Consider the following 56,535-nt stretch of genomic DNA (forward strand, 5'->3'; position numbering starts at 1 on the left):
AGGACTAAGGAAGTGATCGTCCCCCTGTAATCAGCACTGGTGAGGCCGCACCTCGAATACTGTGTTCAGTTTTGGGCCCCTCACTACCAGACATTGAGGTGCTGGAGCGTGTCCAAAGAAGGGCAATGAAGCTGGTGAAGGGTCTAGAGCACAAGTCCTATGAGGAGCGGCTGAAGGAACTGGAGGTGTTTAGTCTGGAGAAAAGGAGGCTGAGGGGAGACCTTATCGCTCTCTACGACTACCTGAAAGGAGGTTGTAACAAGGCGGGTGTCGGTCTCTTCTCCCAGGTAACAAGTGATAGGACGAGAGGAAACGGCCTCAAGTTGCACCAGGGGAGGTTTAGATTGGATATCAGGAAAAAATTTAGTCACCGAAAGGGTTGTGAAACACTGGAACAGGCTGCCCAGGGAAGTCGTGGAGTCACCATCCCTGGAGGTATTTAAAAGACGTGTAGATGTGGTGCTTAGGGACATGGTTTAGTGGTGGACTTGGCAGTGCTAGGTTAACGGTTGGACTTGATGATCTTAAAGGTCCTTTCCAACCAAAATGATTCTCTGATATAAAAAATTTGTGTTTAGTTACAGAGGAATGCTAACTCTCATCGGGGTGTTTCATGGACTAGAGCAATAATGTGTAGACATCTAGAGCAGGTAGGTTTAAATATTGATGTTTTTGACGTTCAGTAATCTAAAGATTCCTTCTTTCTTCTTGCCCTAAAATGCTAAATAAAAACAGAAGAAAAAAGGAGGGAGAAACTTTCAAGGAGCTCATAGAAGAAACATGTTACAAGGCCAACATGAGAGAGAACTGACAGAAAGAAAGTGTAAGCTAGAGGAGCAAATGGAATCTGAGCCGTGAGTATGTTTTAATATATAGTGTCTGTACATTGTGGTAGTACTTTGAAACTAAGAGGAGGCACAAAACCTGACAAAATTCCCAATTGGTTTGCACTGTGTTCTGTGTCCTCCCTCTGCCTTTTTTTTCCCCAAGCATTATTTAACTTTTTAAATGGAGAATAAAAAAGCTCTTGTAAATCAATATGTAGTACTGTGGGAGGACGGGAAAAATTGAATCCAGAAATTAAGTGATGTCAGTCTTTCAGTGACTTAGATTTCCTAACAGTAGGACAGAGTTGGTGGGTTCTGTTTAGAAGTATCCTGAGAATACCCGAAGAGAGAGCTAATTCTCTTGTTCCAGCAGAGCCATGTATTACATTTTAAGTAAGTCTTGAATACATGAGATGATTGAGATTCATGATCGGTCTCGCTTCTGTGCCTGGCAAGATCATGGAGCAGAACCTCCTGGAAACTATACTAAGGCACATGGAAATCAAGGAGGTGATTGGTGACAGCCAACATGGCTTCACTAAGGGCAAATCGTGCCTGACAAATTTGGTGGCCTTCTATGACGGGGTTACAGCACTGGTGGATAGGGGAAGAGCGACTGACGTAATCTACTTGGACTTGTGCAAAGCATTTGACACTGTCCCACAGGATATCCTCATCTCTAAATTGGAGAGACATGGACTCGACGGATGGCCCACTCGGTGGATAAGGAATTGGCTGGATGGCCGCACTCAGAGTTGCGGTCAACGGCTCGATCTCCAAGTGGAGACCAGTGACGAGTGGCGTTCCTCAGGGGTCGGTATTGGGATGGGCGCTGTTTAACATCTTTGTTGGAGACATGGACAGTGGGACTGAGTGCACCCTCAGCAAGTTTGACGATGACGCCAAGCTGTGTGGTGCAGTCAACACGCTGGAGGGAAGGGATGCCATCCAGAGGGACCTTGACAGGCTTGAGAAGTGGGCCCGTGCAAACCGCATGAAGTTCAACAAGGCCAAGTGCAAGGTCCTGCATGTGGGTCGGGGCAATCCCAAGCACAAATACAGACTGGGCGGAGAATGGATTGAGAGCAGCCCTGAGGAGAACGACTTGGGGGGTGATGGTTGACGAGAAGCTCAACATGAGCCGGCCATGTGCGCTTGTAGCCCAGGCGGCCAACTGTATCCAGGGCTGCATCAAAAGCAGTGTGGCCAGCAGGTCGAGGGAGGGGATTCTGCCCCTCTACTCTGCTCTTGTGAGACCCCACCTGGACTACTGCGTCCAGCTCTGGGGCCCCCAACAGAAGAAGGACATGGAGCTGTTAGAGCGAGTCCAGAGGAGGGCCGGCCATGAAGATGATCAGGGGGCTGAAGCACCTCTCCTATGAAGACAGGCTGAGAAAGCTGGGGTTGTTCAGCCTGGAGAAGAGAAGGCTCTGGGGAGACCTTATAGCAGCCTTCCAGTACCTGAAGGGGGCCTACAGGAAAGATGGAGAGGGACTTTTTACAAGGGCATGTAGTGATAGGACAAGGGGTAACGGTTTTAAACTGAAAGAGGGTAGATTTAGATTAGATATTAGGAAGGAATTCTTTCCATGAGGGTGGTGAGACACTGGAACAGGTTGCCCAGAGAAGCTGTGGCTGCCCCCTCCCTGGCAGTGTTCAGGGCCAGGTTGGATGGGGCTTTGAGCAACCTGGTCTAGTGGAAGGTGTCCCTGCCCATGGCAGTGGGGTTGGAACTAGATGATCTTTAAGGTCCCTTCCAAGCCAGGAATGCAAGAAATGTATATGTACAAATTCAAGCATTCTTATGGATGTTTGACCAGAACAGTTTAATTTGGCAACTTTATATACCTGTCACACTTGGCCAAAGAGTTCTGAAATTTCATAGGCAGAAGTTCTAATGCTAGTTAATTATATTTAGGCAATTCTCTTATACTTTATTTACTTGCCTACTGACTAGAATAAGAGAATTCGCAAAAATTTAATGTCTCTTGAATTTCTGTGTAATATGGTCCAAGCTTCCTTTGCTTCCAGCTAAATACCACTCTAAAACACAGAAAAAAGAGTATACAGAACTCTGTCCCACCTCAAGCTATCTAGCCTACTAGCAGAACATCCTATAGAAGTTCCTTCTACCTACCCTATAGAAATGAGTGAAGCATTTCTTCTAAGAATGTTTTTTCAAAACTAGAGTTAAATTAACATACTATTATATTTCTATGAAGTTGAGGAGAAAACCCTGTAAAGAAAACATTAATTAAACATGATTAAGTAGCTTCAAATTAGAAATGGTTATATTTCAGTGAACTTACTAACATTAACTCACTTTTTCTTAGTGCCAGCTTCATGCTTCTCTTTCTTTTCCTCAGTTTTCTCTCCATTCTGTTGTGATTGGTTGATGTCCTGAGTTTCAGACCCTCCATTTAGTGTCTTCACACCTTTAAAATGAAGGGGATTGAATCAGCACTGCAGGAAGCAAGAAAAGCAAAATTCTGTCATAAGAAGCATCAACTCCAACACTACAAATGTTTTTCCTATAACCTTGAAATCTACCAGCTGAAGCTATATATAAAAGCAAGAAGAGATATTATGATGACTGTTAAGAATTCAGTATACCTCAGTCCCATAAATTGTGTTATCTAAATAAAATGAGCAAGCATATAAAATATTGCTGAAGGCTACAGTTTCAAGGTAATTCACAACACATTTCAAGACAAACTCAAGAACACTGGGAAATTAACTTGAGAAGTATTAAGTGTATGACAGTTAACCTGAAGTGATCAGCATTTATTTCAAGAGTGGCTAGTCAGGAGGGAGTCCTGGGCCAGAGCTGCGGGAGGAAGCAGCCACTCTTGAATATCCCTTAACAATTTGAACTTGGCTCACAAAGTAGTGGAGATTGGATATAAACAAGAAACTAAAAATGAACTGTGAGGCTAACTGAAAGAACTATTTCATTTAAAGCACCACATAAAGTATTAACTATAGAAGCTCATTCAGCTATTACACTCCTAAAAGTATGCCAACTGAATTGACTTCAGTACTAATCTTCTTCCTTCCCTACTCCCATGATGCAACTTGGAAGATAACTGCAGTGTAATTAGTTACTAAATAAATCCTAGTGTACTATAAAGTTCATTAAAAATATAGCACAAACATAGCTGGTAACATTTCAGCCTCTGTGCTACTATAGTGAAGTCAGCTGGGGAGAGTGGGATGAAGTACACCAACACCTACCTGTTAGTTCTTTTTCCTTTTCTATTTTTTTGGTTGTATCTTTCTTCCAATGTTCTTTGGGTTTTTTGGTTTCCTCCTGCTGCTTCTGCTCAGCAAGTGATTTATTTAGTACCTGTGAGAGAACAGAATCTCCTTCTCCAACTAGAAACATGGTCTTGAACTTGTTATAGAGCATTGTAGATTTTTCCATGATAACTTGGCTAACTTTGAACTTCCGTATCTGAAAATGAAAAGTTAAACCAGTCAACTCCACTTATATATATACATATCTACTTAATCTCAGTGCTATATGAAATTCTTAACTTGTTGTATGTTATGTTTAGACTTGAAGTGAAACATGCTCCAAAGTAGGAAATAAACTTGATATCAATTAAAAAAAATATTTTGCTTCTGAAGTTACTTTAAATTAAGTTGCAAAACTCACCTTCTTTAGAGTCAAAATCATCTCTGTGTGGTTTTGAGCTTGTTGCATTGTGACCTGAAGGGAAGCAAGCTCATCAAGAGCCTCAATACACCTGTTCACATCCTGTATATAAACAAAAGTTTGATTTGAAGACTTTGTTTAAATGCTAACAATCTTTGTTAGCCACATGAAGAAGAAAAAAATATAAAATTGAAGGCAATACTGAGTTTTAGTTCCTGTTCTTGGGGTAAAGTAGCAAAAAAGCAACTCAGACACTGCTTAGATCTCTCTCTAAAGAGGTGAGATCTTCACTCATCATATTATATAAAAAGATGATGAAGTTGTAGCAACCACCTGGGTATTTGGCAGAGAAAAAGAAGGATTCAGGACTACTCTCAGCAGAATATGGTAGTTGCCAGACTTACTCAGTGATAAATAAAATAATGAAAGCATCTTTGCTCTAGCTCTACAACCAATCTTATAAAATCTTATAATCCAGGCAAGAATAAGATTATATCTCTGTGAGCTTTTATTTCAAGTATTTTTACATTTGAAGTGAATTTACTATCTGGAGTTCAGCTGACAGAAAAATATTTAAACTGAACCATTTTTCTGAGGTGAAAATTTTTAAATTTAATATGAATTACTTTGAAGTCAGAAAATTTTTATAGACTTAAGAGCTGTACTAGAAACAAATGTTTTATTCTTTAGCATGACCGCACAAACTTGTAGACTGAGTTGAAACTGCTCACTACTTCTCATGCTGCTAAATGCAGAAGCCATTGCAGTGTTTGTTGTGAAAGACTTCTTCACTTAAACTAGTAGTTTCTCATTACACAAATAGCCTTTATGAAGTAAAAGTGCTAAGTCAGAGGCCAAATCCCTTTCAACACTTTTCACATGATGGCACCCTGAGAAGACCAGGTGAGTAATCAAGAAAGAAGTTCCCCAAACCAGGTCTTGCAAATTAAAGAATTCCTTTACTTCTCGAGATATATTGTTTAATAAATCATACTTCAAAACAGACATTCAAAAAATATTTCCTGAATTGTACACATACACCAATGAACAAAATATACTTACTAGATTATCAATTTTGAGCGAGTTTTTAATTTCTGCATGTATCCTTTGAAGCCTAGAATCCATTGATGTTTCTAAAGATCAGAAATAGCAGTCATGAATATTTAATAACCTCATGAGATGTTTTTGTAGAAACATTTCTACAAACCTGAACTTGAGATACAGAAGGCAAAAAACTATGAGTAGGCAACTCATATTAAGTTTTCCTAAGGTACAATAAGGTAGCAAATAATGTAGCTTTTTTTTTTTTAACTGGGCACACAACAACAACATGGAGTTACAACTTAACATTTTTATGCTGTAATATCCAACTGTCGCCTTCTAGAAGTCAACCCAGGTTAAAAGAAAGTTTCAATAAATAGTAAGAGCTGGGAAACTGTAGAAGCTTTATGATGAGAGGATACCTGAATATTGATGCTTTCAGAGACTTGGACACAGTCATGGTCCAAATCCATCCAAATAAAGTAGTTCACAATGCATGTGCCCTAACAAGCGATAAAGACAAACAAATAAGTTGATCTCTAACTCATAGGTGCTAAAGGTCTGTATTGGGTTTATGTGGCAAGGTTTTGGTAGCAGGGGGGGCTGCAGGGGTAACCTCTGTGAGAAGGGGCTGCGCCTGTGCCCTGTGCTGGACAGAGCCGATTCCAGCTGGCTCTACAATGGACCCACTGCTGGCCAAAGATGAGCCAATCAGCAAAGCTGGTGGTGCCTCTGTGAAAATGTATTTAAGAAAGGGTAAAAACTATTGTGCAGCAGAGTGTGAGAGAGAGGAGTGAGAGGAAAAAGAAAAAAACAAAGAAAAAAAACAGTGTGAGAAACAATCCTGGAAATACCAAGGTCAGTGAAGAAGGAGGGTGTGGCAGGTTGACCTTGGCTAGCTGCCAGGTGCCCACCAAGCCACTCTGCCACTCCCCCTCCTCAACAGGACAGGGGAATAAAAATATGTCGAAAAGCTTGTGGGTCGAGATAAGGACAGGGAGATCATTCAGCAATTACCATCACAGGCAAAACAGTCTCAACTCGGGGAAATTAATTTAATTTATTGCCAATCAAATCAGAGTAGGATAATGAGAAATAAGAACAAACCTGAAAAAAAACCTTCATCCCACCCCTCCCTTCTTCCTGGGCTCAACTTCACTCCCAACTTCTCTACCTCCTCCCCTGAGTGGCACAGGGGGACAGGGAGTGGGGGTTGCGGTCAGTTCATCACATGTTGTGTCTGCCGTTCCTTCCTCCACACGCTGTTCCTTTGCTCCAGAATGAGGTCTCACCCACGGGAGACAGTCCTTTACGACCTTCTCCAACGTGGGTTCTCCCCACAGGCTGCAGTTCTTCACAAACTGCTCCAGCATGGGTCCTTTCCATGGGGTGCAGTCCTTCAGGAATGGACTGTTCCAACGTGGGTCCTCCATGGGGCCAAAGGTCCTGCCAGAAAACCTGTTCCAGCATGGGTCTTCCCCTCCGTGGGGACAAAAGTCCTGCCAGAAAACCTGTTCCAGCATGGGTCTTCCCCTCCGTGGGGACAAAAGTCCTGCCAGAAAACCTGCTCCAGTGTGGGTCCTTCCCACAGGCCGCAGTTCCTGCTAGAAGACTGCTCCAGCGTGGGCTCTCTACAGGGTCACAGCTTCCTTCAGGGCACATCCACCTGCTCTGTCAGCATGGGGTCCTCCATGGGCTGCAGGGGGACAACGTGCATCACCATGGTCTTCTCCATGGGCTGCAGGGGAATCTCTGCCCTGGCACCTGGAGCACCTCCTCCCCCTCCTTGTTCACTGACCTTGGTGTCTGCATTGTTGTTTCTCTCACATTTTTCTCATTCCTCTCTCTCACAGCTGCTGTGCAGAGTATTTTACCCTTTCTTAAATGTTTTTACAGAGGTGACACCGACATTGCTGATTGGCTCAGCTTTGGCCAGCGGCAGGTCCATTTTGGAGCCAGCTGGAACTGGCCATGTCTGACATGGGGGCAGCTCCTGATCTCTTCTTACAGAATCCACCCCTGCAGCTCTCCCCTGCTACCAAAACCTTGCCACATAAACCCAATACAAGAGGGGGAGGAGGTGCTTCAGGTGCCAGAGCAGAGATTCCCCTGCAGCCCATGGAGAGGACTATGTCAGAGCAAGTATCCACCCTGCAGCCTGTGGAGAGCCTATGCTGGAGCAGGCTCCTGACAGGAACTGCAGCCCATGAGAAGGACTAACGCTGGAGCAGGGAAAAGTGTGAGGAGGAAGAAGCAGCAATCAATCAATCAGGTTGGAAGAGAGCTCTGGGATCATCGAGTCCAACCATTGCCCTGACACCACCATGTCAACTAGACCATGGCACTAAGTGCCATGTCCAGTCTTTTCTTAAACACATCCAGAGATGGTGACTCCACCACCTCCCTGGGCAGCCCCTTCCAATGTCTAATGACCCTTTTTGTGAAGAAATGCTTCCTAATGTCCAACCTGACCCTCCCCTGGCAAAGCTTGAGGCTGTGTCCTCTTGTCCTATTGCTAGTTGCCTGGGAGAAGAGGCCGACTCCCACTCCACTACAACCTCCCTTCAGGTAGTTGTAGACTGCAATAAGGTCACCTCTGAGCCTCCTCTTCTCCAGGCTAAACAACCCCAGCTCCCTCAGCCATTCCTCACAGGTCAGACCCTCCAGACCCTTCACCAGCTTGGTCGCCCTCCTCTGGACTCGCTCCAACACCTCAACGTCTTTCTTGAAGTGCGGGGCCCAGAACTGGACACAGGATTCAAGGTGCGGCCTCACCAGTGCCAAGTACAGAGGGACGATCACTTCCCTAGACCGGCTGGCTACACTATTCCTAATAGAGGCCAGGATGCCATTGGCCTTCTTGTCCACCTGGGCACACTGCTGGCTCATGTTTAGCCGGCTGTCGATCAGCACCCCCAGGTCTCTTTCCGCCAGGCCACTTTCTAACCACAGCAGAGATGAACTGTTATCAACTGACCACAACCCCTCTTTCCCCATCCCTGCTGTACTGCTAGGGGCAGGGAAGGGATAGAAGAGTTGGGAACGAAGGAATGAAGTTGAGCCTGGGAAGAAGGTGGGGTGGGGGGGAAGGTGTTTTATTTTTTGTCTTTGTTTTTCACCATCCTACTCCATTTTTAATTGGCAATAACTTAAATTAATTTTCCCCAACTCAAGTCTAGTTTTCCCCTGATGGTGATTGGTAAGTGATCTCCCTGTCTTTATGTCGATCCATGAGCTTTTCCATCTTATTTTCTCCCCTGTCCTGTTGAGGAGGGAGTGAGAGAGAGCAGCTGGTTGGGGGTCTGGCAGCCAGCCAAGGTCAACCCATCACAACATTTATTTGGATTTTCTTCGATATACAAGTGGTATACATACTAAGTAATATTGCAGACAAACTGCTTATATTTTTTGTCCCATCTGTCTTAGACACATTTATATAAAAATCTCTCCTCCTGCCAACACTGAAATTGGTTCCAGTTTAAACCACTGGATTTCTACTACATAACAAAAATAGGTGTAACCTGAAGGCAGTGCCTTGAATTGCCCTTAAGACATATCTAAGAAGCGTAGGGACCCTAAGAAGGGAATGACTTCTTATTGTAAAGGTTAGTTTGGAAGCCTGGTCTGGTGGACAAGAACTCAGTAACTATCCCAAATCTAAGCCCCTTCCTTGGAAAAGGATACCATCTTAATATTTGCAATGGGTCCCCTCTGATTATTCTGCTATGATGGAACAGTCAATTAGTTGTGAAGATAAAGAACTAAAGTGATTCAGTTCAAAGAAACAGAACCTTTGATTTCATATGCTGGTGAATGGAGAACACGTAAAAGGTTTAAAAACTAGGATGACGATAAGATGAGAATACTGAAGACCAGTTCTAACACACTGGTGAAGGAAAGAATGTAGAAGGCCTAAAACAAGAATACACTGCTTCAAAGATCTGAAGGAAGTAATCACAGATCAAACATCTTTGACTGAGATCCCAAAACCCCCTTAGCAGTAAGTCTAGACATGTGCTTCTTCTAAAAAATTTAAGATAGTAAAAAATATTGTGTATTTATATATTCTGTGCATGTATATATATAAAGAATATTTAATATTCTTTAAACTAACCTCTCTTCTTCTCCATCCTTTTAACTTCTGATTTCTTACCTTCTTCTTTATTTTGCCTATCAAAACATGAATGCATTTTTACAATGCTGTCTTCTAAAATCTTGAGTCTTCTTTTTATTATTATTTTTAAATGAGACGTTTTCAGATATTCAAACTGTGTGCAGAAATACAGAAGTCAAACTCTGGTTTCTTCAAAGACCAAAATAAAGTAAATAAACTTATTTATTAAGATACTGCAAATAAGGAATCCTCCAGATTAGCAGACTGTTTCCCCTAGAAGCAGCAAATGAAAGCATTATTAAAATGTAAAAATTAAGATAATACTGCAGTGTATGAAAGAGATTGATGGAGAGAGAATATTGTAAGAGGACTCAAATTTAAAACTAACATTCAAGTTTACCTCAGGGAATTATGGGAAAAAGATTGATTATATGACAAATAAAATAACTCCCACAGCAACTCTACTAAAAGAAGTACAGAAATAAGTAAACTATAACTATACAACAATCTTTAAAGAAAAATCCCAAAATATTTTTATTCAGAAAAAAAAGCCTCAAACAAACCCTATTTATCAAGTCTCCAGTCTTGTTTTATCATAGACTTTAAAAGCCTTATTTTAATTGGTATATTCCACCATTCTGTGAGTTTTTCCAAATGTCATGAAAATAAACATCCATTAAATAAAAATCCTGCATTTATATCAGTTTCCATACTCCTTTCACATTTTATCAAGATATGAATCAGTCTTCCAAAAGCTTAAGATTATTATATAATTCTGTATGTCCTGGTTTGGACTAAAACAGACCAATTTTCCTTTCTGATTTTGACTTTCAGCTAAGCTTCTTCTAAGTAACTGAACTTTCTGAAACTAACTGCATGTTTTGCAGACAGCGTCTGCTTCCAGGACTGATAACGCTCAAAGTTTATAGTTATCACTAAGGCACCAGTGGGAACGATATGCAGAAAGGCTCTTGCTGTACTTTTTCCTAGAGAAACCAAGGTCACTGCTAAATTCCTCACTAATTACGAGTGAAGAGCCACAGAAGGGTCGCACCTCCAGGGAGGAGCGGACAGGGCAGGTGACCCAAAATTGACCAACAAGGTATTCCATCCCATACACGTCATTCTCAGTATAAAGCAGGGGGATCACGAGGGTCTCGTTCCCTTCTGCTATGGCCGGCGTCCGAAGAGGACTCTGTTTTTCTGCTGCCCCCGATCCCGATCCGTGCATCCCTGAATCCAGTTCCTGTCTGTCACTGGGCCCAGCCTGGGCCTTCCCAGAGCCTGCCCTGCAATGCCAGTGGTGACATGACCGACATTGGGGGAGCTCGATCTTGGTTTTGTATATATTTGTATATATTTAATGATTTCCATTATTATTATTATACTCTTTTTCATTGTTATAGCTTATTAAAACTGTTTTAACTTTCCAACCCATAAGTCTCTTTCCCTTTTCTCTTTTCTCTTTTCCTTCCCCTTCTTGGAGGGGGGAGGAGTGTTAATAGAGAGCATCTGCCACCGGTTTAATAGCCAGCCCAGCTTTAAACTGTGATACTGCAGAGTTTTGTAAAAGAGGGGGGAAAATTCTAAGATCAACCTTTAGCTGAACTCATTTCTTGAAATGATTGTTTGTATTCTCCAAGTACTCCTGTATTCAGTGCTCACAGATTGTTTTTGTCCAGCAGTATTCATTGGGGGAAGCTATACTGTCAGCAATGTTCTCCTTGGTTTAGAAGCATGAAAGAGTCTGAGAGACTTGTGGTGTCCAACATTCCTTTTGGCTGCCTGGAAGCTAAAACTTTGTATATAAATCTGTGGGATATGTTGACTATTCATTGCAGTAGGGGAAACTTAAGTTATGTTTTATCTCTTTTAGATGAACAGGAATTTGATTTTGCTCCAGAGGTAGTCTTGGAATTACTGGTTTCTGATTGGACAGCTTTAAAAAATGTCATTTGGAAATTTTTAGCTAAATAATGATAATTACAAATGTTTGTTTTGCCTGGATGAGTGGCATACTAAAGGAGTAGCTTTTTATAAATAAGAGATCAGTGCAGATTCTGAACCCAAGCTATGCAACACAGCACTGTGCAGTGAACTGCATTCCATTTTTGATCTGGGCTGGATGGAGCTCTGGTGCTGATTAGTTTTTACAATCTGTGCCTGCTTTGTTCTGAGGGAACACAAATCTAGCTTTCTGCTGAACACCTTCTTGAAGGGTCCTGCTGTATGATGAAGTAGCTGAGGAACGTTGCAGCCTTGTATAACACCCTCTTCCTCGTTATCAGAGTTGTTAATTCGCCGTAGTAGCTGTGGAGGTTGATGCTTCTGCTTCTTGTTGTTCTTCTGCTGCTGCTTCTTCTACTGCTTCTGCTGCTGCGTTCTCTGAAACTGTTTGCATTCCTCTCCTACTCAAGCCAGGAGACGCAAATCAGCAAGAGCAGCAAATAGCCTTCAGCTGTTCCTCTTGTCTCTCCACAGCACTGTGCTTAAATCAATGAGTTGTTCAAAATGCAATATGACATTAATGCAGTGTGGCATCTGAGTTAATTGAAACTGTAAATGAAGCAATTGGACAGTGGAACATATTTGGTCAATCACTTGAAAACAAATGGCCACTTTTAATAACTGTCTCCCCAAGGTACATTTTTCATTACCTGTTCCGCTTCCTTGTTTCTACAGAATCTGACAACACTTGGATTTTTGTAGTGGCAAGAGAAAAACTGAGGAATCAGATTGCCCTTTTTATTTCCTGTCAAAAGCATAAGGCTATTTGGGTGCAGACATGACACACCAGTGGTCATTACTGGTCAAAAGGGGGATGGGGTAGTAGCTGGGCTTGCACCACTGGGGCAACGCTCTAGTGTTGAGGTAGACCAGGAGGCCCCCCATCCCCCTGGGGTGAAATCGGTGTGCTCAGCTCGCTCCCTGAAATGCCTGTACACCAATGCACGCAGCATGGGGAATAAACAGGAGGAGTTGGAAATCCGTGTTCGGTCGGGGGGCTATGATCTAGTGGCAATTACAGAGACTTGGTGGGACACCGCGCGTGACTGGAATGTGGTCATGGATGGCTATGTCTTGTTCAGGAAAGACAGGCCACTAAGGAGAGGTGGTGGAGTTGCTCTTTATGTGAGTGAGCAGCTAGAATGCGTTGAGTTCTGTCCAGGGGCGGATCAGGAGTGAGTTGAGAGTTTGTGGGTGCGAATTAAGGGGCAGGCTGGCAGGGGTGATACTGTTGTGGGTGTCTATTACAGGCCACCGGATCAGGATGAGGAGGGTGATGAGGCCTTCTACAGGCAGCTGAGAGCAGTCTCGCAATTACAGGGCCTGGTTGTTGTGGGGGACTTCAACTACCCTGATATTTGCTGGGAGGCCTACTCAGCCAGCCATCCTCAGTCCAGGAGGCTCCTCCAGTGCATTGATGATAACTTTCTGATGCAAATGGTGGATGAGCCAACTAGGAGAGGAGCGCTGCTGGATCTGATCCTCACTAACAAGGAGGGTCTGGTTGAAGAGGTGAAGGTTGAGGGCAGCCTTGGTTGTAGCGACCATGAGATGGTAGAGTTCAGGATCTCATGTGGCAGGAACAGAATAGCTAGCAGAATCGCAACCCTGGACTTCAGGAGGGCCAACTTTGGCCTTTTCAAGCAATTGCTAGGGGAAATCCCATGGGACAGGGTACTAGAAGGTAAGGGGGCCCAAGATAGTTGGTTAGCATTCAAGGACTGCTTCTTCCGAGCTCAAGATCAGAGCATCCCAACAGGTAGGAAGTCAAGGAAGGGTACCAGGAGACCTGCATGGTTAAACAGGGAACTGCTGGGCAAACTCAAGTGGAAGAAGAGGGTGTACAGATCATGGAAGGAGGGGCTGGCCACTTGGGAGGAATATAAGTCTGTTGTCAGAGGATGTAGGGAGGCAACTAGGAAAGCTAAGGCCTCCTTGGAATTAAACCTTGCAAGAGAGGTCAAGGACAACAGAAAGGGCTTCTTCAAATACATTGCAGGTAAAGCCAACACTAGAGGCAATGTAGGCCCACTGATGAATGAGGTGGGGGCCCTGGAGACAGAGGATAAAAAGAAGGCGGAGTTACTGAATGCCTTCTTTGCCTCTGTCTATACTGCTGGAGGCTGTCCTGAGGAGCCCCGGACCCCTGCGGCCCCAGAAGAAGTCAGGATAGAGGAGGAATCTGTCTTGGTAGATGAGGGCTGGGTCAGGGACCAATTAAGCAATCTGGACATCCATAAATCCATGGGCCCTGATGGGATGCACCCGCGGGTGCTGAGGGAGCTGGCGGAAGTCATTGCTAGGCCACTCTCCATCATCTTTGCTAAGTCGTGGGCAACGGGAGAGGTGCCTGAGGACTGGAGGAAAGCAAATGTCACTCCAGTCTTCAAAAAGGGCAAGAAGGAGGACCCGGGTAACTATAGACCGGTCAGCCTCACCTCCATCCCCGGAAAGGTGATGGAACAACTTGTCCTTGGTGCTGTCTCTAGGCACATCAAGGATAGGGGGATCATTAGGGGCACTCAGCATGGCTTCACCAAGGGGAAGTCATGCTCAACCAACTTGATAGCCTTTTATGAGGATGTTACCCGGTGGATAGATGATGGTAAAGCTGTGGATGTGGTCTATCTCGATTTCAGTAAAGCGTTTGACACGGTCTCCCGCAGCATCCTCGCAGCTAAACTGAGGAAGTGTGGTCTGGATGATCGGGTAGTGAGGTGGATTGTGAACTGGCTGAAGGAAAGAAGCCAGAGAGTGGTGGTCAATGGGACTGAGTCCAGTTGGAGGCCTGTGTCTAGCGGAGTCCCTCAAGGGTCGGTACTGGGACCAGTACTATTCAATATATTCATTAATGACTTGGATGAGGGAATAGAGTGCACTGTCAGCAAGTTCGCTGATGACACAAAACTGGGAGGAGTGGCTGACACACCGGAAGGCTGCGCAGCCATTCAGAGAGACCTGGACAGGCTGGAGAGTTGGGCGGGGAGTAATTTAATGAAATATAACAAGGGCAAGTGTAGAGTCCTGCATCTGGGCAAGAACAACCCCATGTACCAGTACAAGTTGGGGGCAGACCTGTTGGAGACCAGCGTAGGGGAAAGGGACTTGGGTGTCCTAGTGGACAGCAGGATGACCATGAGCCAGCAGTGTGCCCTTGGGGCCAAGAAGGCCAATGGCATCCTGGGGTGTATTAGAAGGGGTGTGGTTAGCAGGTCGAGAGAGGTTCTCCTCCCCCTCTACTCTGCCCTGGTGAGGCCGCATCTGGAATATTGTGTCCAGTTCTGGGCCCCTCAGTTCAAGAAGGACAGGGAACTGCTAGAGAGAGTCCAGCGCAGAGCCACGAAGATGATTAAGGGGTTGGAACATCTCCCTTATGAGGAGAGGCTGAGGGAGCTGGGCCTCTTTAGCTTAGAGAAGAGGAGACTGAGGGGGGACCTCATTAATGTTTATAATTATGTAAAGGGCAAGTGTCAAGAGGATGGAGCCAGGCTCTTCTCAGTGACATCCCTTGACAGGACAAGGGGCAATGGGTGCAAGCTGGAACACAGGAGGTTCCACATAAATATGAGGAAAAACTTCTTTACGGTGAGGGTGACTGAACACTGGAACAGGCTGCCCAGAGAGGTTGTGGAGTCTCCTTCTCTGGAGACATTCCAAACCCGCCTGGACGCGTTCCTGTGTGATATGGTCTAGGTAATCCTGCTCCGGCAGGGGGATTGGACTAGATGATCTTTCGAGGTCCCTTCCAATCCCTAACATTCTGTGATTCTGTGATAAGAAACTGAAGACGAACACTTCACATACTTGCACAAGATGTCTTGACCAGGTTGTCTCAAACAAGCAACTATAGGCAAATTAATTCATATATTTCTTTAAATATTTCAGTACAATATTGTGCTCTTTTCCTTTAAAACTTGCAAGTATATCTTCCAAGAATTGAGCCAGTGGTAGTGTTACATTCTGCCAATATACATTTCCCTCTATTCAAGAGATAGTGAGTGTGTGTGTGTATGCGTGTATTTGCATTGGCTTGAACTCTAAGCTCCAGTTAGCATTGTTTGACTCATCTAAATGAAGAAATCAAACCTGTCTGCATAAACCCTTGTATGGCTACTTAAGAGCAATTTATTTGGATTAGCCATTATCAAACAATGTGTGTATAACACAAACCTATCTTGCTTAAACCAATGTTAGTTTACAGTTTTTGCAGTAAAAGTCCACTTGTAAGCTTACCACTCTGACTAAACTGGTATACCTTTCATGCTGAGAAATGCATATGCTGCACATGTTAAAACTTGAACAATCTGCAAACTATATTTCTGTCATGTGAAACTTGCTTACAATTTCATATGCAGTGTCAAATTGTTTAAAGAAGAGACCATTAAGCAGAGTAAATATGAGCAAAACATGAATTTACAAAACAAAAGCACTTAGTATTGCATCTGAGCAAATGGTTTGTAAATGTCTCTTCAGTTCTGTATTTTAAATATTGCTGTAACTTTACTCCATTTGTTAACTAGAGATAAGATGCTTTCATATCTCTTTGAATATGTACTTGAACAATCTGATCCTATAGCTAATCTTGCTTTGAGCCAGAGGTTGAAGTTAGATGACCTCCTGAGGTCCCTTTCAACCTGAATTATTCTATGATTCTGTGCATTCTAGAAAATAATATATTCTGAGTGATTGTGCTTAAGAACTACTTTCAATTGTGTTGATAGGCATATATGCTGTTCCTTAAGTTATCTTTTCAAAGTTTGGGACGTGTTGAATTATTGATTGGTACTAAGAAAAGCTGTAGTTTGTAAAGCATGTTAAACCAGCAAAAGTCAAGATCTTAAGCTGCTTTGTTTCTTTTTACCAACTGAGAGGATGAATAGCTGAGGATGTTGGCACAAATTTGGCAGTAGACTGAGGAGCAACACAGTTATACCTGCACAGACTCACATTCTTTAAGCAAGGCTGTGTCTTTTATGTACAAAGCACTGAACTGAGTTTGCCTAACAAATATTAATGAGGTAGCTACCTAGACCAGAAAAATGAAAAATAATGAATTAAAAAAATGAAACAAAAAATTCAATTTATATCCATTATGCTGACAGAGGAAGTTGCAAGAAAGCAAAAAGAAAAATAAACCTTTTCCCATTTTATCGATATTAGGTTTTGTGCTTAATAATTATGCATCAGGCATAATCTGAAATATACACAGTCACTAAGATAAGCTACTGCTCCTTACTTTTACTGAAGTGGAACTCTGTATAGTTCCCTAGATGTATAAAATATGAAATCTATTTAAAAGTAAAGACGACTTGGCTCTCATGAGACCCCACCTGGAGTACTGCATCCATCTCTGGGGCCCCCAACATAAGAAGGACATGGACCCGTGTGAGGGACCAAATTGGCAAATAGATCTCTCAAAGTTTGCCTATGCGGGTGTACCTGGACACTTGTGTGTAGGAGGACTCGTCTAGACATGTCTAGACAGCCACTTGTCCCTGTCACTCAAACTTGTGACACTGGAGGAGCGAGCACTGGTCTCCATCACCTGCCTGTCAACACTCAGGCCCGGGACTCATGGACACATCCATTGGATGGAGAAAGCGTGGGCACACGCCCATTGGATGGGACAGGTACGCACGCCCACCCTCACTCCCTATAAGAACAACTGCGCAGAGAGGTCTCTAGCCCTGCTTTTCTACTGCTGTCGCATCATCTTCGTGGGCTCACCGATGCTGCTACCTCATCTGTGTGGGCTCGCCTCTCCCACTGCTGCTACCTTATCTGGGGGGGGGGGGGGGGGGGGCTCGCCTTTTGCACTGCTGCTACCTCATCTGTGTGCCGTTGCCTTTACCCCACTGTGTCACTCACCGCTGGAAGACAGAAGATGTCACTGGACCCACGGCGGTGACTATCCCTGCGCGTCTCTCTCTCTCTGAACGCTTGCTTATTTTTCCCCCTTTATTTCCCACCTTTTCTATTGCTCAGTTTCCTCTGCCTTTGTGCAATAAAGCGGCTTGTTTGGCAGCATTTGGCCTTGTTTGTGCCTTAATTTCGCCTCTTGGGATCGTAAAGAAATCCCCTCAGGGCCCAGACTCGAATCCGGGCCCTGACATTAATTGCCGTAGTCGGCAGGATCCCTTGAGGCGAGAGTGCTGCATTCCCTGTCTGCTTTTCTTTCGACTTATCTTCCAGGCGTGCCTGGTGTGATTCTGGTCCGTTTGTGTGTGCCACTCAGGGACGTTGGGGGTGGGTTTTGTGTGGATTGAATGCTTACGTGCGGCCTCCCTGGGATGATTGCCCCCCCGCCCTTGCTTGTTGATTAGGAGTTTGTAGGAATTTGATTGTGGATCAGAATTTTGAGAGAAAATTGCTTGTGAACTGAGACTTGTGGACATTTGAATGTGGACGGTCTAGACTTTTTTAAAAAAATGCATGTCAGATATGGAAGTGAATAACATGTTGTACGACCGAACTCGTGCCTTACTTAAAGATAGTAGACTTTGGGCTGGAAAAGGGAAAGCTGTTATGTGTGCCGTTTTGGGTGTGAGTTTAGGGGTGGCTATGAAAGCCCGAAACCGGCAGCGTGGTGCCGAGTCTCAGCTGGTGCAGTCCCTGCAGGTTCTTGTCCGGTCCTTGCAGGCACAAGTAGAGAATTTGAAGGGGCAATTAGAACAGCAGAAGGCTCAGGCAGGCTGTCTGCAGTCTGTGCTTAAAGAGCAACTCCTCGCGGGCAAGAGTCCCCCTAGGAGGGAAGCCGCATATCCCTGTGAGGAGTTAGAGAAGGCAAAACTTAGATTAGACAAACAAGAAATGTCCCCCTCGTTGCGACCCTTGGTTAAAACAGAATTTATATATGATGATCTGAGTTACCCTCCTCAGATTACCACCAAAGAAACACCCTATTCGGCCGTAGAACTGGCCAGATTAAAAAAGTAGTACAACCTCACTCCTGGGGAGTCAGAAACTGAATACATATGGAGAATGTCACCATCCAGTGGAGACCACATACTGTTAAGCAAATAGAAGGCGGCATGCTTACAAATGATGTACGAGCGCGAGCTCAGATCTGAACAGGAATCCCCAATGATATTGCCTGTAGACCCTGAACGGATGATGCCCTTGATACGGGGTCTCCCGGAATCATTAAAACTCCTGGGCATACAATTACAGAGCGCAATTAAAGCAGTGCCCCAAAGCAAGAGGGTCTCTGCCGCACTAGTGGGGCGGGTGACCCCTGAACGCAGGTCCCTGGATTTGAAGGTGTGGACCTGGGGGCAGGTCGCCCAGGAGTTAATTAATTACGGACAAAAGTATGGTCCGGTTAACATGCTGTACACAAGATCTGCCCTGGGGTGTCAAAAAGACAAACTGGCTGCCCGGGGCTTGGATGGGTGGACTCTTCGATGGGTTAAAAAATGGCTGGATGGCCGAGCCCAGAGAGTGGTGGTGAATGGGGCAAAGTCCAACTGGCGGCCGGTCACTAGCGGTGTTCCCCAGGGCTCAGTTCTGGGGCCGGTGCTGTTCAATATCTTTAGAGATGATCTAGATGTAGGGATTGAGTGCACCCTCAGCAAATTTGCAGATGACACCAAGCTGGGTGGGAGTGTCGATCTGCTGGAGGGTAGGAAGGCCCTACAGAGGGATCTGGACAGGTTAGATAGATGGGCCGAGACCAACGGCATGAGGTTCAACAAGAACAAGTGCTGGGTCTTACACTTCGGCCACAACAACCCCATGCAGCGCTACAGGCTGGGGGAAGAGTGGTTAGAAAGTGGCCCGGCGGAAAGAGACCTGGGGGTGCTGATCGACAGCCGGCTAAACATGAGCCAGCAGTGTGCCCAGGTGGACAAGAAGGCCAATGGCATCCTGGCCTCTATTAGGAATAGTGTAGCCAGCCGGTCTAGGGAAGTGATCGTCCCTCTGTACTCGGCACTGGTGAGGCCGCACCTTGAATCCTGTGTCCAGTTCTGGGCCCCGCACTTCAAGAAAGATGTTGAGGTGTTGGAGCGAGTCCAGAGGAGGGCGACCAAGCTGGTGAAGGGTCTGGAGGGTCTGACCTTTGAGGAACGGCTGAGGGAGCTGGGGTTGTTTAGCCTGGAGAAGAGGAGGCTCAGAGGTGACCTTGATACCAGACGGTTCAATTTAGCAACAGTTTAGCAAGAGTAGGCCTCAGAGTTAGCAACGGTTTAGCAAGAGTAGGCCTCAGAGTAGGCTCTAAAGGCCTGCTCTGTGTTACCTTTACACAGAACAAACTTTCCTGTCAATAATTTTCCTTTTAGCTAGAATAATAATAGTTTCTGAAGTAAACTACATGTTTTGTAGATAGAGTTTGTTTATGGGATTGATAACAAGGTTCTAGTAAACAAAGATTCATGCTGTTTACGCTTAGTCCTAGAAAAACAAAGGTCTCTGCTAATTATATAAGGCCAAAAGACAAAACAAAACTGTAAAGAACAACTTTGTGATGTCTAAATTAACTTGATTCATAAACTCTTGTGTCAGAGGAGAGATAAGTCCAAAACGATATCTTCTTCTTGGGAACACATGTACTTGTAAACAAGAAGGCCTCGACCACGCTTGCGCACAAGCACGATTTAAGGGGGATTGGGACCACCAGCAACCCCCAGAGACCACCCAAGACCCCTTCCCCAATTTAGTACGCATGCGTAAAGACATTATGTAATGCATTATATAACGTGTTATGTATAATTTTTTTTTAAATGGGTGGGTTTTTTTCTTGGAATTATGTATATAAGGAGCAAGCTTTTGTTCTTAGGTGTGCATGATAGGAGGAGATATCCCCCATGCACCCAGCTGTAATAAACAAATGTCGGCTTTCTAAACTATCATTTGGTTTGGAGAGTTTTCTTGGTTACTCTTTTTCGGTAACAGAATTTGGCGACCCAGATGGGACAAGCTCTCTGGAATCTCCACAGACCAGAGGAATCGTGAGGACTCCAGCGCACACCGGAGTATTTTCGGGGAAGTCTCCGATTCCCTGGTCGGGTGAGTTTCCGAGACAGCTAACAGCTATCTGGGAGATTAACGACATTGGTTGTGAGTATTGGTACCGGTATTTTAACTTGGTTGCTTACAAATAAGTCGTACCTGAATTAAGTGCGCGTTGTTAAGCTATTGGTATTGGTGTGCACAATTGTGATAATCCATATGCTACTACGGGGACGCCTGGAGTCCGGATTTTGGTTGAATATTGGTTTTGTATATATTTGTATATTCATTACTGCTTAGCGAAACTGCTTTTGACTTTCAGCTTGCAAGTTTCTCTCTGTGTTCTCCGTTCCTCCCTTTCGGGGGAGGGAAGGGAGAAAAAGGGGAGGCGAGCGGCGTCTTGCCGTTTACTGTTTGCTATCAGTTTAACAGCCAGTCCGGCTTTGAACTGTGATAGATTTATTTGTTGTGGTACTCGTATAACTTTGTTCAGGTATTCGTGTTAATTTTGAAACTTTGTAAAATGGGAAACAGTTTGTCTACCGAAGGGGGGATTCTTAAGGGCTCTCCCTTGGGTTGTATATTAAAACACTGGAAAAAGTTTGGGGGTGATCCCTTTACTCGTAAAAAGTTAGTAGAATATTGTAATCAGTGGTGGCCTTTGTATATCCTAGATGATCAGGAGAAATGGCCTAAAAACAGGAGTATAAGTTACAACACAATACTGCAATTAATGTTGTTCTGTACACGAGAGGGAAAGTGGGATGAGATGCCGTATGTGAATTTGTTCTTTGCATTACGGGATGATTATGATGTGCGTAAGGAATGTGGTTTGATTGTAAGCGAAGGTGAAGCATTGGCGTTAGAGGCAGGGAAAAAGAAAGTGCCTAAGCGTTGCTGTTCGGCATGCAGCATCGGCAGGCGGTGCAACAAGTATAAGGAGAAAAGAGAGGAGGAGGAGAACGAGGAGGATGTTCAAATGTTAGTTGGACCTAGAAGGGATAATGAACAGAGTGATTCAGACAGTACTGATGATGAAGGTGAAGCAGGTTTCAGTCCGGTGGCGGGTAGGACTAGGCAGAGAAATGCTGACATACAAGCCCCTCTCAGACAAGCAGTAGGACCGGAGGGGCCAGTTTGGGTGAAAGTGCCGTTTTCTGTATCGGATTTAAAATCCTGGAGGGAGATGGCAGGAGTATATAGGGAGGACCCTGAACGGGTAGCAAAGGTTATGGAAACTATAATTGAAAATCATGATCCGGATTGGAAAGATTTGCAAATTATCTTGAATAACTTGGTGATTTTTGAGGAAAAACGACTCATTCTGGCCAAGGCCAGAGAGGAGGCTGAACGAGTGCATGTTCAAGCTGCACAAGCAGGATGGATAGATGAACATTTTCCTCCCAATAGCCCTAATTGGGACCCCAACGTTCCTGCTCAGAGGTTGTTACTGACCGAATACCAACGATTGATTTTGCATGGTATTCGGAATGCTATTCCAAAGTCAAAGAATTGGTCTAAATTGTATCAGGTCATTCAAGGAAAGAATGAGGATCCCTCCTCTTTCCTTGAAAGACTAACAGAGGCTGCAAGAAAATACACTGATTTGAATCCGGAAAATGATGTAGATGCTGTCTCATTAATACACATTTTTATGGGACAGTCTAGTGCAGATATAAAATGGAAACTGCAAAAAATAGAGGGGGCAGATGCCCGCTCACTAGACAAAATGTTAGAAAATGCTTGGAAAGTGTATAACAACAGAGAAAAGGTAGAGGAAGAAAAAGAGAAAAAAGAGGTGTTTAAAAACAACCAGCAACTGGCAGCAGCTATAGCCCAGGAAAATAATAGGGTTAGAGAACGGAATTACCGGGGGAAGCCAAAGGGAAGAAAATCTTCTGATGAAGTTCCAAGGACTAGAAAGCAATTTGAGAAAAATCAGTGTGCTTTCTGCAAGCAGAAAGGGCACTGGAAAAGGGAGTGTCTGTGATTAGGTCAGCGAGGCTTTGGGGAAATGCCAAGGAAAGCTGTTAACATGATGGCTGTAGATTCAGACTGAGGAGGACCGAGGGAAGAATCGAAACCCTCCCCAACAGAACCCCTGGTTATAGTAAGGTTGGGGAATGAGAATATAAGATTTTTAGCAGATACAGGAGCTACCTATTCAGTGTTAAATACATGTAAGGGTAATTTCAGTGATCAGAGTGTGTCAGTTATTGGTGCCACAGGGCGGGAAGAAACCCGACTGTTTTTCCAGCCTTTAGAATTTGGAATTGGAAAAAGGGTGTTAACCCATCAATTTCTCTACATGCCAGATTGCCCCATGCTGCTGCTAGGACGAGATATATTAAGTAAATTGAATGCACAAATTACTTTTACAAAAGGAAAAATCCAAGTCCATATTCCTGAATATAAAGCTCTGGATGCCCAAGTTTATATGTTACAGAAGGAAGCCGAACTACAGGAGATACCAGAAGAAATTGAAAACACTGTAGCACCTTTCATATGGGCCTCAGGAACACCGGGATGATCCCGAGTGGCAGAGCCGGTAATCATCCAGCTGAAACCAGACGCCCGACCGGTAAGACGAAAGCAGTATCCAATTAAGCTAGAAGCAAGTAACAGGGAGGATTCCATACAGATAACAATAGATCTTCTAAACTTTCTGGGACTGGCAGGGTACAAGGTCTCCCGGAGAAAGGCACAGATAACCCAGCAAGAAGTAATGTACTTGGGATTCACAATTTCCCAGGGTCAATGTAATCTGGGAACTGAAAGAAAAGAGGCTATCTGCCAAATCCCGGAACCCAAATCAAAGCGGGAGCTTAGAGCATTTCTAGGGATGGCCGGATGGTGCTGCCCCTGGATAATGAACTTTGGACTCATTGCCAAACCCTTATACGAAGCTGTAAAAGGGGAGGGAAACCTCCTTGTTTGGACTCAGCAATGCAGAGATGCATTTATGAAATTAAAACAGACTTTAATGAGTGCTCCAGCTCTGGGTCTCCCAAACTTAGAAAAACCATTTGAACTGTTTGTACATGAAAGACTGCATATTGCTCTGGGAGTGTTGGCCCAGAGACTAGGATCATGGAAAAGACCTGTGGGATACTTTTCAAAACAATTAGACAATGTCAGTAAGGGATGGCCAGCATGCCTCCGAGCAGTGGCAGCTACAGTACTACTGATCCAAGAGGCCCGAAAATTGACGCTCGGGCAAAAGCTAACTGTGTTTGTGCCCCATGCAGTTACAATTGTTCTGGAACAAAAAGGAGGATGCTGGCTGTCACCGAGCCGGATGCTGAAATATCAAGCCATTCTTCTGGAACAAGATGATGTGGAGCCGAAAGTAACCAGCATCCTGAATCCAGCAACCTTTCTGACTGCGGATCCTGTTGATCCTGGTAGGACAGAATTAACACATAATTGCTTGCAGACGATGGAACAGACATACTCCAGCAGAGCAGATTTGAAAGACTTACCAATGGACAATGCAGACTGGGACTTGTTTGTGGATGGTAGTAGCTTTATGTGGAATGGAACACGGAAAGCAGGATACACAGTGGTAACCACTGAGGAAATAATTGAAGCTAAGGCTCTACCATCTAACACATCAGCTCAGAAAGCAGAGCTCATAGCCCTTCTGAGAGCATTAGAGTTGTCAAAAGACAAAACTGTCAATATATGGACAGACTCAAAATTTGCTTTTGGAGTAGTCCATGCTCATGGGGCTATTTGGAAAGAGGGGGGACTGTTAACCTCTCAAGGATCCCCAGTCAAATATGGGCCAACAATCCAGCAATTATTACAAGCAATTAATCTGCCCAGACTAGTGTCAATCATGCATTATAAAGCACATCAATTTGGAGACAGTCCGGTGCATGTGGGAAACCGGATGGCAGACAAAGCTGCAAAAGAAGCGGCCGAAAATCAAGTATTGCTACTCTTACCAGAAAAGGTCTGAAATTTGGGACCTGAGAGTCCGCAATACACACCAGAAGATGATCAATTGGCTAATGTACTGAAAGCAAACAAAAATGAAGAAGGGTGGTGGGTGACTCCCTCACAACAAGTAATAGTTACACAGGAAATTATGCGTGAATTAGCTAACAGACAACATCAAGAAACTCACTGGGGAATTGAAGCAATGGTAGAGGCACTGAGGACACAAGTGCTAAGTGTAAAAATGGCTGGAATAGTCAAAAGCATAGTGAAGAAATGTGAATTATGCTTGAAGAACAATCCTCACCTACCCCGAAAACCTGTATTAGGGGTGACAAAAAGAGGAAACAACCCAGGAGACTATTGGCAAGTAGATTTTTCTGAATTACCGCGGCAAAATGAGTATTGGTATCTTTTAGTAATGATAGATACTTTTTCAGGCTGGCCGGAAGCTTTCCCCTGTCGCACCAACAAGGCAAGAGAAGTAGCAAAAATTTTGCTTAAAGAAATAATACCGAGATTTGGGATACCTATGGGACTATCTTCAGACAGGGGCCCACACTTTGTAGCGGAAGCTGTTCAAAATCTGGCTAAAGCGTTAGGGGTAAAATGGAATCTCCATACCCCATGGAGGCCTCAATCAAGTGGAAAAGTAGAAAGAATGAATCAAAGCCTAAAAAGACAGATAAGTAAAATTTGCCAAGAGGCTCAGATCAAATGGCCAGATGCTTTACCTTTAGCTTTGCTACGAATACGCATTCAGCCTAGGACTAAGGAAAAGCTTAGTCCTTTTGAAATCATTTATGGTAGACCCTATCAAGTAACAGAAACAGGAGTTAATCCTGAGATCATGGGGAAACATTATCTGAAAGAATATGTTGTCTCTCTAGGAAAGGTTTTGTCCTCTCTTCACAGGTACCTTACTGTGTGCGCACCGTTATCCCTGGACGTGCCTGTGCATCAGTACCAACCTAGAGACTGGGTGTACCTGAAGACATGGTCAGATGAACTGCTAAAAGAGAAGTGGAAAGGACCTTTCCAGATTCTGCTCACCACCTACACAGCTGTCAAGCTCGAAGGAATCACTCCGTGGATACATCACAGCAGGATCAAACCAGCTTCAGCACCAGAATCAGAATGGACTGTAAAACAAGAAGCAACTTTACGTTTAAGATTAACCCGGGCATCACAAGGTTCTGGGTTATATCCCTTGCAGTAATGTTTGGAAATGCAGAAATTGATACAGGTGGAGAGGCCAATACAGACATAAATGAGAACTTAATTCTAACTCTGATACAAGGGTTTGGTAGAATGCACAATCTTACTAGTGTAACAGCATGAATCCCAATTCCTCATTCAGCCAGTCAGCCTATCCCCTGGGGTATCATACCAATGAATCCATCCTTGTTGGAAGCTTATGATAACATCACAGAAGCCTTTAACAGGCTAACGCTTCCTATTACCTAGATAAAGAGAATAGGTGTAGACAAAGAGGTAGCGATATTTTGCAAGATGCTGTTCACTGGAGACCAGGAGATAACCGGACAGTATTTGGAAGGGGTTCAGAGAAACAGTGTCCTGGAGGATCACATTCCTTAAACGCTCAGTTTTTACAAACTGCCTTAGCAGCCTCCGGTGGACAAGCTATAGGGTTATTATCACTTTGTGTTACTGAAAATGTGATACCTAACGTGACCACCGCTCCAGAATGTACTCACCTTAGGCAAAAACCCAAAACCTGGTCCGCACCTTTGGGAGGGCATTGGAAATACATAGGGAAAGTAGATTGGTGCTTTAATTGGGGTATGAAGCCTACTCATAATATTAGCAGAGCTGATTGGAGGTGCCCCAATGTCTTAAATCATAGTAAAATATTGATCTTAAATTCTACTTTAATGATGATGGAACATTGCAAAAGACAAAATTTTTCAAGCGAAAATTGTAAACAGGAAATTCCATCCCCAGGTTATACAACCTGGGTCATGTCAAATGGATATTGGACTACTCGACTACGATTAAGTACAGTAACTAGGCAAGTGACTCTAGGATTATTGACCTTATGTCCTACGTGGAAAGAGAGTCCAATCAAAGCCCCATACTGGGGACGAATTAAAAGAGATGCTAAAACAGAAAGAGACCCTGATACTTGGATTGGGCCCTCCTCAGCAACACAACTTGAATGGGGATTTCAAAGTTTCCTTTTACCAGGACTGATGGCTTTAGAAAATCGGATGCTAATAGAAAATCTAACGTGGCAAGTAGAATCTTTATCAAGAGCCACTCAAAAGGGATTCCAGATTGTTAACAAACAGATCCAAGCCAATACTAAAATGACTCTGCAAAATAGACTGGCCTTAGACTTGCTATTAGTCAAAGAACAAGGAGTGTGTGGATATCTTAAGTTAGACAAAGAGCACTGCTGCATCCACATCCCAAACATCACTGATAACCTGCAAGAGCAATTGGATAAAATGAAGAAAGTAGCAGAAGACAGCAAGGCAATCAGGGATGCATCAGAAAATAGCTGGCTCAACAAAATCCTGCAAGAATTAGATGGATTATCTCTAAAAGGATGGTTAGCCGCATTATTAGAGGGAATAGTTTATGTAGTTGTTATTATAGTTGTTATAGGGATCTGCATAGGTTGTGTTAAGAGAATCATTGAGAAAAATATATGGAAGTAGTGAGATAATAAATCTAACTACTTCCAAAGGGGGGAATTGATACCAGACGGTTCAATTTAGCAACGGTTTAGCAAGAGTAGGCCTCAGAGTAGGCTCTAAAGGCCTGCTCTGTGTTACCTTTATACAGAACAAACATTCCTGTCAATAATTTTCCTTTTAGCTAGAATAATAATAGTTTCTGAAGTAAACTACATGTTTTGTAGATAGAGTTTGTTTATGGGATTGATAATGAAATGTTGGGACCCCAAGGGCAAGGGGGATGTTGTAAATACTTTAATTACTCAACTATCCTGGGTGCTCATCTAAACAAAGGGAAGCCTTTACAATTTGGAGAGTGGTAATGGCTGTAAGATAAGGAGGCTCCAGGATGGTCTCACTTCAGATGGCTGGGCCTTGGGATGAGCGGATGCACAGGAAGATAGAGATAAAGGAATTGCAACAGCTACCTCAAAGGACGTGGCCTACGTGATCCCTGGACTGAGTTTGCGCAGAAGCCGGGGTCAATCAGTGAACACAGTGAGGAAGACTACCGGCCTTCATCTGAAGACCCCTGACGACCACCAGAGAAAACGACTGCGCATGCGAATGGACATTTACATATCTCTTGGCTATGTAAATGAGTTCTTGGAAATCCTATGACATTGTATAACGTTATGGTATATATTCTCTGAAAATTTGCCAAACCGGTGGAACACTCATGGTGGATAATCCCCAGTGCTGCCCAGCGCTGCAATAAAGAATGCCTGCTTAATAACACTCTGGTGTTATTGAGTTTTCTTTCGGACTCCTTACCCAGCCGCACCGAGCTTCCCACTTCGGTGAGGAAAGTTAGAAAGCAAGGGGGTTTGGAGATCTCTGATTTTTGTATCACAGGTGAACCCCTCAAAGGACGACGGCAGAAGACTCCCACATGGATTTTAATCCCCTGTATAGTACTGGTATTCATTGCATTGTTTGTACGTTTGGCACGGGTTATATATGATCATGTCCCCAGATGAGGATCAAAACTGTGGTATTGGATCAACAAGGCTGGAAAGGCGGTATGGTTCCAAAAATATTGGTCTCACACAAATGATACCATCCTTGGTCAAATTAGTTTTGGATGTGACTCTACTTGGATAAATGATTCAAAAGTTTGGGAATGTACTCGTTGTTATTGGAATAAAACAAAAAGCGAATTCATCCCTGTTTGGGGGGACCCCCTGGGAAATAAGAAAAATTTATATCTTTACAAACCTGCAACCGGCAGAGACCCCTTTGAGAAGCGAATTCGAGCACTAAAAGGCCATTACTGGATTTGTGGCCACTAAGCACATAAGGTGCTGCCAGCAAATTGGACTGGGGTGTGTTATGTTAGGGTGATCCAGCCTTTATTCTTCCTGCTCCCAGGAGACAAGGATGAAGATTTAAGTATCAAATTATATGCTGCTATAGCAGGTGGTAGTGGCCAAGTGTGGGGAAAATATGCCTGGCCCCCTATTATGGACCTGCCACCTGGAATCCTAATGAGAAAATCAGCGGTGCCCCACTGTGTCACTCACCGCTGGAAGACAGAAGACGTTGCTGGACCCATGGTAGTGACTATCCCTGTGCATCTCTCTCTCTCGGAACACTCGCTTATTTTTCCCCCTTTATTTCCCACCTTTTCTATTGCTCAGTTTCCTCTGCCTTTGTGCAATAAAGCGGCTTGTTTGGCAGCATTTGGCCTTGTTTGTGCCTTAATTTCGCCTCTTGGGATCGTAAAGAAATCCCCTCAGGGCCCAGACTCAAATCTGGGCCCTGACAACCTGCTCAAGCAGGTCCAGAGGAGGGCCATGAAGATGACCAGGGGGCTGGAACACCTCTCCTGTGAAGACATGCTGAGAGAGTTGGGGCTCTTCAGCCTGGAGTACCTCGCTCCAACAGCTCCATGTCCTTCTTCTGTTGGGGGCCCCAGAGCTGGATGCAGTACTCCAGGCGGGGGTCTCACAAGAGCAGAGTAGAGGGGCAGAATCCCCTCCCTCGACCTGCTGGCCACACTGCTTTTGATGCAGCCCTGGATACAGTTGGCCGCCTGGGCTACAAGCGCACATGGCCGGCTCATGTTGAGCTTCTCGTCAACCATCACCCCCAAGTCCTTCTCCTCAGGGCTGCTCTCAATCCATTCTCCGCCCAGTCTGTATTTGTGCTTGGGATTGCCCCGACCCACATGCAGGACCTTGCACTTGGCCTTGTTGAACTTCATGCGGTTTGCACGGGCCCACTTCTCAAGCCTGTCAAGGTCCCTCTGGATGGCATCCCTTCCCTCCAGCGTGTTGACTGCACCACACAGCTTGGCGTCGGCAAACTTGCTGAGGGTGCACTCAGTCCCACTGTCCATGTCTCCAACAAAGATGTTAAACAGCGCCCATCCCAATACCGACCCCTGAGGAACGCCACTCGTCACTGGTCTCCACTTGGAGATCGAGCCGTTGACCGCAACTCTGAGTGCGGCCATCCAGCCAATTCCTTATCCACCGAGTGGGCCATCCGTCGAGTCCATGTCTCTAATTTAGAGATGAGGATGTCCTGTGGGACAGTGTCAAATGCTTTGCACAAGTCCAAGTAGATTACGTCAGTCGCTCTTCCCCTATCCACCAGTGCTGTAACCCCGTCATAGAAGGCCACCAAATTTGTCAGGCACGATTTGCCCTTAGTGAAGCCATGTTGGCTGTCACCAATCACCTCCTTGATTTCCATGTGCCTTAGTATAGTTTCCAGGAGGTTCTGCTCCATGATCTTGCCAGGCACAGAAGCGAGACCGATCATGAATCTCAATCATCTCATGTATTCAAGACTTACTTAAAATGTAATACATGGCTCTGCTGGAACAAGAGAATTAGCTCTCTCTTCGGGTATTCTCAGGATACTTCTAAACAGAACCCACCAACTCTGTCCTACTGTTAGGAAATCTAAGTCACTGAAAGACTGACATCACTTAATTTCTGGATTCAATTTTTCCCGTCCTCCCACAGTACTACATATTGATTTACAAGAGCTTTTTTATTCTCCATTTAAAAAGTTAAATAATGCTTGGGGAAAAAAAAGGCAGAGGGAGGACACAGAACACAGTGCAAACCAATTGGGAATTTTGTCAGGTTTTGTGCCTCCTCTTAGTTTCAAAGTACTACCACAATGTACAGACACTATATATTAAAACATACTCACGGCTCAGATTCCATTTGCTCCTCTAGCTTACACTTTCTTTCTGTCAGTTCTCTCTCATGTTGGCCTTGTAACATGTTTCTTCTATGAGCTCCTTGAAAGTTTCTCCCTCCTTTTTTCTTCTGTTTTTATTTAGCATTTTAGGGCAAGAAGAAAGAAGGAATCTTTAGATTACTGAACGTCAAAAACATCAATATTTAAACCTACCTGCTCTAGATGTCTACACATTATTGCTCTAGTCCATGAAACACCCCGATGAGAGTTAGCATTCCTCTGTAACTAAACACAAATTTTTTATATCAGAGAATCATTTTGGTTGGAAAGGACCTTTAAGATCATCAAGTCCAACCGTTAACCTAGCACTGCCAAGTCCACCACTAAACCATGTCCCTAAGCACCACATCTACACGTCTTTTAAATACCTCCAGGGATGGTGACTCCACGACTTCCCTGGGCAGCCTGTTCCAGTGTTTCACAACCCTTTCGGTGACTAAATTTTTTCCTGATATCCAATCTAAACCTCCCCTGGTGCAACTTGAGGCCGTTTCCTCTCGTCCTATCACTTGTTACCTGGGAGAAGAGACCGACACCCGCCTTGTTACAACCTCCTTTCAGGTAGTTGTAGAGAGCGATAAGGTCTCCCCTCAGCCTCCTTTTCTCCAGACTAAACACCTCCAGTTCCTTCAGCCGCTCCTCATAGGACTTGTGCTCTAGACCCTTCACCAGCTTCATTGCCCTTCTTTGGACACGCTCCAGCACCTCAATGTCTGGTAGTGAGGGGCCCAAAACTGAACACAGTATTCGAGGTGCGGCCTCACCAGTGCTGATTACAGGGGGACGATCACTTCCTTAGTCCTGATGGCCACGCTATTTCTGATACAAGCCAGGATGCTGTTGGCCTTCTTGGCCACCTGGGCACACTGCTGGCTCATATTCAGCCAGCTGTCGACCAACACCCCCAGGTCCTTTTGTGACAGGCAGCTTTCCAGCCACTCTTCCCCAAGCCTGTAGCTTTGCATGGGGTTGTTGTGCCCCAAGTGCAGGAACCAGCACTTAGCCTTGCTGAATCTCATACAGTTGGCCTCGACCCATCGATCCAGCCTGTCCAAATCCCTCTGCAGAGCCTTCCCACCCTCAAGCTGATCAACACTGCTGCCCAACTTGGAGTTGTCTCAAACTTACTGAGGGTGCACTCGATCCCCTTGTCCAGATCGTTGATAAAGATATTAAAGAGAACTGGCCCCAGTACTGAGCCCTGGGGAACACCACTTGTGACCAGCTGCCAATGGGATTTAATTCCTTTTGCAACTCTTTGGGCCCAGCCATCCATCCATTTTTTTTTTTTTTTTACTCAGCGAAGAGAATGCTTGCCCAAGCCATGAGCAGCCAGTTTCTCCGGGAGAATGCTGTGGGAAACAGTGTCAAAGGCTTTGCTAAAGTCCAGGTAGACAACATCCACAGCCTTTCATAGAATCACAGAATCATAGAATGGTTTGGGTTGGGAGGGACCTTAAAGATCATCTAGTTCCAACCCCACTGCCATGGGCAGGGACACCTTTCCACTAGACCAGGTTGCTCCAAGTCCCATCCAACCTGGCCTTAAACACTGCCAGGGAGGGGGCATCCACAACTTCTCTGGGCAACTTGTTCCAGTGTCTCACCACCCTCGCAGTAAAGAACTTCCTAATATCTAAACTAAATCTCCCCTCTTTCAGTTTAAAACCATTCCCCCCCTCATCCTATCACTACATGCCCTTGTAAAAAGCCCCTCTCCAGCTTTCCTGTAGGCCCCCTTCAGGTACTGGAAGACTGCTAGAAGGTCTCCCCAGAGCCTTCTCTTCTCCAGGCTGAAGAGCCCCAACTCTCCCAGCCTGTCTTCATAGCAGAGGTGCTCCAGCCCTCTGAGCATCTCCGTGGCCTCCTCTGAACTCGCTCCAACAGCTCCATGTCCTTCTTACGTTGGGGCCACCAGAGCTGGCCGCAGTACTCCAGGCGGGGGTCTCACAAGAGCAGAGTAGAGGGGCAGAATCCCCTCCCTCGACCTGCTGGCCACGCTGCTTTTGATGCAGCCCTGGATACAGTTGGCCGCCTGGGCTACAAGCGCACATGGCCGGCTCATGTTGAGCTTCTCGTCAACCATCACCCCCCAAGTCGTTCTCCTCAGGGCTGCTCTCAATCCATTCTCTGCCCAGCCTGTATTTGTGCTTGGGATTGCCCCGACCCACATGCAGGACCTTGCACTTGGCCTTGTTGAACTTCATGCGGTTTGCACGGGCCCACTTCTCAAGCCTGTCAAGGTCCCTCTGGATGGCATCCCTTCCCTCCAGCGTGTCGACCGCCCCGCACAGTTTGGTGTCGTCGGCAAACTTGCTGAGGGCGCACTCAATCCCACTGTCCATGTCGCCGACAAAGATGTTAAACAGCGCCGGTCCCAATACCGACCCCTGAGGAACGCCACTCGTCACTGGTCTCCACTTGGACATCGAGCCGTTGACCGCAATTCTTTGAGTGCGGCCATCCAGCCAATTCCTTATCCACCGAGTGGGCCATCCGTCAAGTCCATGTCTCTCCAATTTAGAGACGAGGATGTCGTGCGGGACAGTGTCAAATGCTTTGCACAAGTCCAGGCAGATGAGGTCAGTCACTCTTCCCTTATCCACCAGTGCTGCAACCCCGTCATAGAAGGCCACCAAATTTGTCAGGCACGATTTGCCCGTAGTGAAGCCATGTTGGCCGTCACCAATCCCCTCCTTGATTTCCATGTGCCTTAGTATAGTTTCCAGGAGGATCTGCTCCATGATCTTGCCAGGCACAGAGGTGAGACTGACTGGCCTGTAGTTCCCCGGGTCTTCCTTTTTTCCCTTCTTGAAAATGAGGGTTATGTTTCCCCTTTTCCAGTCAGTGGGGACTTCACCAGACTGCCATGACTTCTCAAAAACGATGGATAGTGGCTTAGCAACTTCATCTGCCAGTTCCCTCAGGACCCGTGGATGCACTGCATCAGGTCCCATGGACTTGTGCACCTTCAGGTCCCTTAGATGGTCTCGAACCTGATCTTCTCCTACAGTGGGCGGTTCTTCATCCTTCCAGTCCCTGCCTTTGCCTTCTGCGACTCGGGCAGTGTGGCTAGAGCACTTGCCGGAGAAGACTGTGCCGGAGGCAAGAAAGTCATTGAGTACCTCAGCCTTCTCCGTATCCCGGGTAACCAGGTCTCCCATTGCCTTCCGGAGAGGGCACGCATTTTCCCTAGCCTTCCTTTTATCACTGACGTACCTATAGAAGCTTTTCTGGTTGTGGTCATGGATGGCTATGTCCTGTTCAGGAAAGACAGGCCGCTAAGGAGAGGTGGTGGAGTTGCTCTTTATGTGAGTGAGCAGCTAGAATGTATTGAGTTCTGTCCAGGGGCGGATCAGGAGCGAGTTGAGAGTTTGTGGGTGCGAATTAAGGGGCAGGCTGGCAGGGGTGATACTGTTGTGGGTGTCTATTACAGGCCACCGGATCAGGATGAGGAGGGTGATGAGGCCTTCTACAGGCAGCTGAGAGCAGTCTCGCAATTACAGGGCCTGGTTGTTGTGGGGGACTTCAACTACCCTGATATTTGCTGGGAGGCCTACTCAGCCAGCCATCCTCAGTCCAGGAGGTTCCTCCAGTGCATTGATGATAACTTTCTGATGCAAATGGTGGATGAGCCAACTAGGAGAGGAGCGCTGCTGGATCTTATCCTCACTAACAAGGAGGGTCTGGTTGAAGAGGTGAAGGTTGAGGGCAGCCTTGGTTGTAGTGACCATGAGATGGTAGAGTTCAGGATCTCATGTGGCAGGAACAGAATAGCTAGAAGAATCGCAACCCTGGACTTCAGGAGGGCCAACTTTGGCCTTTTCAAGCAATTGCTAGGGGAAATCCCATGGGACAGGGTACTAGAAGGTAAGGGGGCCCAAGATAGTTGGTTAGCATTCAAGGACTGCTTCTTCCGAGCTCAAGATCAGAGCATCCCAACAAGTAGGAAGTCAAGGAAGGGTACCAGGAGACCTGCATGGTTAAACAGGGAACTGCTGGGCAAACTCAAGTGGAAGAAGGGGGTGTACAGATCATGGAAGGAGAGGCTGGCCACTTGGGAGGAATATAAGTCTGTTTACAGAGGATGTAGGGAGGCAACTAGGAAAGCTAAGGCCTCCTTGGAATTAAACCTTGCAAGAGAGGTCAAGGACAACAGAAAGGGCTTCTTCAAATACATTGCAGGTAAAGCCAACACTAGAGGCAATGTAGGCCCACTGATGAATGAGGTGGGGGCCCTGGAGACAGAGGATAAAAAGAAGGCGGAGTTACTGAATGCCTTCTTTGCCTCTGTCTATACTGCTGGAGGCTGTCCTGAGGAGCCCCGGACCCCTGCGGCCCCAGAAGAAGTCAGGATAGAGGAGGAATCTGTCTTGGTAGATGAGGGCTGGGTCAGGGACCAATTAAGCAATCTGGACGTCCATAAATCCATGGGCCCTGATGGGATGCACCCGCGGGTGCTGAGGGAGCTGGCGGAAGTCATTGCTAGGCCACTCTCCATCATCTTTGCTAAGTCGTGGGCAACGGGAGAGGTGCCTGAGGACTGGAGGAAAGCAAATGTCACTCCAGTCTTCAAAAAGGGCAAGAAGGAGGACCCGGGGAACTATAGACCGGTCAGCCTCACCTCCATCCCCGGAAAGGTGATGGAACAACTTGTCCTTGGTGCTGTCTCTAGGCACATCAAGGATAGGGGGATCATTAGGGGCACTCAGCATGGCTTCACCAAGGGGAAGTCATGCTTAACCAACTTGATAGCCTTTTATGAGGACGTAACCCGGTGGATAGATGATGGTAAAGCTGTGGATGTGGTCTATCTCGATTTCAGTAAAGCGTTTGACACGGTCTCCCGCAGCATCCTCGCAGCTAAACTGAGGAAGTGTGGTCTGGATGATCGGGTAGTGAGGTGGATTGTGAACTGGCTGAAGGAAAGAAGCCAGAGAGTGGTGGTCAATGGGACAGAGTCCAGTTGGAGGTCTGTGTCTAGCGGAGTCCCTCAAGGGTCGGTACTGGGACCAGTACTATTCAATATATTCATTAATGACTTGGATGAGGGAATAGAGTGCACTGTCAGCAAGTTCGCTGATGACACAAAACTGGGAGGAGTGGCTGACACAACGGAAGGCTGCGCAGCCATTCAGAGAGACCTGGAGAGGCTGGAGAGTTGGGCGGGGAGAAATTTAATGAAATATAACAAGGGCAAGTGTAGAGTCCTGCATCTGGGCAAGAACAACCCCATGTACCAGTACAAGTTGGGGGCAGACCTGTTGGAGACCAGCGTAGGGGAAAGGGACTTGGGTGTCCTAGTGGACAGCAGGATGACCATGAGCCAGCAGTGTGCCCTTGTGGCCAAGAAGGCCAATGGCATCCTGGGGTGTATTAGAAGGGGTGTGGTTAGCAGGTCGAGAGAGGTTCTCCTCCCCCTCTACTCTGCCCTGGTGAGGCCGCATCTGGAATATTGTGTCCAGTTCTGGGCCCCTGAGTTCAAGAAGGACAGGGAACTGCTAGAGAGAGTCCAGCGCAGAGCCACGAAGATGATTAAGGGGGTGGAACATCTCCCTTATGAGGAGAGGCTGAGGGAGTTGGGTCTCTTTAGCTTAGAGACGAGGAGACTGAGGGGGGACCTCATTAATGTTTATAAATATGTAAAGGGCAAGTGCCATGAGGATGGAGCCAGGCTCTTCTCAGTGACATCCCTTGACAGGACAAGGGGCAATGGGTGCAAGCTGGAACACAGGAGGTTCCACATAAATATGAGGAAAAACTTCTTTACGGTGAGGGTGACCAAACACTGGAACAGGCTGCCCAGAGAGGTTGTGGAGTCTCCTTCTCTGGAGACATTCAAAACCCGCCTGGACGCGTTCCTGTGTGATATGATCTAGGCAATCCTGCTCCGGCAGGGGGATTGGACTAGATGATCTTTCGAGGTCCCTTCCAATCCTTAACATTCTGTGATTCTGTGATTCTGTGGTTGCCCTTGACGTCCCTGGCCAGGTTTAATTCTATCAGGGCTTTAGCTTTCCTAACCTGATCCCTGGCTGCTCAGACAATTTCTCTGTATTCCTCCCAGGCTACCTGTCCTTTCTTCCACCCTCTGTAGGCTTCCTTTTTGTGCCTGAGTTTGTCCAGGAGCTCCTTGTTCATCCATGCGGGCCTCCTGGCGTTTTTGCCTGCCTTCCTCTTTGTCGGGATGCATCGCTCCTGAGCTTGGGGGAGGTGATCCTTGAATATTAACCAGCTTGCTTGGGCCCCTGTTCCCTCCAGGGCTTTATCCCAAGGGACTCTACCAAGCAGGTCCCTGAAGAGGCCAAAGTCTGCTCTCTTGAAGCCCAGGGTGGTGAGCTGGCTGCGCGCCCTCCTTGCTGCCCTATGGATCTCGAACTCCACCATTTCATGGTCGCTGCAGCCAAGGCTGCCCTTGAGCTTCACATTCCCCACCAGCCCCTCCATGTTGGTGAGAACAAGGTCCAGCATGGCACCTCTCCTCGTCGGCTCCTCTATTACTTGGAGAAGGAAGTTATCATCCACGCATTCCAGGAACCGCCTGGATTGCTTGTGCCCTGCTGTGTTGTCTCTCCGACAGATATTGGGGTGGTTGAAGTCCCCCATGAGGACCAGGGCCTGTGAATGTGAGGCTACACCTATCTGTCTGTAGAGGGCCTCATCCGCTCGGTCTTCCTGGTCAGGTGGCCTGTAGCAGACGCCCACTATAATGTCTCCTGTCCCTGCCTTCCCTTTAATCCTGACCCATAAACTCTCCGTCGGCTCCTCCTCCATCCCCAGGCAGAGCTCCATGGACTCCAGATGGTCATTGACATAGAGGGCGACACCCCCTCCTCATCTCCCCTGCCTGTCCTTCCTAAAAAGCCTGTATCCTTCCATTCCAACAGTCCAGTCATAGGAGCCGTCCCACCACGACTCCGTGTTGCCAATAAGGCATAGCCCTGCAGGCGCGTGCACGTCTCTAGCTCCTCTTGTTTATTCCCCACGCTCTGTGCGTTTGCATAGAGGCATTTCAGTTGGGTCCCCGATGAAGCTGCCTTGCTGCCTGAAATTTCTTTCCGCTGCTCTTCCGGTGCTCTCCTGCTGACCTGCCATCCTTCTCCAGGCTCTGGGCACCTATTGCTGGCCCTGGCATCAAACTGGCTGGATTGGGATGGACTGAGGTTCCCCTCTCCCGGCAACTCTAGTTTAAAGCCCTCTGCACCAGCTTGGCAAGCCTATCACCAAAGATGGTCTTCCCCTTCTCTGTCAGATGGACCCCATCGGCTGCCAGTAGACCAGGTTTCTCAAAGCGAGTCCCATGGTCTACGTAGCCCAACCCCTGGCTGTGGCACCAGTCCTGTAACCATTTGTTGATTTACCCGATTCAACTGTCCATTTCAAACCCCTTCCCTTTGACCAGGAGGACTGATAAAAAAACTACCTGGGCTCCAGAGTCCTTTACCGCTGCTCCCAGGGCTCTGTAGTCCTTCTTGATACATGTCAGACTGCTCCTGGCTGCATCACTGGTGCCCACGTGAAACAATACCAGTGGGTAATAATCCGTGGATTGTACGAGGCTCGGTAGTCTCCAGGTGATGTCCCTGATGCGAGCCCCCGGTAAGCAGCACACCTCTCTAGAGAGTGCATCAGGTCAGCATATGGGCGCCTCTGTGCCTCTCAGAAGAGAGTCGCCTACCACTATCACCCGTTGCTTTTTCTTGGTAGCGCTGGTCGTTATACGGGGAGCACATTGGGCTGCTTTACTGATCTCCAGTGTCTCTCCTGATGTGACAGGTCTTTCCTCTTCAGTTTGCAGAGTAGTGAAGCGGTTCTGCAAGGGCACCTCAGGCTTCAGGGGAAGTCTCTTCCTCCTGCTGGTCCTTGCCGTTGCAACCTTCCATTCTTCTGCAGTATTATCCCCCCTTCCTTCTGTGTGTGCCGCTGGGGGGGGTTTCGGCTGCTTGGCTGTGGACTGTGGGGCCACTGCAGACTGTGCTTGGACCCTGTTATCCAACTCCTTCTCAGCCTCCCTGATGTCACGCAGCCTCCTCACCGCATCCTGCAGCTCAGCCACCTGCTGCAGGAGGTCCGCCACCTGGGCACACCTATTGCAGGCAGGTCTGCTGCCCGTCCCTGCCCCAGGAGAAAGGTCAAGGCACTTCCTGCAGCCTGAGGTCTGCACTCCAGCCTCTCCCTTCAGCAGCTCTGTCTGGGTGGAGGCACTGGTCACCGCTGGGGTTGATGGTGCAGATCCCCGAGCCGGAGCTGCAGCCTTTGCTCTCAGGCAAGTGCCCACCATTCCGCCTTGAGGATCAGGTAGGATGTATGCCCTTGACCTGTGTCGATGGCCACAGAACAGTGACCGGTTGCTGGGTACTTCAAGGCTCCCACTCGGCCAGTGGAATGCCCCTCCTTCAAAGAGGCGCCCTTCCTGCGCGCCCTTCCCCGCAAACTGCCGCGCCACGCTCTGGCCGACACACCACGCTCTGTTCGCAGCGCTCCTGGCCGCTGGCGCTCCCTAGGCCGCCTTTTGTAGGTGTGGCCGCTGTTGCTCTGGCAATGGCCACACCTGGTCAGAGACTCTCTGTGAGAGCTGCCGGCTCCTGGAGGGTCTCGCCGCTGCCCTGGCATTTCCCTGCCTCAGGAAAACCCCCTGTACACCAAGATCTGCCGCTCCACTGCGGGACGGGCCGGCTCCGGAGCAGCTCCCCTTGGCGACAGACTGCTAGTTTCCGTTACACGGCGTTTAAATATCCTGCCATTTCTCTGGCAATGCCCATGCTTCGTCAGCGACTCTCCACAAGACCTGCCGGCTCCTGGTGGGTCTCTCCCCTGCCTTGGTGTTTCCCTGTCTCAGGAAAACCCCCTGTGCACCAAGATGTGCCACTCCGCTGCGGGATGGGCTGGCTCCGGATCAGCTTCCATCGGCAACTTTCCCTCATCCACTAAGCGGGTCACCTTGTCATAGAAGGAGATCATATCAGTCAAGCAGGACCTGCTTTTCATAACCCCATGCTGACTGGGCCTGATCGCCTGCTTGTCCTGTACGTGCCGCGTGGTGGCACTCAAGATGATCTGCTCCATAACCTTCCCTGGCACCGAGGACAGACTGACAGGCCTGTAGTTCCCCGGATCCTCCTTCCAGCCCTTCCTGTAGATGGGCATCACATTTGCTAACTTCCAGTCACCTGGGACCTCCCCGGTTAGACAGGATTGCTGATACATGATGGAAAGTGGCTCGGTGAGCACTTCTGCCAGCTCCCTCGGTACCCTTGGGTGGATCCCATCCGGCCCCATAGACTTGTGTGTGTCTAAGTGGCATAGCAGGTCGCTAACCATTTCCCCTTGGATTATGGGGGTTTCATTCTGCGCCCCGTCCCTGTCCTCCAGCTCAGGGGGCTGGGTACCTGGAGAACAACTTGTCTTACTGCTAAAGACTGAGGCAAAGAAGGCATTAAGCACCTCAGCCTTTTCCTCATCCTTTGTCACTATGTTTCTCCCTGCATCCAATAAAGGACAGAGATTCTCCTTGTTCCTCCTCTTGTTCCTAATGTATTTATAGAAACATTTTTTTATTGCCTTTTACGGCAGTGGCCAGATTAAGTTCTAGTTGGGCTTTGGTCCTTCTAATTTTTTCCCTGCATAGCCTCACGACATCCTTGTAGTCCTCCTGAGTGGCCTGGCCCCTTCTTCCAAAGGTCGTAAACTCTCCTTTTTTTTTTTTTCCCCTGAGTTCCAGCCAAAGCTCTCTGTTCAGCCAGGCCAGTCCTCTTCCCCGCCGGCTCGTCTTTCGGCACATGGGGACGGCCTGCTCCTGCGCCTTTAAGATTTCCTTCTTGAAGAGTGTCCAGCCTTCCTGGACCCCTTTGCCCTTCAGGACTGCCTCCCAAGGGACTCTGTCAACCAGGCTCCTAAACAGGCCAAAGTCTGTCCTCTGGAAGTCCAAGGTAGCAGTTCTGCTAATCTACCTCCTTACTTCTCCAAGAATCGAAAACACTATCATTTTTTGATCGCTATGCCCAAAACAGCCTCCAACCGTCACATCACCCACAAGTTCTTCCCTGTTCACAAACAAGAGGTCCAGCGGGGCGCCTTCCCTAGTTGGCTCGCTCACCAGCTGTGTCAGGAAGTTCTCTCCCACACACTCCAGGAACCTCCGAGACTGTTTCCTCTCTGCTGTATTGTATGTCCAGCAGACATCTGGTGAGTTGAAGTCCCCCACGCGAACAAGGGCTAGCGATCGTGAGACTTCTCCCAGCTCCTTATAGAATATTTCGTCTGCCTCTTCATCCTGGTTGGGTGGTCTATAGCAGACTCCCACCATGAGATCTGCCTTGTTGGCCTTCCCCCCCCTCCATGCAGATAAGAAGCTGAGTTTTATTAGTGCTTTCTCTCGGATATGGAGAAGAATATCCCAAACACCAAAAAACCCAAAGCCATTCCCAAATGATAAGCTGGAGACAGCTTCCTATCTTTCAAAAATATATTTCACAGATCCCACAGATTCTCAACACTCAGGACAAAAAAAAATATATGCATTCAAGTAGGCATAATAAAGAAAAAAAAAACCAACAAACTTTTGCTACAATAAATCACTTACATTTAAATCCATCTTTTAAAAAAATAAAGTATTAGGTTTTTTTTCCTTTGTAAATATCTAACAGTTATTGAAAAGATTATTTGACAGAAAGGAATTCTGCAATTTCCCATTTCCAAGACATGCATCTATATTAGCCAGACACAAGACTCCAACACTTAATAGACGAAATTGAAGACCTAGTATTAGCTTTAAGAAATACTTTCAGTGAACTACTGTTCTTTAGTAAGTCAACAAAGAGCAATATACCTTATCACCTTCATGTTCTCCTTCATCCTCTTCAGAACCAGACGCTGATGGAAAACCCACTTGGGAAGTATTTCTCCTTTTTGGTTTGGTCTCCCTCTTTGCTTCTCTTCTGTCAAATTCCTTCCTTGATTTGTCGTCTTCCTTCTGACTCTCCTCATTATTTTTCCTTTGTTTTTTGGGCTTTTCTTCCAGTCCTTTTTTCTTTGTCTTCTCCTCTTCATGAACACTAAAACGCAGTAAATTATTTAAGCTTCATATTCATTATCTATACCCAGTTTAAAAGAGAACCAAACTCTCAGTTCAGGAAGATGTACTTTTTTAGTTTTTGCTATCAAATACTCCACCTGCACAAAGTTGGCTCACTCTTAGATCTTTCATTTCATAGGATTATAGGATAATTCAGGTTGGAAGGGGCCTCTGGAAGTCTCTTGTCCAACCCCTTGCTGGGGGTGGTTCAGACCAGGTTACTCAGGGCTTTCTCCAGTCTGGTCTTGAAAACCTCCAAGGATGGAGACTGGACAACCTCTCTGGGCAACCTGCCCCACTGCTTGACTGTCCTCAGGGTGAAAAAGTATTTCCCTATATCCAGCCTGATCCCCTCTTGTTTCAATTTATGCCCGTTGCCTCTCATCCTCCCACCATGCACCGTTGTGACGAGCCTGGCTCCTTCTTCTTGACGAGCTCCTTGTAGGTATTGGAAGGCTGTTATTAGATCTCCCCCAAAGCCTTCTCTTCTCCAGGCTGAACAAGCCCAGTTCCCTCAGCCCCTCCTCATAGGACATGTGTTCCAGCCCTCTGACCAGCTTGGTGGCCCTCTGCTGAACTCACTCCAGTTAGTCGGCATCCTTCTTGTATTGAGGAACCCAGGATTCTAGATGTGGTCTAAGAAGTGCTGAGTAGAGGGGGATAATCACTTCTCTCAATCTACTGCTGTGGTGGGTTGTCCTTGGCTGACTGCCAGATGCCCACCAAGCCACTCTGTCACTCCCCCTCCTGATGAGGAAGGGGGGAGAAAATAAGATGAAAAACTCATGGGTTGAGATAAAGGTGGTTTAATGAAAGAAAGCCTCAGTACGTGTAGCGATTGCTTCGGAAGACAAGCGCCTTAATAACAAATGCCCCTCCTCCCCCTCCTTTCTCTTAACTTTTATTGCTGAGCACGACATCATATGGTATGGAATATCCCTTTGGTCAGTTTGGGTCAGCTGTCCTGGCTATGTCCCCTCCCAACCTCTTGCCCACCCTCCAGCCTTTGGGGAGGGGGGGGGTGGGGCGGGGGGTGGCGAGACAGCCTTGATGCTGTGTGAGCACTGCTCAGCAATAGCCAAAACATTGGTGTGCTATCAACACCATTCTAGCTACAAATACAAAACACAGCGCTATGAGGGCTGCTATGGGGCAAGTTCACAGAATCACAGAATCAACCAGGTTGGAAGAGACCTTTGACCAGGTAAAACAAGAAGCAGCACATGCGGTTGCCCTGGGGCCCATAAGAACCAGTCCAAATGTCCAAAACATACTATACACATCAGCAGGGGACAAAACAAGCCAGTGGAGTTTATGGCAGAAAGTGCTAGGAAAGACCAGAGGAAGACCACTTGGATTCTGGAGCCAAGACTACCAAGCTGCTGCTGAAAACTGTATCCTGACAGAAAAAGAAATATTAGCCGCCTATGAGGGAATGTGGGCAGCATCTGAAGCGGTGGGGACAGAATCACAACTGCTGCTGGCACCTCGGCTACCAGTATTTCACTGGACGCTGAAAGGAGAAATGCCCTCGACTCATCATGTGGCAAGTGCTACCTGGAGTAAATGGACAGCCCTGATTACCCAGTGGGCTCAGAGAAGTCCGGGCCTGATAGAAGAGCTGATGGAATGGCCTGAAAAATCATGATTTTGGGGTCTCACCCAGGTATTACCACATAGAATCACAGAATCAACCAGGTTGGAAGAGACCTCTGGGATCATCGAGTCCAACCATTGCCCTGACACCACCATGTCAACTAGGCCATGGCACTAAGTGCCATGTCCAGTCTTGTCTTAAACACATCCAGAGATGGTGACTCCACCACCTCCCTGGGCAGCCCCTTCCAATGTCTAATGACCCTTTCTGAGAAGAAATGCTTCCTAATGTCCAACCTGAACCTCCCCTGGCAAAGCTTGAGGCTGTGTCCTCTTGTCCTATCGCTAGTTGCCCGGGAGAAGAGGCCGACTCCCACTTCACTACAACCTCCCTGCAGGTAGCTGTAGACTGCAATAAGGTCACCTCTGAGCCTCCTCTTCTCCAGGCTAAACAACCCCAGCTCCCTCAGCCATTCCTCACAGGTCAGACCCTCCAGACCCTTCACCAGCTTGGTCGCCCTCCTCTGGACTCTCTCCAACACCTCAACGTCTTTCTTGAAGTGCGGGGCCCAGAACTGGACACAGGATTCAAGGTACGGCCTCACCAGTGCCGAATACAGAGGGACGATCACTTCCCTAGACCGGCTGGCTACACTATTCCTAATAGAGGCCAGGATGCCATTGGCCTTCTTGGCCACCTGGGCACACTGCTGGCTCATGTTTAGCCGGCTGTCGATCAGCACCCCCAGGTCTCTTTCCGCCGGGCCGCTCTCTAACCACTCTTCCCCCAGCTTGTAGCGCTGCATGGGGTTGTTGTGGCCCAAGTGTAAGACCCGGCACTTGTTCTTGTTGAACCTCATGCCGTTGGTCTCGGCCCATCTATCTAACCTGTCCAGATCCCTCTGTAGGGCCTTCCTACCCTCCAGCAGATCGACACTCCCACCCAGCTTGGTGTCATCTGCAAATTTGCTGAGGGTGCACTCAATCCCTACGTCTAGATCATCTCTAAAGATATTGAACAGCACCGGCCCCAGAACTGAGCCCTGGGGAACACCGCTAGTGACCGGCCGCCAGTTGGACTTTGCCCCATTCACCATCACTCCCTGGGCTCGGCCATCCAGCCAGTTTTTAACCCATCGAAGAGTCCACCCATCCAAGCCCCGGGCAGCCAGTTTGTCTAGGAGGATGCTGTGGGAGACAGTGTCGAATGCCTTACTGAAGTCTAGATAGACTCCATCCACAGCCCTGCCCTCATCTACTAAGCGGGTCACTTGGTCATAGAAGGAGACCAGGTTGGTCAAGCAGGACCCGCCTTTCATGAATCCATGTTGGCTGGCCCCGATGCCCTGATTGTCCTGCATTTGCCATGTAATGGCACATGCCATAAAGTAAAGTTAACTCCATCCCAGTCAGACCCAATACAACTGCCCACGCTCCTGTTCATGCAGCCCAAGATGCTGTTGGCCTCCTTTGCTGCCAGGGCACACTGTTGGCTCATGGTCAGTTTTCTGTCTACCAGGATCCCCAGGTCCTTTTCAGCAGAGCTGCTCCACAGTCAGTCCCCAGCTTGTACCATTGCCAGGGGTTCTTCCTTCCCAGGGGCAGGACTTTGCATTTGTGCTGGTTGAATGTCATGAGGTTCCTGTCAGCCTGTTCCTCCAACCTGTCTAGTTCCCTCTGGATGGCAGCTCTGCCCTCAAGTGTATTGATTGCCCCCCCCCCCCCCGCCCCAATTTGCTGTCATCTGCAAACTTGAAGAGAGTGCACTCTGTCGCCTCCTCCAGGTCATTGATAAAGATGCTAAGCAGGACAGGTCCCAGGACAGACCCCTGCAGTATTCCACTTGTTACCAGCCTCCAGGCAGAAAACAACCTATTAACCCCTATCCTCTGAGCCCACTTTTTTACCCATCTGGTTGTCCACCCATCCTGACTGCAACATCCAACTTATACTGAGTACTACAAGGAAAATGCTGGGCAGGAACTCAGTAAGTCATGACAGCTCATCAAATGTAACCACTTGGTTTACAATAAAGACGGGCATTTTATATAAAAAGCCAACTCACGTGTCGGTCTCTGAAGGACAAGGTGGTTTCACCAATTTGGGTCTCCCTCTTGGTTTTGGAACCTTTAATTCAGTAGCTAATTATGCAAAAAGAACAGGTTAGTCTACAGCCATCACCCGTTCCTTATCTAAAAGGATTGTTTCTCATGTCAACACATAGAAGCAACACTTGAGTCAAACTTAGTAGGGTAAATACTCTATTTAAAAAAAATTCATATGTTGGAACTGTATACCAAAGTTTAATCGAGATCCCTTTGAAAAATTAAAATCTCAACCAACACTTTGGTACTTTAAAATAGCAGTCTAAGAGGTTTAAACCGTCTATTCTTGTGCCTTTTCCACCCAGTGCACTCAAAATGGCCCTGCCTCATGTTACACAGCTAATAAAAAAGAATAAGCCTGAAACAAGAGAATAATAAGTGGGGGGAAAAAACCTGAGCCTATTTATTAGTAGTAGTTTTAAGAGCTTCATGAAGCCTTCCCTGAGAGTAAATCAGTGTCAAGAAATTCTACCACCACACTGAGGTATACAGCACAGTTCTACATTTGCTCAGTTTCACCATGTTTCAGTGTTAAAGCGAGCTAAATAGTTTATCCACCTCCTCGACGTTTATACCCTGCAAATTCTGTAAAATGAAAATACTTAGTATGTTGCCATTATGGATTGAAATTTACGGAACATGCTTGTCTGCTATCCCCAGTGACCATTCTGTTAGGAAAAACCTAACAACCCAGTGTTTGAAGCGCTGTTGGTGTTAGTGTGGAGCACTGTATCCTGGTTTCACTGGGGTTTGGTTTCAGTTTGTGGCCAGCCATGGTGATCAAGGCCCTCAGCAGTTAAATCCGGGGCAGCTGACCCAGGCTGGCCCACAGGTGTGTTCTATATCATTGGCATCAAGCTCTCTATAAAAGAGAGGGTTTGGGGGGCAGAGGGGGATTTTTTTCCTGCTCTCCTTATCTCTCTTCCCTTTTCCCTGTTTGTTGTTGTGATTCCTGGAGCAACTTGCCAGTGATTTGTGGATGAGTATATTTCTGTCTGTTTTGTGTTGTCATTTATATTGATTTTCTTAATTTCATTAAATCTGGTTAACTTCATCCCACGAGTCTCCCTCTCTTTTTCCCAATTCCCTTCCTCATTTGGGGAAGGGATATTGGGTGATAGAAAAACTGCTATTGTTTAGCCCCGGGTGCGGGCTAAACGAAGACACACTGCTAAGCAAGAGATGCATGCATCATATTAATGCGAGAGAATGCTACACAGTACATCATCTAGTAACACATTTCCCATAGGGTGCCAAAGCATCTCTTGTAAAGGTCCTTTCCTGCTCTTACAGACAATAGCTTGTATAAACACAATTCATTTGAAAGATCAATATAATCCCACACACATTAAAATATTAAAAATGTTCTTTTAATAAAAATAATGAAAGTGGGTGAAGTACTAAGGTAATACTTCATTTCCTCACATCTAGCCTTGAATAGTTTGCCTTGGGAGCTAACTATGGTTGCGCTTTCTAAAAGTTATTTTCATAATCACAGAATGTTAGGGATTGGAAGGGACCTCGAAAGATCATCTAGTCCAATCCTCCTGCCGGAGCAGGATTGCCTAGACCATATCACACAGGAACGCGTCCAGGCGGGTTTTGGATGTCTCCAGAGAAGGAGACTCCACAACCTCTCTGGGCAGCCTGTTCCAGTGTTCGGTCACCCTCACCATAAAGAAGTTTTTCCTCATATTTATGTGGAACCTCCTGTGTTCCAGCTTGCACCCATTGCCCCTTGTCCTGTCAAGGGATGTCACTGAGAAGAGCCTGGCTCCATCCTCATGGCACTTGCCCTTTACATATTTATAAACATTAATGAGGTCCCCCCTCAGTCTCCTCGTCTCTAAGCTAAAGAGACCCAGCTCCCTCAGCCTCTCCTCATAAGGGAGATGTTCCACCCCCTTAATCATCTTCGTGGCTCTGCGCTGGACTCTCTCTAGCAGTTCCCCGTCCTTCTTGAACTGAGGGGCCCAGAACTGGACACAATATTCCAGATGCGGCCTCACCAGGGCAGAGTAGAGGGGGAGGAGAACCTCTCTTGACCTGCTAACCACACCCCTTCTAATACACCCCAGGATGCCATTGGCCTTCTTGGCCCCAAGGGCACACTGCTGGCTCATGGTCATCCTGCTGTCCACTAGGACCCCCAGGTCCCTTTCCCCTACGCTGGTCTCCAACAGGTCTGCCCCCAACTTGTACTGGTACATGGGGTTGTTCTTGCCCAGATGCAGGACTCTACACTTGCCCTTGTTATATTTCATTAAATTTCTCCCCGCCCAACTCTCCAGCCTGTCCAGGTCTCTCTGAATGGCTGCGCAGCCTTCCATTGTGTCAGCCACTCCTCCCAGTTTGGTGTCATCAGCGAACTTGCTGACAGTGCGCTCTATTCCCTCATCCAAGTCATTAATGAATATATTGAATAGTACTGGTCCCAGTACCGACCCTTGAGGAACTCCGCTAGACACAGGCCTCCAACTGGACTCAGTCCCATTGACCACCACTCTCTGGCTTCTTTCCTTCAGCCAGTTCACAATCCACCTCACTACCCGATCATCCAGACCACACTTCCCCAGTTTAGCCGCGAGGATGCTACCAGATGATAATGCTACCAGATACAGATGAATATGAAGTATTAAATTATCTGTTTCCCAGACTAAATGCTCATATAGCATATTTAAGTGCTCCAATAACTTTCCCCATGTTAGCAGTAAACAAATTTTAAAACCTTCCCTTCAAGAATACTTGCAAACTTGCCATAAGAATTACAATTAAATCATTGCTACTTTCACAAACAAGTACTGCAGAACTATTAGCAAAATCTTTTAAATTACATGCTGCTTCTAATAGCTATATTTTCTTCTCAGTTGTCTATCAGTCTACAGAGATTTCCTTTAAATGTCTTTTCAGCAAAATCTCTCCAGCTCTTCACTTGTTTTTACTGTCCTCTGAGCTCTACCTATAGACAGTCTCCCTCCCCCCCCTTTTTAAAAAACTTGTTTTGTGGATATTCTAACACAACTTAAGTACCAATTTTATACATCTTTGATTAATATAAACCTTTGTGAAGCCACAGTGAAACAGAGGTCTTATTGCATAGTCTGTAAGTTAGCAGAATCCTATGGAGGCTTTCCTAAAGGTGATACTTGCAAGGGAATACAATGATCCTTATTTCAGAGGACCCAGCATAACCGTAAACATTTTAAGGCCCTTTATGTGCTAAATTGCTAAATACCTCAGGTTGCCATGTAGGATAGTTTAGATGTATATATATATATATTTTTTATATATATATATATATATATAAAAAATATATAAAAATTGGAAGTTTACATATTAGGAAATATTCTGTAATACTCTGGAGATCTAGGAGCAATAAATCCTCCAACCATCTCTATTAAGTTATTTTGTATGGGGAAAAATAAATTAAATTCCTTTTTGTTTAAAGTTACCTGCTGGTCTTCCTCTTTTAGAGCTTACTTTTGGAGTCACGGCCACTGCACCTGCTACCACTGCGGCTTCCACAGCTTCAGTTTGTTTTTCAGCCTAATTTAAAGAAAGCAATCCACAAATTAAAACCATAGACTCTCTCCCCGTAAAGCAGCTATTTCTTATTTGCTTCCCAAAATATTGCATAAAATATATTTCTAAACTGCTAAAAAATAAACAAACTAGTTCAGTAGAGTAAGGATGCATAAAAAGCCCAGTAGTTTCTGAATAAAAATTCATAAATATTTGGGACAAAGCACTCCGTTTATAAGGGGGAAAGTAAACCTTAAATGATTGTTGCAGTGGTCACTGCAAAGGGCTTGGAGCAAATGCTGCAATCGTTCGGGTTTTATAACTCAGCGGAAGAAACCCCACTGCTAAAATCCAGAAGAAGGATGTGAAGAGTTTTCTAGCAAACCAATACATTAGTGCTGGTTGGAGTGAAAGGAAGTACAAGCTTGAATGTGCACGCTGCTGATGATAGCATGGTCCTGCAGTCAACACAAACTTCCTTTTCTTTTTCCAGCACAAAAAGAATATTGGATTCCATCTTCTACACTTCCAAGGGCATTGAGTTTGGTACTGGTACCAGTGTCAGAACTACAGTAAAAAACTGTTTGGCTTACTATTCAGGAACGCCTGAATGGAATACAAATCAGATCCTGAATAACTGCAGTTCACAGCTTGGCATGTTGACTTGAGCTCAGTTGGTGTGTGGGGGGACACAGTCCTCTTAAGGAGAGAAGCTGGCATCACTAACTGGCTTCAGTCTTCCAAACTTCATCTACTGCTGAATGTGCATCAACACACTGAGGTTCTAGTCTTATTCCAGGACAATGAATTTTAAAATAAGACTTACGTCTAAAATTCTTTATATGGCTATTAATGTTGCTTTATTATTTTTTTCTAGAACATCAGGTGAAGAGAGAGAGCTTGAAAATCCAAAGGAATCTCTTTGAAAAGAAATGATGCCACTGGAGTCTTCTTTTTTTTTTTTTAAATACAAAATAAGAGTTTTGCATTTGAAAGCTACGGACCAAATGTTTTAAAAATTTTATAAGCATAGTATTTTGATGTTAAATTTTGTGGGATAACAGCCCCTTTAATCTTCATTTGAAAAGTATTTAAATGCTTTGCTGATGGTTCTATCCAGTATTAATAAGCAATATACATCTCAAAATCCCATTCAGAAAACAGGAGACAGAGTTGTAGTATGTTTTAATCTGATTCCTGTATGTTTGTCCAGTTAATAGCAGGAAAGAGTGTAAATAGTTTTTCAACTGCTTAATTGCTTCATTTGTATAAAACATACTCTCTTCCAGTCATGCTGACCTGTTAGTGTGTAGTTTTTCAACATGTGTCAGGATGGCTTTTTACTGTGCTTTGTATGAGTTGGAAACATTGTTTTTATAGCGGTTAATGTTAAAGTTTAATTTTATTCTTGTAAAACATTGTACCAAGTGATGCTATGTACCAATTTACGCTGTGTGAATTCTCATAGTATGCTTTTGGTATTATAGATGTCATACTAGGAAGAAATCTGGTGTTTTCACTGAACCTGTTGATGATGCACATTGGTTAGAAAAGAGTCTTTGAATGCTTTTTAAAAAAATTGAAGTCTTTAAGAACCAACTTCATTGTATGAGTTTAATGTTCAAATTGTATAAATTAAGGCATTCATAAGGGCCATAACTGTTGGAATGTCTAAGTCAAAGCTGTTAAGAACTTTTCCTTGGCATGAACTTGAGGGGTTTAGAACTTAGAATTTCAAAAAAAGAACTTGTAAAGATGTCTGAAGGCAAGAAAGGAAGGAGACAGAGAAGTGCTACACTTGTAAAATCCCTCAGCCCTGCCCCACTCTCATGCAACCCTGCCCCCTTGCACTCTCTCTCTTTCTCTCTTCCCCCCGCGGCCCCCCTCTCTAACCCCTGTGCTGTCTCTGCCCCCTGTGCTCTCTGCCCTCCTCTGGTTGTCTTGGCCTACTGAGCTGATGTCACTCGAATAACTAGACCGATGTTGGAGGCCCACTGTTTGACCTTCGGTATGTTGCTATGTAGTTGTTAGGGTTGTAACTTTTGTTAGATGAAGCACAACAAAGCAGGTGTTATAAAAAAACACATAATTGGCAGAAATAGCATATCTAAACTTATTCAAGAATATTTGCCTGGCAACTCGCTACACCAATCAACGAGCAACAGTTCAGAGCAGTCCAACAACAACTAAAGATGAAATAATCTGGAAGGTGCGCTCCACCTCATAAAACACATCCACCTCAGCCTGAAGAGGGGCAGCATGACCCTCCCTTTGGGGATGCCTGGGACCATGTCGTGCATGGCCAGAATGGACACCCTCAACACCCTACGCCTCCCAACCTCTGACAACCGCTGCTCCTGTCAGCAAGGAAAGGGGAAGTAGAGACAGCCACTTTTCATGTAACTTTGTAGTGTTCTTTGCATTAATAATCACTCTTTCACGGGGACAATAAATATCCAAACTCCTTCACACGGAACCAATTATTGCATAGTAATCAATGCATGCGTTTAGTCTGTCCAGACCTAAACAATGACATTACTAAAACTGCTGTCAGAAGTGGCTTCCAAAGGAAGCTTTGGACTGTGAAAAGAGGATTGTACAGCTGTAGTGCATCCAACAAATGTCCACAACGCAGAGGCCACCTACAGCTGCCAAATTTGTTTGCCAGAGTGTAATCTTGCAGATCTTGAGGGTGGGTGCTCGGGGGAAAGAGCCTGGCAGGAAGTATGTTTAGTACTCCTACTTGAGGTAGGATAGCACAAGCATTTTGAAACTTGTTCTAACGTAAGAGCAAGGGAACCTGGGAAGTGACTCCTGAACCTCCAGTACCTGGATGGGATGAGGAATGGGTGCCTTTGGCTCAGTGCCTGCTTTGGATGCATCTTCCAGTGGCTTGGGAACTGAAACCTGAGCACACCAAGAGCCTGAAAGAATTGGCAACCCAGCTGGGAAAAGGTTTTAATGCCTTGTACTGGGTCTGGCTGGGCTGGAGTTAATTTTCTTCATAGCAGGCCTTATGGTGCTGTGCTTTACATTTGTGACTAAAACAGTGTTGATAAGGTGTCCCTGCCAATGGCAGAGGGGTTGGAACTAGATGATCTTTAAGGTCCCTTCCAACCCAAACCATTCTATGATTCTATGATAACACACCAATGTTTTAGCTATTGCTTAACAGTGCTTGCACAGCATCAAGGCCGCCTTTGTTTCTCACACTGCCCCCCACCTCCCAGGGAGTAGGCTGGGAGTGGACAAGAGGTTGGGAAGAGACACAGCTGGGACAGCTGACCCAAATTGACCAAAGGGAAATTCCATGCCATATAATGTCATGCTCAGCAATAAAAACGAGGGGGGTGGGGAGGGGAGGGGGGAGTCATTCCAAGGTAGCCGTTGCTTGGGGCATCGGTCTACCCATGGGAAGTGGTGAGTGATTGCCTTTGCATCACGTGTTTTTTTCCTTTGTTTCCTTCATCTATTAAACTGTCTTTATCTCCACTGACAAGTTTTGCTCTTCCAATTCTCTTCCCCATCTCTCGAGAGGGAGGGGGAGTGAGTGAGCAGCTTTGCTGCTGGCTGGGGTCAACCCACCACGTGCCTACAAGGAAATGATGAAAAATGCACCACACTGATGTGGGGGTGCGCCTTTACATGCTGGCCTCTTTTAGAATGGAGTTGCAAAGGCCAGCTGCGGATGTGAGAAGCAGAGAGCCGAGCAGCCGCTCTAGAGTGGAGTAATGGCTGACCTAGCTGGAGTTGCCCCCTTAGTCCAAACTAGGCAATAGAAAAGGAAGGGAACAGAATGATTAAAGAACGATTAATGTAAATGGGGGGGGGGCAGGAATGACAGTGTCAGGGATCATGGTGGCCCATCCACCTCTGAGGGTACATTGGAAGAAGAGGAAGAAACTGAAACCATATTATCTTTACATAGTGCTGATTTCTGAGACTGTATTGGGTTTGGCTGGGATGGAGTTAACTTTCCCCATAGCAGCCCTCATAGTGCTGTGCTTTGCATTTGTAGCTAGAAAGAGGTTGGGAGGGGACATAGCCAGGACAGCTGACCCAAACTGACCAAAGGGATATTCCATACCATATGACATTGTGCTCAGCAATAGAAGCTAAGAGAAAGGAGGAGGGGGGGGGACATTCGTTATTAAGGCGTTTCTCTTCTGAAGCATACTGAGGCCCTACTTCCCAGGAAGTGGCTGGACATGACCTGCTGATGGGAAGTAGAGAATAAATCTTCTTTTTTTTTTGTCTTCTTTGCTTCCGGGTGCGGCCTTTGCTTTCTTTCATTAAACCACCTTTATCTCGACCCATGAGTTTTTCATCTTATTTCCTCCCCCCCTCCTGATGAGGAGGGGGAGTGACAGAGTGGCTTGGTGGGCACCTGGCGGCCAGCCAAGTTCAACCCACCACGGAGACCTAAGGGCTGATTTTAAGCGGGGAGTATAAGAAAACCTGCTAATCTGGCTATTAAGGTTCTGGGATGTGGGCACCAGCGGCTTAGAGCTAGATAACTGGGAGGCACCACGGTTGGGGATCTCTGTCCAATGATGGAGCTGTGGATAGTGCAACCAGATCTTGTGGTGAAACTAATCTGTGATATAGACTGCTTGCTGGGGTGAGAGGCCGTGATTTACAGAAAGAGGACCTTCTGGATGTGGGCATCCAGAAGCAGTGGCATATGGCTGAAGAAGGGATTCAGAGGTTAAGGGAATGAGTGGTGGTCAAAGTGGTGTATGGCATGACAGACAGCCCACCTTTGATCGATCTGGACCAAGAGGGGGTGACCCAGGCCATTTGGAAGCGATTGGTTTGTGGGGGGCCCCCCTCAGTTAGCCAGTACCATGGCTGGGATGATTTTAGGAACCAACCCCTTGACCCTGGTGGGGGAAGTAGGTGATGCACTCCGTTTGTGAAGTTTCTGCCTCCTCCTCTGTGAAGGCGTGGGTGGTCGACATGCGAGAACAAGGGGGCCCGGTGCCACCTGCTGATGGACTGAAGGAGCAGATGCCCCAGAGTGACCCACAGAGCTCTGTGGGCATGGCTGTAAGAGCAAGGGAAGGACATGGCCTGGTGGCATGGCAGAAGCACCAGGGAGTTGGCCACCCAGGTGCATGAACTCCGACAGCAACAAAGGACATCTGCCAAACCACAGCAGGCTGAGAACGGCCTCACGCCATCAGCCCCACCAGCGGAAGACGACTCCTACAGCTTTCTCCTGGAAGAACTGGCTCCGATAAACCTCCCATAGGAAAGCCCTGCCCCCAGCCAGGTTGAGAAAAGGGACGATGAAGATGTTACAGAGAATAATAGGATTTACTGTTCCCCCCCCCTTCCCTGAGCTTTTATTGCTGAGCATGACGTCATATGGTATGGAATATCCCTTTTGTCAGTTGGGGGTCAGCTGCCCTGGCTGTGTCCCCTCCCAACCTCTTGCCCACCCTTCAGTCTACTGGTCTTTGGGGGGGGTGGGGGCGGGGATCGGAGAGATAGCCTTGATGCTGTGCAAGCGCTGTTCAGCAATAGCCAAAACATTAGTGTGTTATCAACACCGTTTTAGCCACAAATGCAAAGCACAGCACCATACGGGGTGCTATGAAGTTAACTCCATCCCAGCCAGACCCAGTACACTGGCACTCCCGGCTCAAAGTCTGTAGGACCCTCCCTAGATCCAGAGATCTATGGCCCCTCCAACTGATGCTAGGACCCTCACTTGCTCCAGTAGTTGACACCACAGGCCAGGGGCGCCCACACCTTTGGTCTGACTCCAGTAGCTAGCACTAAATCCACTCACAGAGGTCTCACCAGTAGCTGGTACTTAGCCCTTGCAGCACACATACACAGGGGATAGGGAGTGAGATTAAACAGAGAGAGAGTTAAGAAAAGATTTAAGAAGAAGATAGGACAGACTGGTGGTTAGGAGCAGGGCTCAGCCAGACAAGCGTACTGATCTGCCCAATTTTACATGCGACTGGCCCCTTTTACACCCTTTTCTGTCTACCCCCCCCCACCTTTTTGTTCCTCCCTGCTCCCCCTATCCCTGGACATTGTCTCATCAGCTGTAATAGTCCCACCGACCCCCTCCTGGACCCCCCTCCTGGACCCACAGATTTGCATCCTTATCAGTTGCAAAGTCCTGGGTTTGCCTGCAGTTCCTTGATAGCCAATTAGTGTGAGTGATCAGGTTTGTTTCTGGTAATCACAGAATCACAGAATGGATAGGGTTGGAAGGGACCTCTGGAGACCATCTAGTCCAACCCCCTGCCAAAGCAGGTTCCCCTAGAGCACGTCGCACAGGGTCACGTCCAGGCAAGTTTTGAACATCTCCGGAGAAGGAGACTCCACAACCTCTCTGGGCAGCCTGTTCCAGTGCTCTGTCACCCTCAAAGTAAAGAAGTTTTTCCTCATTTTCAGATGGAACTTCCCATGTTTCAGTTTGTGCCCGTTGCCCCTTGTCCTGTCGCTGGGCACCACATTGTCTTTGTTAATGCTAATTGGGTGGATTTTATGACTCTGTGTATTTGTCTCCCTCCCTTTCCTTATCATGCACCTGAAAAATAAACCTTCTCACACTCTACATAGCCTTGCCAATTAGGATGACTAACCAGGTTTGTTCTTATCAGAACCTCCCTTATCATGTGTTGGTCAAGTTTGTCTCTGTATATTCTTGTTTATGGCTCCTTTGACCAGATACCCTTAAAGGAGCAGACACTCTCCTTCCACATACCATTATGCAAATGATGCCTGAAGCAGGCTTGTAAGAGACTACCCATCTATCAAAATATTTAGGCTATTTGAAATATTCAAAGATAGTATTCTTATGACCAAGTATCAAGTTTAAGGGTAAAATTTATTACTGCATGTATGTTTTCTGAGTCTATTTTATTGTTGTTGCCTGAAGAGAAGGGCTCTTGCAAAAAGTGAAAATAAGGAGAGAAAGGGAGAATAAAAATTTTAGTGAAATTAAAAATCCTAACTTTTCTATTTTGTGAAAAGCTGTTAAACAGTATGTAGAATAACTTCTTAAATGTTACCTTCCATCCTTTGAGGAGGCCTGTACTTCCACCTTTTCTCTAACAGTGTTAAGTTTATCATGCATATTACGGTCTGTGGCATTAGAAGGAGTATCAGCTTTTGCCATCTGCGTGCCACTTAACTGAACATGTATCACAACAGTGTAGTTCAAGCACTACTGGACAGTGTAACATAAAGGAATTTGTCATTTGAGAAGAAAAGGCTTTTATACTCTTAACAGCATATCATCCAGATTAATTGTTAGCTCTTATTAGTAAAGTAGAACAATGTTGAAAGCTTCCCAATTGTCTTTACTAAAACTCCTTTCCAATAACTTAAGACGGTTAAAAAATATATATATGAGAAGAATGCCTGAAGCACAAGGAAGTGAGGCTCCTTTGACCAGATACCCTTAAAGGAACAGACACTCTTCTTCCACGTACCCCTATAGACACACCTTTGCTACCTCAACTACCTGGTCTCTCAGAGGGAGAGTCAGTAGTAGGACTGCTACAGGCATCACATCAATCGGTGCCAGTGGCAACCCAAATGGTACACCAACAGCAGTATCGGACCAAAAGGGATTTGCTCGGTCCCATATACAGTCTTATCGAAGAGCTTGAAAGTCAAGGGGTGGTTACTTGAACCCATTCATCCTTCAACAGCCCCATCTGGCCAGTGTGAAAACCCAACAGGGAGATCAATCACAGCCTATTGAGGTTTGAATGCATTAACACCACCCTTGAGTGCAGCAGTAGCAGA

General features: G+C 46.3%; 1 protein-coding gene across 1 annotated transcript; it reads right to left on the minus strand.

Annotated features, from left to right (window-relative positions):
• Positions 1-3,146: 3,146 nt before the first annotated feature.
• Positions 3,147-53,717, minus strand: LOC137677270 (lens epithelium-derived growth factor-like). Its single transcript, XM_068424555.1, has 10 exons — positions 53,631-53,717; positions 48,687-48,780; positions 45,195-45,270; positions 41,288-41,513; positions 30,409-30,527; positions 9,641-9,696; positions 5,548-5,618; positions 4,486-4,587; positions 4,062-4,281; positions 3,147-3,262 (listed from the first exon to the last, which is right to left on the minus strand). Exons 1-10 carry the CDS (start codon positions 53,715-53,717, stop codon positions 3,147-3,149), a joined length of 1,167 nt encoding a protein of 388 aa, XP_068280656.1.
• Positions 53,718-56,535: the final 2,818 nt, after the last annotated feature.

The sequence above is a fragment of the Nyctibius grandis genome, unplaced genomic scaffold, assembly GCF_013368605.1.
Source record: "Nyctibius grandis isolate bNycGra1 unplaced genomic scaffold, bNycGra1.pri scaffold_113_arrow_ctg1, whole genome shotgun sequence".
Classification (NCBI taxonomy): domain Eukaryota; kingdom Metazoa; phylum Chordata; class Aves; order Nyctibiiformes; family Nyctibiidae; genus Nyctibius; species Nyctibius grandis.

Bases quoted from the DNA above. Each gene is read 5' to 3' on its own strand.
- LOC137677270 (XM_068424555.1), bottom strand. From the start codon at position 53,717: ATGTCGACCACCCACGCCTTCACAGAGGAGGAGGCAGAAACTTCACAA. The intron at 30,528-41,287 runs GTATATTGCTCT...AAATAAAAACAG, and splicing joins GAGAACATGAAGGTGATAAG to AAGAAAAAAGGAGGGAGAAA. The intron at 9,697-30,408 runs GTGAGTATGTTT...ATGTTTTGATAG, and splicing joins GAGCAAATGGAATCTGAGCC to GCAAAATAAAGAAGAAGGTA.